At 45.0% G+C, this 54959-nt stretch overlaps 2 protein-coding genes across 6 annotated transcripts; one reads left to right on the top strand and one right to left on the bottom strand.

Moving 5' to 3' along the window:
* Nucleotides 1-612: 612 nt before the first annotated feature.
* Nucleotides 613-11876, top strand: KCTD6 (potassium channel tetramerization domain containing 6). 2 transcript variants are annotated; one of them, XM_007984789.3, is made up of 3 exons: nt 613-721; nt 7573-7642; nt 9506-11876. In XM_007984789.3, exons 2-3 carry the CDS (start codon nt 7616-7618, stop codon nt 10190-10192), a joined length of 714 nt encoding a protein of 237 aa, XP_007982980.1. In that variant the 5' UTR covers nt 613-721; nt 7573-7615; the 3' UTR covers nt 10193-11876. The 2 variants fall into 2 exon arrangements, with proteins under 2 accessions (XP_007982980.1, XP_007982979.1); XM_007984788.3 differs by lacking the exon at nt 613-721 and adding an exon at nt 822-2956.
* Nucleotides 11877-13328: 1452 nt separating this feature from the next.
* Nucleotides 13329-45989, bottom strand: ACOX2 (acyl-CoA oxidase 2). Of its 4 annotated transcripts, none has more exons than XM_007984790.3 (15): nt 45865-45989; nt 43690-43940; nt 43103-43265; nt 42737-42888; nt 42189-42296; nt 40469-40588; nt 40028-40143; nt 39246-39418; nt 37565-37727; nt 35240-35430; nt 33190-33369; nt 31204-31309; nt 25589-25806; nt 17401-17533; nt 13329-13479 (listed from the first exon to the last, which is right to left on the bottom strand). In XM_007984790.3, exons 2-15 carry the CDS (start codon nt 43847-43849, stop codon nt 13417-13419), a joined length of 2046 nt encoding a protein of 681 aa, XP_007982981.3. In that variant the 5' UTR covers nt 43850-43940; nt 45865-45989; the 3' UTR covers nt 13329-13416. The 4 variants fall into 4 exon arrangements, with proteins under 4 accessions (XP_007982981.3, XP_072866091.1, XP_072866090.1 ...); XM_073009988.1 differs by lacking the exon at nt 13329-13479 and adding an exon at nt 22575-22712 and having other exon boundaries at nt 17426-17533; XM_073009990.1 differs by lacking the exon at nt 17401-17533.
* Nucleotides 45990-54959: the final 8970 nt, after the last annotated feature.

Here is a 54959-nt window from a genome sequence, read left to right as displayed (position 1 = left end):
GGGTCCAGGTCTTCCTTGGCTACTGCGTTTGAAGCAGGGGCTCCCTTCCCTTCTCCATCTAAGTCCTCTAATCACGCCTCTCCCAACGCTTATGATCATAACCTGTCATTATTTTGTCTATTAGCTGTTTCCTTGAATCTTGTCTGTCTTCTCCTTTCATTAGGACCCGCTTCCGTCTTGGTGGCCGCTGTATCTCCTAAACCCCCGTCCTGAGATATAGTGGGGGCCCCATACAAGTTCATGAAATGACTAAGGAGAAACAGCTGTGGAAACACCAGCTCTGAGGACGCAGTGGGCCTGGGGCTGGGCGGACCCCAGGCTGCGGACGGAGGCGGGACGTAGGGGCGGGGTTTCGGGGCTTCGGGGCTTCTGAGCGGAGCCTAAGGGGCGGGACTGGGGTTTCGGGGCGGGGCTTCGGGGCTGCGGTTTTGCAGTCTTGACCGCGCGGCTCCGGCTGCGCTCGCTGAGTTCCTAAGGCCGCCTGGCTCTCTGGCTTCCCGCCCGCGCTGCCGTTAGGGGGCGCCCGCGCTCGTGGCGCCACGGCTCTGCTGGGAAGGCGCCGCCCGCGCCGGGCAGCTGGAGCCGCAACTCCGGGCGCGGGCTCAGTCGTCCCTTCTGCCGCCGCCGCCGCCGTCGCCGGGCGCGGGCTCGCTCGTCCCCGCGCTCGCGCTCTCCGGCCGCGGGCATCTCCCGGCCCGGCCGCCGCCGCCGCCGCCGCGCAGTGAGTGGGGCTGGCTTGGAGCTTGCGGGGCCGGGGCTTGGGAGGGCCGGGTTTCGGGAGACGTCTGCGCGGAGCGGCCAGGGGAGCGGGGCGGAGGATTATCTGGGCGGGGGCTCCTGGAACCGGGCGGCGGCGGGGCCGCGTTGAGGGGACCGCGCGTCCCGGGGCTGGCACGAGCCGGCGGCGGAGGTGCCCGCGGCGAGGCCTGGGCGGGGGTTCTGGGGCCCGCCCGCGGGGATGCGCGGTGTCTGCGGGCCCGGGTTCGGAGCTCCACGGCGCGCCCCTCGTCCGGGCCCGGAGCATCGCCCGCCCTACCCCTGGCCGGGTCGGGTTTGTGGGGGTTTCGCTGGTGGGGCAGCAGCGAAGCACGGCCCGGACGGAGACATTCGGGGTGTGCTCGAAAATGATTGTTTTTGGGAGATTGCGCTTATTAGCCACCAATTGCCCTAGTTTAAAGCGTGAGGCAGGACTCAAAACCCTGGCTTTGGGATTTTCTACCCTGAAGAGACACTCAGATTGCAGCTGAGTTCTTTATGCCTAGATTTGTGTGTGTGGTGGCGTTTTTAATGCTTGATGTCAGAGGTGATAAATGGCTGTGGTAATGGGGAGCCCTGGCAGCACCTGCTGGGCTGACAGTGGTGGAGGCTGTGTCTGGGGGCGGGACGGGGAAATGAAACGTGACAGAGATCCTGTTTGGATATTCTGCTGAAGTTATCATGTTTCTGTTCAAGTATACCAGTTCTAGAACAAGTTGATGGATCCAATTTTAGGACTTTGTGATAGAAGAGGTTTGGGTGGCAAAGTGACCTGGGATGACCCGGCTCGGCTAAGAATATTTGGGGTAGCCTAAGCATCTCTTCCATATCCCCCTGGCATGTTCTTTTTTTCGCTGTCACAAATGCCCTATTACTTGAATCATCCTGGGATAGGAGAGAAGCTTGGGGACAGCATGTAGCACAGTCCTGAGCCCAAGATTGAGATGTTTTCAAATGAATAAATATGTAGCTAGGAAAAGGAAAATGGTTTTGTCAGCAGGGTTGGTAGGTTGAGAGAATTTTCTCTTTGGCCGAAAACCATCAGTCCATACGGATACTTGATTTTGTGCTATGCTTTAGATATGAACGATGGAGTGGAGTGGTCAGGATAGCCACGGATGCCATCCCAAAGTTTTATGATTTGAATTTTCATAAATCATATTTTAACCAAAGCATTACTACTTACAGAAATCTTAGGGTGAACCCTATGAATCCTTCGGTGCGTTTGGATTTTGGTATTTGGGGTCCATTTAAAATGGAGTACATGTTTGTATTTGGATTCAGCTTTACCTTGGAGATAATCCTGAGTCATGCTTTAAGGAAGTTCCTTCTGAGATCAGGAGCTCAGATGTTGGGTGATCTCTGGGAAAACTAGACACTCCCCTTTACCTGTATGTAGTTCTCCCTTCTGGAGCTCTGGGAAAAAGAGGACCCGGGGAGATTTAGAGCAAATTAAGAGGCTGCCTCCTCCATATTTGCCGTCTCCAGGCCAATGCTCTAAATTACTTGTGTTCACACTCAAGTTTTTCATGTTAACGTAGAAATTTTGTTTATGCTGCTGCCACTAGTGTTTTCACATTTGTCTAATACTTGCCAGTTTACAGATGGTTTTATATTCATGATCTCCTTTATTTTCTCCATTTCCCCAAAGAAGAAGCTGAGCATAAAGAGTGATTTTCTCAGGGTCTCATAATCAGTAATGGAGCAAAATTCGACTACAGGACCTCCCTGGGAACCTGTTCTCTTTCCTTGTCCTGTGATGTGTTACACTTATAGGCCAATTTTTGCTTTTGTGTAGTGCCTAAATGGTGTAATTACTTTTGGGAAGATGGTATTAGCCCGTCTTATCTTTCGGAAACTGAAGGTTAAGAGGAGTGTTATGATTTTGTGACAGCTTTTTAATATTAGGTCACTTTTAAACCTATAACTCCTCTCTTCTTGACCACATGGTTGAGAGAGGAGAAAGAGAAAATGATTACTTTTAGAGAAAAATCCATTTCTGCAGTGGTATGGTTAAGGATAATCTAACACCATAATCACATTATCCTTGTATGCCTGGCTACTTGTGGTGGCCTGTATGTGAATGTTAACCCCAAAGGCTCCTTTAGATGTCGCTGAACTAGTTACTATAAAAAGTATTTCACTTTCAAACTCCCACATTTCAAGAAGAGCAAAACTCAGTACAAAGGCAATTTTGAAGGTAAGTATAGAAAGAGGGAGTTTATTGAGTCTTTTCTGACTACCAGACACGAAGGTTTCATTAAAAACGCATTTTAAAGGGCTGCCTGGAAACTCTGGGAAGTCAGTAGTTGGAAGTTTTTATTTTTCATTGAAGTTCGGAGGTTTTTATTGCAACATATAGGTAGTTATACAGGATTAGGACTTTTGCCCTGGAGAATTCTTAATCTATAGCAAGAATGATAAACCCAGAATATTGTTAAGTTGATTCATCATAACCATGAGGCCTGAAATTGCAATTCTGCAGTGACAGGGAGAATGGCATTTAAGGGTTCTTAGGTTACTTTTTTAAGTTATTAACTTACTGAATTATGCATTCTTCATATATACTACTTTAGAAAATTAATATTTTCTTTTAAGGCTTCTGTAAATTCTTCAGTATGTGTTTTCTTAAGCTTAATTACCTGCTAACATGACACTGTCAGAATTTATACATTAGTCACAATAACCTTTGAAGCTTAAACATGGGTGAATTTTCAGCACTGCTTTATATTCTTTGGGGAATGGTCAGTGTTGTTTTCACAAGAATTTTATTTGCATCAAAGGTTACATCTTTTCAGGTGAACTGATTTTACAGGGTCAGAGGCTTCTTTGAACTTTATAGCTGTTTGTGCTTGGTTGCGTTTGCTGTCTTTCAAAACTATCTTTAGTTTTAGTAGGGAAAGTCACTGTAAAGGAAAACTTTTTTCATTTTTCATTGTTACCATTCCTGGTAGATTTTCTGAAATAGTAGATATTTATTTGCTTTCATCAAGTAAAACCGGCCTATTTGATACTCATTTCAAGATCTTCCTTCTGCTGCCTGTCTTGTGGTCATTTAACTTCTCATTAAGCCCTCCACTGGAGACTGTGCCAGAAGGGAGAGAAGATGAAAAGCAAATGAATCATTTTGTAATTGTTAGTAGCTCTGGAAAATGATTTAGTAGAAGAGATTGAAACTATTCTGGAAATTCTTTGGGATTGTATTTCATTCATCTGCATCATTTCAGAGATGTTCCTAATGGTCGTCAGTTCAGAATTCAGAAATTGACCATTATCCAGCTATTGTATAACAAGGAATTCTTCGTGCTTTTTTGTTTGTTTGTTTCTTGCTGTATTTAAGCATCTCCACAGAAGATATTTAGAAGCAGCTAGAGATAAAATTTAAACTAATCAATACTGTTTTTTCCCTTTGAACTCTTTAATGAACAATTTGATTTCTTTAGACAGTTTAGTCATTGTTATTGGAAGTGACTAATAGTGACTTTGCTTCAATTTATTTTGATGTATCTTATACACAAGTATAGGAAGGCTTTTGGGTCCTTTTTAAGAAACATGGGCTGTAGATTCCCATAATTGCTTTCCTGAATTATTAAGCGTGAGCTTTCATTACATCTTTGTACCAGAACTTTTGCTTTTGCTGTGGAACAGATTCAGGGACAGCATCTAATTTTTTTTTTTTTTTTTTTTTTTTTTTTTAGATAACTGCTCAAGAAGTTATCCTGTTTTGATTTAGCGGTAAAAAAGAAAAAAGGGTTAATAGTGGACAGGCTTGGCCGGGCGCGGTGGCTCAAGCCTGTAATCCCAGCACTTTGGGAGGCCGAGATGGGCGGATCACGAGGTCAGGAGATCGAGACCATCCTAGCTAACACGGTGAAACCCCGTCTCTACTAAAAAATACAAAAAACTAGCCGGGCGAGGTGGCGGGCGCCTGTAATCCCAGCTACTCGGGAGGCTGAGGCAGGAGAATGGCGGGAACCCGGGAGACGGAGTTTGCAGTGAGCTGAGATCCGGCCACTGCACTCCAGCCTGGGCGACAGAGCGAGACTCCGTCTCAAAAAAAAAAAAAAAAAAAAAAAAAAAAATAGTGGACAGGCTTTTCGTTAACGGCTGCAACATTGATGTCTGCTTTTTTCCTTGTCTTTGATCTTCTGTTTCTCATTTAATCATTTGGATATTCATGGATTGGAGTTCTTTATGTCACTACAGACGGAGGACAGCAGCCATTATTCACACTAGTTGAATGGGTTCCTGCCTTTTTTTGGTGGCCGGGAAGGGCCTCAGGAAAATTTTTACAAACCCGTTATGACTAGTTAAGCTGAGTTACTGTAAAATTTGTAAATAAAACCCTACTGGGTGGATAGGGTTAATAGATGGCTATAGAGAGTTTAAAGTTAATCCTTTTCAATTTCTTGTCTCTTGGATTCTGTTCTTTCAATTTCTACCCTAGGAGGGGATTTATGGAAAAATCTAGACTAAGAGTCAGAACATGCGAGTTCTTATCTAGTTACTTCCCAGCTGTGGCGCCTCCAGCTAGTCACTTAATCTGCCTTGTTTCTCTGTTTTGCATCTTTAAGATGAGGATAGTAATCCATGCTCAGCCTACTGGTATCAGGAATGTTGTAGGGGGAAGAAGTTTTTCATGCCCCTGTCTTTTAAATTGTTTCTTCTTTCTAGAATCCCTTCTCAGGTTGCCCAAATTTTCTTTCAAGGATTCAACTGAGTGGGCTCTTCCCAGAGGTCCTCCATTTTCCCATTTGGAATCTTGCTTTTCCCCTCTTGCAGGCCTCTGCTGGTCCATCTGTTACATAGCGCTTTGAATTCTGTTCTGTACTTCGGTCATTGCATGTTGCCTTCCATTATAGATGGAAAGCTCCATGAGGGCAAAGATTGTTCTTTTCCTCTTTCTGTGTATCCACATTGCACATAGGCATAAATAGCCCACAATAATTGTTGGTTGAATGAATGATTATTGAGGCTGTCAGGAATGAATACTTTGGGTGATGGGAAAATGCCAAAGATGAGCATCTTACCAGCACTTTTGGATGAGTGGCCTTTTAAATTGCTCAGTTGCTAATCTGTTGTTATCAGTAACTGAATCAGATCCTGGCAAGACAAATTGGCAAAGCCCATTTCTTGGTCCTGTTTACCTCGGATACTATTTGTGAAGCAAGCCAGAGGAATGAAAGACTGTCGTACCAGTCTTGAATTTGACATTTGTTCCATTTCTCACCCCATAGCATGTGGAGGCCTATCTATATCCAGCTGCTGAGTGTAAAGAATACAAACTGACTGCCCCATAGCCTGCTCCACATTTTAGTTTGTGTGCTTTGAAGGATTTGCAAGGTAGAGAAATAGATGCTTCAGGCTCTGATTTCAGCCCATGCTGTGCTATGCAAATGTTCTCTACATGCCTGAGTGACCTTTTGAGAAAGAGCCTTTGTGATCTTCTATAGCCAGGGCTTGTTCTGGGAATTCTGTGCCAGATTCCTCTAAAAGTGGGAAAAGTGGATCTGTTAAAGGACCACGTAAAAAAGCTGGTGCTTTTCCTGGATGAATACCAATAATTCCATGTTTCTTACCATCTCTTGCCAGAGCTTTAGAAATTTGCTCTGCAGTTTGCTTTGCAGGTTGATTTGGGATTGAAGTGTGTGAGAGGGAACTGACTAAGGCAGTTCAGTAGCTGGGAAACTGTTTGTTTAAGTGCTTTTGAATTGTAGATAAAAATAAATTCACATTGGCATCATTAGTATCTGAGCATTTCTCAGTGTCTTAAGGCTGGCTCTCCATGAGTGCTGGCTGATTGAGTCTCATCTGTATTGGTAAGGTTCTTTTCGCCCCAAATTGTGCTCTTAACAGTTTGGCATTTAAATCGCTTTCTATTTGTTTTAATTGTTGTACAAAGAGAATTACATCATTATTAAAAAACATCATTATTATTATTTTTTATATTATGAGATAAATACCATTCTGATGTATTTCTCTGGGAAAGGGATGCTGGTGTCCTGGGAGGTTTATGATTTTTGATGCTTTTACTCAGGTGACTGGCTTGTACAGCCGAAACGCTGATGAAAAGAAGTTTTCCCCTTCTCCCTTTTCCTTTTTTCTTTTTTTTTTTGAGATGGAGTCTCGCACTGTTGCAGGGGCTGGTGTGCAGTGGCACAATCTCGGTTCACTGCAACCTCCGCCTCCCGGGTTCAAGTGATGCTCCTGCCTCAGTCTCCTGAGTAGTTAGGATTACAGGCGCCCGCTACCACGCCCGGCTAACTTTTTGAATTTTTAGTAGAGATGGGATTTTACTATGTTGGGCAGGCTGGTCCTGACCTGGTGATCCGCCTGCCTCGGCCTCTCAAAGTGCTTGGATTACAGGCATGAGCCACTGCGCCCCGCCTCTCCCTTTTTCTTAAATGACCTTTTTGGTGAGGACCATTATAGGTTTGTACCAGGATAAGGTTGTAGAGTTAATCATAATGTTCTCATATAAATTCTAAAAATTGATTTTCTAAGAAGAGAGGTAGAATTTGAACGACTGGGTTGCTTCCTAGACTCTTTCTCCTTCTCTTAAGTACCGGATAGTTATTTCTCTGAAAATCTTCAGTCTCTTAGTTCCAGATGGGTTCTCTATGGTAAGAATACAGGACATGAAGGCCCTAGGGGAATGCTTTCTTCCCCAGATCTTTGCCCTACAGTAGGTTTCAGCTGAGCAAGGACGAGTAGTTTTTCTGGTGTTTGGCCTCCTCTGTTGGGTGGAAAAAAACCTTTCTTCTTTATGTTCATAGTTATATATGCTATCATATGTCTGTTTTTCTCCTCTTGAAGTTTCCCTGAAACCTGGGCTCTTGAAGACGCATCACTGGAGCAGATGGATAATGGAGACTGGGGCTATATGGTGAGTGCTTCTTGGAGATGCATTTTGAAGGCTGGGGAATTATTTTTGTGTGTACATAAGGATAACTTATGTATTTTTAGGTATATCTTATAAGAAAAGAAAATTGTGAATTTGTGTAACCTCTCTGCCCCCTTTTACTTAGTTTAGATGTATTTTGGAGGTTGTTTTTGTCTTGTGTGGTGTTTTTAAAATTTTTATTTTATTTTTAAATTTTTTTTATGTGGAGTCTTGCCCTCTTGCCCAGGCTGGAGTGCAGTGGTGTGATCTTGGCTCACTGCAACCTCCACCTCCCAGGTTCAAGAGATTACAGGTGGGCACCACCATGTGTGGCTAATATTTTGTATTTTTTGTAGAGACAGAGTTTTGTCATGTTGCCCAGGCTGGTCAGCAACTCCTGGGCTCAAGTAATCCACCCTCCTTGGCATCCTAAAGTGCTGGAATTACAGGTGTGAGCCACCACGCCTGGCCTGTTTTTTTCTTAAATAGTGTTTCTAAAACTGAAGGTATTTTTTTTTTTTTTTTTTGAGACGGAGTCTCGCTCTGTTGCCCAGGCTGGAGTGCAGTGGCCGGATCTCAGCTCACTGCAAGCTCCGCCTCCCGGGTTTACGCCATTCTCCTGCCTCAGCCTCCGGAGTAGCTGGGACTACAGGCGCCCGCCACCTCGCCTGGCTAGTTTTTTGTATTTTTTAGTAGAGACGGGTTTCACCGGGTTAGCCAGGATGGTCTCGATCTCCTGACCTTGTGATCCACCCGTCTCGGCCTCCCAAAGTGCTGGGATTACAGGCTTGAGCCACTGCACCCGGCCCCTGAAGGTATGTTTTTTAAGAGAAGCTTGCTTCTCAAAATTAAAGGCCAGATTGCAACATTAATGTTACAAAAGTGAATACACTATCAGATTATGAAATTTTATGGCTGCTGTTAGCTTTTGGGTATGTGATGATTTTTTGACTAAACTGTATATTTTAACTTAGTATTTGAAAGTATCACTTCCATGAAAAAGTTACCAAGATTAAGTCTGCACAATTTTTAATTAAATTAATTAATTAATTATTTTTGAGACAGAATCTCTCTGTGTTGCCCAGGCTGAAGTGAAGTGGCGTGATCTTGGCTCACTTGCAGCCTCCACCTCCCAGATTCAAGTGATTCTCATACTTCAGCCTCCCAAGTAGCTAGGACTACTCAGGCACTACCATGCTCAGCTAATTTTTTTTTGTATTTTTAATAGAGATGGGGTTTTGCCATGTTGCCCAGGCTGGTCTTGAACTCCTGAGCTCAGGCAGTCCGCCTGCCCCGGCCTCCCAAAGTGCTAGGATTACAGCCATGAGCCACTGCACCCAGCCCAAACTTTTATTTTAAAAACAAATTTCATAGTTTATTCCTTTTGTTTGAAGGGGAATAACCCAAAGAAATACTGAAAGTAAATGTCTATATTATCAGATCATTTTAATTCTATCTTATGTTAAATTAAGTTCAGAAAAATGCAAGCCTTTAAAAAAAATCAGAAAAAAATAAGTGTATTTTAGCGTGGCTTTTCCCTTCTCACAATATATTCTGACCTGAACATTCTGTAGAGAATGGGCCTGAAATGATGTGGCTCTGGAAGTCAGTGCCCTGGATTCTTAGCGTAAGTCTTTACATAATTGGATTTATCCTTGTTTTTTTTTCTATTGAAAGCAAATGTTAGATCGCTTCATCCTGGGTGGGTTTATTGCTGGTAGTAAAGTCATTTTGCATTAGAGGATTACTAAATACATTATAGCCTGAAAGAATCTTGGGCTTTGCTCAGTATCACTTACTTTCTTAATTTGCCAAAGTTGGTATTTAAAAATTTCAGGTGACTGATCGTTTCTTTAAAAATTTCAGATGACTGACCCAGTCACGTTAAATGTAGGTGGACACTTGTATACAACGTCTCTCACCACACTGACGCGTTACCCGGATTCCATGCTTGGAGCTATGTTTGGGGGGGACTTCCCCACAGCTCGAGACCCTCAAGGCAATTACTTTATTGATCGAGATGGACCTCTTTTCCGATATGTCCTCAACTTCTTAAGAACTTCAGAATTGACCTTACCGTTGGATTTTAAGGAATTTGATCTGCTTCGGAAAGAAGCAGATTTTTACCAGATTGAGCCCTTGATTCAGTGTCTCAATGATCCTAAGCCTTTGTATCCCATGGATACTTTTGAAGAAGTTGTGGAGCTGTCTAGTACTCGGAAGCTTTCTAAGTACTCCAACCCAGTGGCTGTCATCATAACCCAACTAACCATCACCACCAAGGTCCATTCCTTACTAGAAGGCATCTCAAATTATTTTACCAAGTGGAATAAGCACATGATGGACACCAGAGACTGCCAGGTTTCCTTTACTTTTGGACCCTGTGATTATCACCAGGAAGTGTCTCTTAGGGTCCACCTGATGGAATACATTACAAAACAAGGTTTCACGATCCGCAACACCCGGGTGCATCACATGAGTGAGCGGGCCAATGAAAACACAGTGGAGCACAACTGGACCTTCTGTAGGCTAGCCCGGAAGACAGACGACTGATCTCCGACCCTGCCACAGGTTCCTGGAAACACGGAAAATACTGATTTTTTTTTTTTTTTTTTTTAAATTACAGTGTGAGATTTTTTTTTTCTTTTAAATATTTGTATTTATTTGAAGGCAGTGAGGACCAGAAGGAAGTTTTGTGCTTTGGCACACTCCTCCGTGTTTTGTTCCCTTCCTCCTGAGTATGCATGTGCCTGTTCAGAGTCTCCAGATACCTTTTTTATAAAAAGAAGTCTGAAAATCATTATGGTATATAATCTACCCTTAACAGAGCTTTTCTTATTACAGTGCTAGAATGATTTCTGATAAAATGGTCCCTAACTCAACTAGAAGGCTAAAAATACAAGAATGAAAGAATAAGCAGAGTACTCATGATGCCTTTGAGAAAAATCAAAACATCATGTAGGGTGACCTAGTTTCCAAACCAATAAATAAGTAGTATTGTAATATTAAAGGAAAACTGTTCCAATCATTTAAAAGTACTTATTAAGTACTGCTTTTTACAGTTATGGCAACTGTTTCTTTCTATGCATATAAATCAAGGAACCAAATATCTGTAGCCATGGAAATGTCTGACTAGAAATATTTATATTGAATTCTGAATACAAAATGTCCCTGTGGTAGAAATCTTACTCTTTATGCCTGGTGCAGTATAATTCTCAAGTGTACTGTCTACCAGAAAAAAAAAAAAAAAAAACTAATAAAAAATGAAATATGAAAATTAAGTTTGTATTTATTGATTATTATTAAGGGGAGAAAATCATATTCCTTGTCTAAAATATGCATTGTTTATGTCCCATTGTTTACTGCCTGTAGCATATTTGTATTTAATTTGAGAGGCCACAGTGGGATCTTAGGTTGCAGTTTATAAGAATTGTTGTGTCATTGAAGCAAGGATGGATGGAATTATTAATTTTGACTGAAAGGGTGCGTATTTGAACAGTGAACATACAGTTTTTCATATTTTTCAAAATAATTTATGTTGAAGATTACAGATTTTTCTTTAATTGCCCACGGTTCTATGACCATTATTTCAGTTTTCTGCTAAGCACAGGAACAAAATGACTCTAGCCCTTTATGCTCATGTTTTGTGGTGATCCACAAATGTATTTTGTTAACAAAGTTAAGTTTATTTCTGAAGAGAAGGAACAAACTGCAGTGAATGAAGGACCTAGAACAGTTGAAGAAATACACGTACTTTTATTTCTTTCCCTGTAGTCTTATTTTTAACTCATAGGAAGGATTATTTTAATTATACTGAGACTTCCTACTTTGTTAGACCACCGTATAAAAGGAAGTCGTGTAATTTATTCCCTATTTTCTAAGGGAAGAGTGGAACTCTGAGGCTGTGTGCCCTGGGGCAAGCAGGCCCCTCCTTTTCTCTTTCTCTCTGTGAGAATATTCTAAGGTTCTCTCTCTGCAAAGAAGATGACAGCACTTCCTTATGTCTATTTTTGCACGTCTCTGAAAATTTATTTTAAAATTTGACAAATGACCAACATCCAGAAACCTATAATTAGCCTATTTTCACCATCTTCAAACTAAGATCCTTTGATGTTATTGACAGGTTGCTGTGGTTTCAGTAAATCCATATACGAGTACGAGTTTATCATTTTGGAAAATTATCTTGTATTCAAAATTGATTTGATAGTTACCTTAAAAAAAAAAAAAAAAGGCCCAACCAGTTACGTGTTGTTGAACTAGCTGAGGTCAATATGAAATAAAATGATTTGGGTTGAAAACAGGTGTGGAAATAGGAATAATGCTAGTTCCCAGTTTTTATTTTTTTTTAATTTTTAAATGATTTTTATTTATTTATTTTTGAGACAGTGTCTCACTCTTGTCACCCAGGCTGGAGTGCAATGGCGTGATCTTGGCTCACGGCAACCTCTGCCTCCCAGGTTCAAGCGGTTCTCCTGCCTCAGCCTCCTGAGTAGCTGGGATTACAGGTGTGTGCCATCGTACCCGGCTAATTTTTGTATTTTTAGTAGAGTTGGGGGTTTTACCATGTTGACCAGGCTGGTTTTGAACTCCTGACCTCAGGTGATTCACCTGCCCTGGCCTCCCGAAGTGCTGGGATTACAGGTGTGAGCCACTGCGCCCGGCCCAAGTTTTTTAAAGTTAAAAACTTATAAGGCCTCTTCTTTGTCCTGTTTACTGGAGATAAGTTTGCTTTTGGTAAATTTTCTCAAATTTACTAATTATTAACAATGAAATGATTGTTTATATGAGTAAATTAGGAAAAGTAGCCAGCTGAATTTTTTTTTGTTGCCATTTTACTTGTGACATTTAGAGTGTTTTGTCTAATTGGGTAATTGAAAGTGATATGAAAAATGTAGCTTCATTATATTTGGGTAACTTGAGACAGTTATGTCTTTTAATGAAATTTTAAATCATTTTCACTGTGGAAGAGTTGATTTTTAAAAAATGATAGTTGCATTCTTCGAGCTGTATTTTATTTAGATTACAGCAAGTATAAGCACTTAGGAGGATTGTGTGTGTGCATGTATGTGTGTCCTTTTAAACCCAAGGATAAGTGTGTGCTAAAAACACACTAACTAATGAGCCTATTGGCTTTTGCTAGATCTAAAGCAAAATCCTGGTATTTAACCAAATAGATGCTATAAATGGACAGTGGTGCGGTTTTACTGTGGGAAACTTCTTTTCTTTTTTGAGATAGTTCTTACTCTGTTGCTCAGGCTGAAATGCAGTGGTGTGATCACAGCTCACTGCAGCCTCAACCTCCTGGGCTCAGGCAATAAGCCTCTCAATAGCTGGGACCACAGACATGTACCCCTGGCCAATTTTTTATAGTTATTTTCATAGAGATGGCATCTCTCTATGTTGCTCAGGCTGGTCTTGAACTTCTAGGCTCAAGTAATCCTCTTGTCTTGACCTCCTAATGTGTTGGGATTACAGGCATGATCCACCCTTCCACCGGAAATTTGAAACACATTCAGAAGTAGAGAGAATAGTGTAATGAACACCCATGTACCTGCCCATTACCCAGCTTCAACAACTATTCACTTTGACTTTTTTCTCCTATGGATTATTTTGAAGTAAATCACAGATATTATTTCACATATATCACTTCAGACTGTATTTAAAAGATAATGACTCTGAAACATAAATATCTAATTTAAAATTTTAATGTTGCATATATGCCATAGTACCATTATCACATGATGGTGCTTGTTGCTTCCTGAATACTGTTGGTTATTTCATAGCTTGGATCTCCAACTTTGTAATAGTGGTCTTATATATTCCTCATAGGCAGGGTTCTCCTGTTTGTAGAAAGAAACGCATTATTAAGACTACATTTCTGCCAGGACTAATGACTTTTACTTTCAAATTAAGTCTTTAGCTTCAAAAAGTAACATTACGTAAGATTCTTAATTTTAAAAATTATTTCTAAAACTCATTTTGTGTGAACATATGGAGAAACATTTTTTCCAAAGGGCATCCTTCCTTTTCTCATGCAGATTTTAAATTGTGGATGCAGGTGGCCAATTAAAAACACAGCTTATCACTTGCTTTTGGAATTTAATACAAATAAAAGGCTTGACTCTTTGAGGCTCTCTGAAACTGAATATTAATCACAAAGCAAGGAACCAGATAGGGATCATATAAGCAGTATTCTAGGTCCGACTAGGTTATCTTTATGCTGTAATTCAGCGTCTTGGTTCTTTGTTTCTAGTCTCATCTTTTACAATATTTACTTTGTGTGTGTGTGTATGTGCCTGTCTACACTAAAACTGTAAGCTCCTCGAACACTGGGCTTTTGACTCTTTTTTTTTTTTTTTTTTGGAGACAGGGTATTGCTCTGTTGCCCAGGCTGGAGTGCAGTGGTGCTATCTTGGCTCACTGCAACATCCGCCTCCTGGGTTCAAGCAATTCTCGTGCCTCAGCCTCCTGAGTACCTTGGATTACAGGTGTGCACCACCATACCTGGCTAATTTTTGTATTTTTAATAGAGACGGGGTTTCGCCATGTTGGCCAGGTTGGTCTTAAACTCCTAACCTCAAGTGATCCACCTGCCTCAGCCTCCCAAAGTGCTAGGATTACAGGCTTGAGCCACTGCACTCAGTCTGGGTTTTTGACTCTTGTTCTCCAGTATATCTTCAGTATCTAGAATAGTTTTTGGCACAAAGCATGTACTTAGTAAATATTTGTTGAATTATTAAATGAATGAATCAGTAGATGTATTTAATGCATCTAACTCCTACTTGGACAGATTTTTACAATAGAATAATTGGGGAAAAACAGGATTTTTATTTTGAAATTATCCCCAATGATTCCTCCCTTAAACCAAGAAAGCACATCATCCTGTCCAGGGATAAAGCTCAACACTGCCCCAGACAGAAGAGAGCTTCTCCTATGATTCTAAAATATTTACCTTAGCATAGCACTTTTCTTTTGGTAGAAAAATGTCAGTGAAAGATATTCGTGTTTGTACTTTCATGTCTACAGGGCGTGTTTCAACATAGCTGCTCTTTTATTTAAAATATCTGCCAGGCGTGGTGGCTCACACCTATAATCCCAGCACTTTGGGAGGCTGAGACCAGCCTAGCCAACATGGTGAAACCCTGTCTCTACTAATACAAAATACAAACTAGCTGGGTGTGGTGGTGTGTGCCTGTAATCCCAGCTACTTGGGAGGCAGGAGAATTGCTTGAACCTGGGAGGCGGAGGGTTGCAGTGAGCCGCGGTTGTGCCACTGCACTTCAGCCAGGGTGACAGAGCGAGACTCCGTCTCAAAAAATAATAATAATAAAAATACATAAAATATCTGCAGTGTGCCTTTTTCTATTAGTGCAAATGAGGAAAATATCTCATTGCAGCTTCAAAATTATAGCATTATATTTTAAGAGTAGGATTAAAAAATTATCCACAGCAGATTAAAAAATACACTTTAAAAGTGCTATTTTGGTGATCTCTAAAAGGAGCCAGAAATGTAAGATCATGTACGTTAGCAGGCAGCCTCATGTCATTTTAACTGACTGGAAACAGTTCACAAGGTCATTTGTAACTTCACATTCCCAAATTATCATTCGTGAAAGATCCACAGTGCTATACCTGTCACCTTTTTAGGAAGGTAATATAAGCTAGGATGACAAGAGTCTGTGGCACTGTGTATGCAGCAGATTCCTTCATCTCACTACGTAGGTCGTAAAACCATGTTCATTTATTCCATAAACGTGGAGTGTCTACTCCGTGATAGATCCTGGAGTTGGGAAGGTGACTCCTTTGTTGTTCACAGTCAAGTGGAAGGAGATAGAAGTGAATGGGATGAAGTGCATCAAATGTTTTCCCAAATGTGTTGAGCCTCTGGGTCAGTCATTCCTCTCGTTTAGATAAACATGTTCTCGTGTAGTATCCAGATTAAACTCTTTTAAAATAAATATTAAAACCAAACTAAAACACAAGAAAGCCCCCTCCATTCTCTCTAGAGAAACCAGAATGTTTGCTGTGTTGCCAGTAAAACAAGTTTGAGCTATATATGTCAGCATTTCTGACAGGTGTTATAGCAGGGCAGGCTTTTCTCTGGAGCCCCAAAGGGCTACATTTATCTTTAGACCATGGGAGCTAGTGTGGAGTGGGAGGACTGCTATATTTTTATGCCAAGATTTAAATGTTAGAAAGCAGAGAGATCTAATCATTAGAAAAAGTAACACACTGGAAGTAGGTTAACTGTACTAAAGTAGTGAACATATATTGTTTATGTTTCCTTGAGTTAAAAGGATGTCTTTCTGGGGACAGGGAGTGACCAAGATGGGTTAGTTGTGTTGTAACTTTAGATAGTCATGTTAAATTAAGCCATGTGGTATGACAGGCTGCAAATTGTTAAGAACAAGTCTAACACCATGCTAGGTGTGAATGAAAGCCTGAGAGTTGCCAATTTGATGTGGTGTTAAGACACCTTTTCTGAAATTGGATCAAAGAGGTAAAAAAGAAAGCTTCACCACCTGAATAATGTATTGGCACTATAAAATTTAAAATAATCTGTTGTGTACCTATCGACTTTTTGTTTTGATCATCTATGTAAAATCTGCTATTAAATATTGGTTCCTCATATTCTAACTACAGGGTTTATTTCCTCACTCCTGTTAACATATTCACTGACATTTACAACTTTTGTCAAAGAGGCTCATAAGCAGAGAGCTGTGAGCATACCCTGGCCCTAGAGTGTTGGGACCTTATGAGTCCTCCCCGTCTTCTCACTGGTAATGATGTAGAGTTCTGGTGTGCTCTCCTAGGATGGCTGGGGATTTTTTTCATGACCCTTGTAATTGTCACTTATATGGCTTTCCTGGGCTACTGATGGCAGTGCAACAGCTTTCTTTGCTCCTTGGATTGTATTCCTTAGAGTGAAGAGGAGAGGGTATCATCTCTAGCAGGCAATCAGGTCTGAGAGAGACATCCCTCAAGCTTCCTACCACTTCCAATACCCACTTTTATCTACACAAAACTGAAAGTTAAAAGGCTGAAAATAAGGTGGTTAAATCACCGCAGTGATTTATCTCCTTCTTTTTGTTACTTAAAAGCCAGTTTACCACTCTGTGTGTATGCCCTTGGGTCTGTCAAGCCATGATTTAGAGCTTGGGCCTTCCTCTTAATTCCCTTTACTAAGTTCCAAGCAGTGCATTTTGCTGATTACAATCCAGGCTTAGAGTTCCTGCCAGGCCATACTGCCACTCCTGGTTTCTTTTATGTGTTCTCTAAAAATATTTTATTTTTTATTTTATTTTATTTTATTTTATTTATTTTTTTTGAGATGGAGTCTTGCTGTGTCACCCAGGCTGGAGTGCAATGGCGCGATCTCGGCTCACTGCAAGCTCTGCCTCCCGGGTTCACGCCATTCTCCTGCCTCAGCCTCCCTCCTGACGGGCGGACTACAGGCGCCCGTCACCACGCCTGGCTCATTTTTTTGTTTTTTGTATTTTTAGTAGAGACAGGGTTTCACTGTGTTAGCCAGGATGGTCTCGATCTCCTGACCTCGTGATCCACCCGCCTCGGCCTCCTAAAGTGCTGGGATTACAGGCATGAGCCACCGCGCCCGGCCTCTAAAAATATTTTAAATAGACATGCTACGCTAAGTGATTGCCAACCTAATGGAAATCAGTTAAAATAGGAGAACATGCAGGTGTATTCACTGCCTGCTCTCTGCTTTCTTACATAATTTATAATGTGTTCCACTCAACTACCTGAGTATTGGTTGGTGACTTCTGAGCCCACTGGAACAGGCGTTCATAAACATTTCCATCATAACAGCCAAGTGCTGAATTTAAACACTCATCGGTGAAGTCAAAAGCATCAGTTAACAGGATGGCATCCTTCCTGGGATAGGAAACAAGAGTTTGTAAGTATTTTAGATTGCTCTTATGAATCAAACTAGTCTTGGATGGTGAATAACAATACCTAATTAGAGGTTGCATGATTATTTGCTTTTCAAACAATTCAGCTTTTTTTTTTTTTTTAGTTTTTAGTTTTTAGTTTTTAATCAGTTATATATGCATAGTATAATGAGTCAAAGAGTTCCTTAAGGCTTGTTTAAAAAACAGCATATCCGGCCATGCGCGGTGGCTCACACCTGTAATCCCAGCACTTTGGGAGGCTGAAGCAGGCGGATCATGAAGTCAGGAGATCGAGACCATCCTGGCTAACACGGTGAAACCCCGTCTCTACTAAAAATACAAAAAATTAGCCAGGTGTAGTGGCACGTGCCTGTAGTCCCAGCTACTCAGGAGGCTGAGGCAGGAGAATCACTTGAACCCAGGAGGCGGAGGTTGCAGTGAGTGGAGATCATGCCACTGCACTCCAGCCTGGGCGACAGAGCGAGACTCCTGTCCCAAAATAAATAAATAACCAGCATATTCCTGCCTGATTTCCACTTCTTTCTCCTCAGAAGCAATTTCAATCTTTTTTTTTTTTTTTTTGAGATAGTCTCGCTCAGTCGCCCAGGCTAGACTGCAATGGCGCAATCTCGGCTTACTGCAACTTCCACCACCCAGGCTCGAGCCATTCTCCTGCCTCAGCCTCCCGAGTAGTTGGGATTACAGGCGCCCACCACCATGCCCGGCTAATTTTTGTATTTTTAATAGAGATGGGGTTTTACCATGTTGGCCAGGCTGGTCTCGAACTCCTGACCTCAGGTGATCTGCCCACCTCAAGTTCCCAAAGTGCTGAGATTACAAGTGTGAGCCACCATGCCTGGCCGACAATTTCAGTCTTTTAGCTGATATTTCTGTATTTATCCCAATGTCAAAATATCTTGTTTATATTGCTGCTTGTTCGTGGTTCAGTTTGAGATATTATCTGTTGATTCTTCATTCAAAAGGTAAAGATTTATATTTATCACCCCTCTCTTCACTCCTACCTCCCCCTGTTCCCATTCTTCCTCCTCCTGGCCATCGGGCCTCCCAATATAGTTATAATTTTGGCCAGACCAGTATTTAGTATTGACATCACGATGACTGTGCATCATTAAAGCATTGGAGGTAACTAGGATACTGTATCCAGTGTAATCCTTTCTTGATGATCCCCAACATCATATGAGCCCTACCACCAATTTAATGTCCCCCTTGCCCCCTTGTGGACTCACTTCATTCCTTATCCACCTGAAATTCCATGCCCTATTACTCTCTCAAAAATATATTCAACAGGCCAGGTGTGATGGCTCACGCCTGTAGTCCCAGCATTTTGGGAGACTGAGACAGATGGATCGGCTGAGGTCAGGAGTTCGAGACCAGCTGGCCAACATGGCAGAACCCTGTCTGTACTGAAAATACAAAAATTAGCCAGGCGTGGTGGTGTGTGCCTGTAGTCTCAGCTTCCGGGAAGGCTGAGGTGGGAGAACTGCTTGAACCCGGGAGGCAGAGGTTGCAGTGAGCTGAGATCTTGCCACTGCACTCCAGCTTGGGCAACAGAGCAAGACTCCCTCTAAAAAATACACACACACACACACACACACACACAAACAGTTTTTCTTGCTTTGTCATACCTGTTTAGCAAAATGCATGCCTCTTTGTCTTTAATTTTCCACCCACTTTGTGCTACGACCTTTGTAGCTATACATGACTGGAAAAAACAATCATAACTGGTGTAATAATGGCTCAAGTGGGCCCTAATTGCACTCAGCAATTGTATTACATTGCTGCATTTACTCATTGTTCATTTACTCTTTCCTTTTCTTAGGTAGTTATTTTATACCATCTCTTTGATCCTCAGATTGACACTATCCACCTTTCCCATCTCTCCTGCCTGGATGGCTTTACATCATATCTCACTGATGAAGTGGAAGCGGTAAGAGAATCTGTATAAGTTCCCACCCTTGCATTTATACATACAATGCCTTCTCTCTTCAGGCTCTCAGCTCAGGCCTCAGTCCCTCCTTGTCTACTACATGTCTTTTCCTCTTGCCTACTGGAGAACAAAATTCTCCTGCCTTTCCCCTACAACATCAAAATTCCCCTCTCAGGGGTAAAAGGTTAGTGGAAATGCCCTTCTTTCTTTTTACTGTAGGTCTGGCTGGTTGCTGTCAAAATGGGCAAGTTCATGAAACCTGGGAATGTGGTGCTGGTCCTGGCTGGATGCTACTCTGGACGCAAAGCCATCATCATGAAGAACATTGATGATGGCACCTCAGTCCGTTCTTACAATCATGCTTTGGTAGCTGGAACTGACAGCTATCCTCACAAAGTGATGGCTGCCATAGGCAAGAAGCTCTCCAAGAGGTCAAGGATTAAGTCTTTTGCAAAAGCTTATAACTACAATCACCACATGCCCACAAGGTACTCTGTGGATATGGTCTTGGACAAACTGTCATCAACAAGGATCTCTTCAAAGAACTTGCTCTTAAACACAAGGCCTGATGGGAGGCCAAGATCAAGCTCAAAGAAAGGTATAAGGAAAAAAAAATCCCCTCTGTACTGGATCATTTCCATCAGTATACAAACAGACAGTCATTTCTCCCATCTTAAACACAAACTTTCGACTCTATTTCCTTCTCCATCATCTTGGCTCCCCTTTAGGACAAAACTCTCTGAAAGCATTATGCGTGTTTATGCTTATGATTTCCAATTTTCACATTCTCTCCTGAACTGGATCTATTCATGTTTTTACTCCCACCATTCCACAGAAATAGCTTTTGCTGCGGTTACTTCCTTACTATCTTTCAAGGGTCTCAAGACTCAGTACTTGGGCCTCTTCATGCACTCCTTGTGATATTCTTCTCATGGCTTTAAATATCAACCATATGCCAATGACTTCCAAATTTATTCCTCCAGTGTCCCCTGCTTACCAATATCTGTACTTGGATTTCTGACAGGCTCTTCAAAGGTAATGTGTCTGAACCCAAACTCCTGGGCTGCTAGCTCTTTCCTGTCCACCCTGCCACCTGGCCCTCCTACAGTCTTCCCCATTTATAGTAAATAGCAGCTCTGTCGTTCTGATCAAAAACTTTGATTCTTCTCTTCTTTCTTACCGTACATCTAATCTGTCAGCAAATCCTGTTCTGCCTTCAAGATACATTCAGACTTCAACCACTTCCCACCACTTCCAGCACTATGACTGCTCCAATCCACTATCATCCCTCACTTGGATGATTGCATGAGCCATCCAGCTGATCTCCCTGCCTTTACTCTTAGTTCTTAATATAGCAGCTGGAGTGAGCCTTTAAAAATATACATCAGATGCTTTCAGGTTGTGTCTATCCAATGCTCAAAACCCTCCCATTCTATCCAGTGCTCAAAACCTTCGCATTCTCTTAAGTCTTTGCAATGATCTACCTTACTCTCTCTTCCCACTCCCTGCTGTACTCCCTTAACTCTCTGACCTCTGCCCTCATTTTCCCCTGCAGTCATGCCATTCCTGCCCCTGTGGCCTCTTCTGTGTGTATGGATATGCCAAGCACACTCTGGTCTCCAACATTTGTACCATCATGCACTGCATAATGATGTTTTGGTCAATGATGGACCATGTATATGATGGCGGTCCCATGACATTATGATAAAGCTGAAAAATTCCTATTGCTTCATGACTTACGTTAGAATTGCCTACAGTATTCAGTACAGCACCGTGCTTTGCAGTGTGAGCCTACGAGCAATAGGCTAACCATTTAGGCTTGTGTAAGTACACTCTGTGATGTTCACGCGATGACAGACTCACCTGAAGACACATTTCTCAGAACAGATCCTCCTGTCATTAAGTGATGCATGACTGTACTTATGTTCTGCCTGTAATGTTCTTTCCTTAGCAGCTACAACAGCTTCTCCCTACCTTCTTCCAGGTCTTTCCTTAAATGTCACCCTCCCAGGGAGGTCTTCTCTGGCCTACTTATGTAGCTCCCCATCCTCCTTACTGACCCCCAGCATTCTTTCCCCCACTTCGTAGTATCGTTTCCTTCATCGTAGCTATTATCATTTCACATGGTATACAGTGTGACTTATTTTGTGCATGTGTGTGCCTGTCTCCTCTCCTTTAGTCTGTAGGCATCTGTGACCCTTTTTCATCTGAAACGCGTATCCTTCATTTGAGGAATGTTTTCTTGAATTATTTTATTAATGATTCGCTTCCTTCTGTTTTCTCTGTCTTCTTTCTAGACCTATTCTTCAGATGATGAACAGCTAAGACTGGTCCTCTTTTTAAAAGTCCTCCTTTTTTTTGTCTTTTTGCTTTCTTGCTGTGAGATTTCTGCAACCTTATCTCCCAGTCCTTACATTGAGTTTTCATTTCCACTATCATTTTTTAATTTCAAGAAGCTCTTTTTTAAGGTTCTCTGAATATTAGTTTTAAATAATGGCATTCAGGTTTTTTTTATTTTGTGGTTGCAATACTTTCTCTATCACTGTTTTTTGTTTTTGTTTTTTTTTAAGTTTTTTTTCTCCCTGTGGATTCTCTTATGTCCTCTGAATTGCCTTGTTCTTGCTTGTTTTAGTCTCCATCTTTTATGTTAGGGGCATTCTTCAGGTGTTTATTGATCCCTGAGTGTCTGATCATAGCTAAGAGCAAGGCATTAACTAGCTGATTACAAACCTGTGGCTATGCTTGCTAATGTGGGGTTCACTATGGAGTGAATTGGGTGGACCACTGGGGGACTCTGATGTCAGTGTCTTTAGCTCCTTCTCCTTGGGCTGGCCAGATTCTCCAGAGAAGGATCATCTTATTATCTTCTTGCAGGGTACTAGTCTGGCGGCCAGTTTTTTAGGAACCAGTGGGAAAAAAGGTCTGGGGGAGGGAGGTGTCCACATTTGGTCTATAAAGAACCCTATTTTCTGAAGGGTAGCCTTATTATCAACTATACCTGATGCTCCCTAGTCCACAGACCCTCTATTTACCCTTCTGCCAGGGCAGAGTCAAAGAAAGTCTTAAAATTACTCACAGAGGCTAGGTGTGTTAGCTCATGCATGTAATCCCAGCACTTTGGGAGGCTGAGGTAGGAGGATCCCTTGAGCCCAGGAGTTCAAGACCAGTCTGGACAACATAGAGACAACATCTCTTTCTCTTTGTGGGTTTATGCCTTTAAAAAAAATTTCAGTCCATTCACTGATGTTTTAGTAGGATTTCAGGAAAGAACAAGAGTAAATGCATATGTTTAATCTGTCGTCTTTACCTAGAAGTACCCCCAACTGAGGTTTTATGACTGCTTAAACAACTAAAGACTGTTTGGGTCAGTTAACATTACAGAGAGCTTGTTCTTGGCATCCTTAGCATACTATGCCGCCCTTCAGTTTTCATCTCAGAAATCTTAGGGAGATAGTGACTAATCAAGGCAGGGAACTGTGACACCAAACAGTGATATGCATAGAATCTGTTATGTGCCTAATTACCCTGCAGTAGTAAGGCTACTTAGGAACCATCATGGAAGTAAATCAGTTTCTGGGTTTGATGCATGAGTAAGTTGGCAGCTTGCATCAGGGCTGTCTGTCTTGTCTTGAATTGTAAGTTGCTGGAGCCAAGGCAAGCACTTAGAAATTCTGTTTGCAAATTTAAAAAACATGCTTATAGGGTGTTAAGGTGATCTTTTGTATTTTATCATCACCGACAACCAGGGCTAGAACAATTATTTTCAAGTGCTTTTAAATTCTGAGGGTTTCAGACAGATAGACACCCTTGGGCTTGAACTGTGCAGTACTTAATTATGCTCTTAATAGTTTTCACCACTGGATTCCCTGTATTAAGGAAAGTTTAATACCTGGGACATAATTGTGTCAAATGTACTTTTGACAGTTTTTGATGATTTAACTGAACTTTTTTTTTTTTTCTTGAGACGGAGTCTCACTCTTGCAACCAAGGCTGGAGTGCAGTGGTGCCATCTTGGCTCACTGCAACCTCTGCCTCCTGGGTTCAAGCTATTCTCCTGCTTCAGCCTCCCGAGTCATTAAGATTACAGGTGCCCGCCACCACACTGAGCTAATTTTTTGCATTTTTAGTAGAGACAGGGTTTTACCATGTTGGCCAGGCTGGCCTCGAACTCCTGACCTCAGGTGATCCACCCACCTTGGCCTCCCAAAGTGCTGGGATTATAGGTGTTAGCCACAATACCTGATATATATATATTTATAAAAATATATATAATATATAAATATAATATGAATATATATAATATATAAATATATAATATATAAAATATATATGAATGTATATTTATATTTATATTAAATAAATACATATATTTAATTTTAGAGACAGGGTCTTACTATGTTGCCCAAGCTAGTCTTAAACTCTTTGCCTCAAGTAATCCTCCCACCTTGGCCTCCCAAAGTGCTGGGGTTACAGGTGCGAGCCACTGCTCCCAGCCTCTTTTTTTCTTTTTGTCAGTCTTGTTGATATGAGAATTGTTGGAGATTCTAGGAGTCACCTCTAACCCCATGCAATAGGCATATATTTTCTGCCCAGTGAGGTCTCGAAAAGATTATATTCTCAAATTAGTCCATTTTTTTTAACCTTATGGACAATGGTAAATAATTTGCAATGTTTTCTTTTCTTTCCTTTTTTTGAGAGAAGGTCTCACTTTCTTGCCTAGGCTGGAGTGCAGTGATGCGATCATAGCTCACTGCAACCTTAACCTCCTGGGATCAATCAATCCTCCTACCTCAGCCTCTCGAGTAGCTGGGACTACAGGTGTGTGCCCAATTCATTTTTTGTATTTTTTGTAGAAGTGGGCTTTTGCCATGTTGCCCAGCCTTTTTTTTTCTTTATTGTTTTTATTTCTATTTTTTCTAGGACTCTGATCAGGTTGGGCTTTGGTTTTGATATGTTTTTAAAGCAATTGTTTAGATTATAGAATAACAGTGTGAAAGCACTGCGTTAGTATTTCATTGACCCTGCATTAATGCTGCATTTAAAAACTTTGTGTTATTATTTTATAAATGAATATATGAATTACAGAGTTAAAAAAATTTTCATCTTGAAGCTGAGGGAGGATTAAGGTAAGTTTACTAAACTTGGTAAGAATTTGCTGAAGCACATTTAACAAAGACAAGGATGTGTTTGAAGTAGATAATACCTCAACCTTCACCTTAACATATAGGTGAAGAGCTCATGCCTAGGGGCCAGACCTGAGATTGTACCCGGCCCCTCCTCTGGCTGATTGACACTGGGCAACTCCCATCAGCCTGAATTTCCTTTCCAATAAAATGAGGAGATTAATAGTACCCATTTCAAAGGGCTGTAAGGATTAAATGAGATGTATGTAAAAGCCTTTGGCACAGGGCCTGTCACATAAGTGCTCTTTAAAGGTTAGCTATGCCTGGGCACGTTGGATCACACCTGTAATCCCAGCACTTTGGGAGGCCAAGGCACGTGGATCACTTGAGGTCAGGAGTTCGAGACCAGCCTGGTCAATGTGATGAAACCCCATCTCTACTAAAAATACAAAAATTAGCTGGGCATGATGGCGGGCACCTGTAATCCCAGCTACTTGGGAGGCTGAAGCAGGAGAATCACTTGAACCCACAGGCAGAGGTTGCAGTGAGATGAGATTGTACTACTGTACTTTAGCCTGGGCGACACAGCAAGACCCCGTCTCAAAAAAAAAAAAAAAAGAAAAAAAAAGTTAGCTATGTTTGAGACTATTATCAGCACATTAGCAACGTATCATTCATGTGTAGCATACTTCATTTTATTCATTTTCCTTAGATACTATTCCTATTTCCTTGACAATGTGAAGAGTTCAACTGAGGCAGCTCATTTATTCTTAAGTGTTTTTCCCATTTTTTTCTTTCATTAATTCATAATGCTTTGTGCTGATTGTAATGATAATAGGGTGTAAACCTCTCCAGGGCTATTGCTGCTCTGTCCATTAGCAAGGTTTTGGAGTTGGAAGTGACCTGTGAACAAGGGGGTAGGGTTATTCTCTGAAGGCTAACATGGTTTGAAGGCTGTGCCACTCACCGGATCAGGCGGAGCAGGTCCAGGTAGGCTGCTCTTGCCATGTCCACTTGGGCACCAGAGAGGAAGGCATCATGGAGAAAGTCACCCGAGTTAGTCAAGATTCCGTGTATGGCATGGAGGTCACAGAGGCGCTTGAGAACCTGCTGAATCGCTGATTCATTTTCTAGTTTCTCCAGAGCTTCTGTAAAACCCTTCACAGTGACATAGTAGCAGTGCGCCTACAAAGACACAAAGATATGTTCTCCTAGTTTCTGGTTTTCTACACCAGAAGTCATCCTGGAAGCTTGGGAAGATGGCTGGAATAAACTTGAGGCAGGATGTGCTTCCCAGCAGGCTGACTTTTCTTCTAGCTCACTCTGGGTCTGATCAAGGCTTTTTGATGTCGTGTGTGTGTGTGTGTGTGTGTGTGTGTGTGTGTGTGTGTGTGTGTTGGGGACTGGTGGGCTTTTGAAACATGGCCCTTGTTTTCTTTTGCTTGGAGCAGTTTCAAGTAGGTTGGAAAGTGGAGAGAAAGAATACAGGCACATTGGAGGCTGGCCTGGGGAAGGTGGAGGACAGCACCACTGTTCTTAAGAAAATAGCTATTTTAAGGCTGGATGCAGTGGCTCACGCCTGTAATCCCAGCACTTTGGGAGGCCAAGGTGGGTGGATCACCTGAGGTCAGGAGTTTGAGACCAGTCTGACCAACATGGCGAAACCCTGTCTCTACTAAAATGCAAAAATTAGCCAAGCATGGTGGTGCATGCCTGTAATCCCAGCTACTTGGGAGGCTGAGGCAGGAGAATCACTTGAACCCAGGAGGCGGAGGTTGCAGTGAACCAAAATCATGCCATTGCACTCTAGCCTGGGCAATAAGAGCGAAACTCCATCTCAAAAAAAAAAAAAAAAAAAAAGCTATTTGTTGTCTGCCGTGTTCAAGTCAGTGGTGTGTGTGTGTGTGTGTGTGCACGCACACATGTGTACACCATGGGGTGAGAAAATAATGGTTCAAGATATATATGAAATTTATCCCAGCTAGAGTATAAACTCCTTAAGGTAAGCAGTGCTGTTATTTAGCTCATATGTAATGGTCTGGCTATGGCAGTTGTCAAAATAATACTTTAATACCAGCTGGCAAGTGTCCACTGCCATCAACCCTGTGAGAGCCCCTCCTGCCAGATGGACTCCGTCCCGAAGACCCCCTCCTTCTCTCCACAGCCCAGCAACTAAAGGATTAATGCTTGATCCAGCAGGAGGCCTTCAGGACCTTGCTTACCCTAGGGCTGAAGTCCATTTTGATTGGTTAGTGCCTTGTCCTACTGGTTGTAACATATTTTGAACAGACCCCATCTCATCAAGACAAGCACACATAATTATTTTGTCAGGTAGGATATATGAGTTCTATTAGGGAGAGTGAGGAAGACAAAGTATAAAGCAGTGCTTCTCAATTGTTTGTTTTTTTTTTTTTGAGATACAATCTCACTCTGTCATCCAGGCCGAAGTGCAGTGTTGCAATCTTGCCTCACTGCAACCTGTGTCCCACTGGGCCCAAGTGATCCTCCTGCCTCAGCCTCCCGAGTAGTTGGGACCACAGGTGCACATCACCATGCCTGGGTTTTTTTTTTTTTTTTTTTGGTATTTTTAGTAGAGATGAGAGTCTTGCTATGTTGCCCACACTGGTCTCAAACTCCTGAGCTCAAGTGATCCTCCTTCCTTGGCTTCCCAAAGTGCTGGGATTACAGGCAGAGCCTCTGGGCCTGGCCCCGCTTCTCAGTTTTTTATGTGCACACAGATCACCTGGGGATCTTGTCAAAATGCAGATTCCAGGGCAAGGCCTGAGACTGCATTTCTAACAAGGTCCCCTGTGATGCCCATGCTGCTGTAGTGATTTTCAGTAGCAAGATTTAGAGTGTCTTGGGGGTTTGGCTGGGTGCGGTGGCTCACACCTGTAATCCTAGCACCTTGGGAAACTGAGGTGGGCGGATCACTTGAGGTCAGGAGTTTGAGACTAGCCTGGTCAACATGGTGAAACCCTGTCTCTACAAAAAATACAAAAATTAGCCAGGTGTGGTGGTGCACACCTGTAATTCTCGCTACTCGGGAGACTGAGGCATGAGAATCGCTTGAACCTGGGAGGTGGAGTTTGCAGTGAGCTGAGACTGTGCCACTGAACTCCAGCCTGGGTGATGGAGTGAGATTCTATCTTAAAAAAAAAGAATGTCGGCCGGGCGTGGTGGCTTAAGCCTGTAATCCCAGCACTTTGGGAGGCCGAGACGGGTGGATCACGAGGTCAGGAGATTGAGACCATCCTGGCTAACCCGGTGAAACCCCGTCTCTACTAAAAAATACAAAAAACTAGCCGGGTGAGGTGGTGGGCGCCTGTAGTCCCAGCTACTTGGGAGGCTGAGGCAGGAGAATGGCGTAAACCTGGGAGGTGGAGCTTGCAGTGAGCTGAGATCCGGCCATTGCACTCCAGCCTGGGGAACAGAGCGAGACTCCGTCTCAAAAAAAAAAAAAAAAAAAAGAATGTCTTGGGGGTTCAAAAGAATTCACCCAGTGGGACATGAGTTGGGGGAAAGGTCATTCCAGGCAGGGAGAACCTTATGTGCAAAAAGTTGTACATTCAGGAAGCTGCAGGCAATTTAATGAGGCTGAAGTGTGGTGGTATAATGAGGTGATGACGGGGAACCATGGAGGTTAGGGTGGACTCATACCTGGGGCTCAGGTCAGTGAAGGGCTGTGAAGAACATGGTCGGAATTTGTTCTGTGGGACCGGGAGTCTTTAGCTGCGCAGTGACCCGATCCATTTTCTCAGTTGGAAAGAACCTGTGTTTCCTAGGGGGCCCTCACACAGGTGCTGACAACTCCACTTTGCCATTCAGACATGGTGTGCTCACAGCCGTGCTGGACTTGCAGCATTTGGCTGTGGAAGGTCAGCAGATGTGCTGTGTTGCCTCTGCTGGCTCCAGTAGCCTTTGTTGCTCAGACTGGGTCCAGCTTGGCAGAACTGCAGACCCACACTCCTTTTCCTGTCCTAATCTGAGAGCTGCATCCTCAAATGCTTAAGGCTCTCAGTTGAGGAGTGGAGTGATGGAGAGCTGCCCAACGGCCTGGGCCTCTGCCTTAAAAAGCAGGATGAGGATCAGAGACAGAGGTGACCTCTACGCTTTGGGGAAGGGCTGAGCCGAACTTTGGTCCCACGCTCTGAGCACAGTGAACATTATTTACATTGCGTGTGTTGGTTTAAATCTTGCCTCCTGTCTAATTTGGGGGTGGGGGTGGGATATATGCACTTAGGTGCTAGCTGCCTCTCTTTAAGTTTTACTCATTTAATCTTTATCAGAGTCCTACAAAGTAGGTACTGTTATTAGCTCTATCTTGCAGATGAAGAGACTGAGGCTCTGAAATATTAAGTTTTTTCCCCAAGGTCATGGCTAGGAAGTGGTAGCAGTGAGAGCCACACCAGGACTGTATTCCTAACCCTGTGTGGCCAAAGCCACAGGAGACAGAGGCTGGATTATAATGAGGCCAGCATTTGTTCCAGTGGTCCTGGAGACTGACATCTCTTCTGGTCAGAGTCTGCATTATCGGACCAGAGCCTGACAGAGCCTAAAGGGCTCTCCCATGCCCCTTTGTCTACAGATAGGGAAGTTAAAGCCCAGAGAAGGGGCTGCTTGAGGTCACACAGAGCTGGGACCAGAATTTAGCCCATGGCTCCCCCTTGTCTACTCTTCTGTCAGTATCATCCCCGCTTCCCCCAAGTTGCAGTTATCTCTACCTGCACATTTATGGTTTCCAGATGGGGCCCAGTTGGGTGCTGAAGCTTTCTGTAGACTAAATAACCCCGCAAAGCACAGAGAGTACAGAAAGCCCTATCCATTATGACCTTGGAGACTCAGCTGGGGCACCACCTCCCCAGGAAGCTGTCAGGGACGTGTTCTTCCCTCACAGGCTGGCTGGCTATCACCCTCCATCCCCCCAGAGTTTGTTGCTCACCTCAGTCACTCATCACACCCTTGGTGGTGTGGGAAGGGAAAGCATCTGGACTCAGCTATTTTCTACCTCTGGGACCTAACTCCTGAGTTCTCTTTCCTTACTCTTGAAGTGGAGATAATGTCAGTCTCCCTCCCAGGGCTGTGTGGATTAAATGAAGTAACCCTGGCAAGCAGCATCTGGTCCATTTGAAGGCAGGCCATAGGTTTGGAAAATGGATGAGTGGATAATGGGCAGCTGTGGTTCCTGTTTTGGTGATCCAGTGAAAGCAGGAAGCCTTGGCTCACCCTCTGTGTTGACAGGACAGTTAGCACAGCAGAGAGTGCCCCTGCTGTAGGCTGAACAGAACTGAGGGCTGCAGAGGTAATCCCAGAACCGGCGGTGTGATGGAGGTGGTGGGTCACGTGGTGGTACTCAATGTCCAGCCTGCCCCACCAACCCTGTCCCACGAGGGCCTCTGCAGCCCTTCAGGGCTCTCCTGTTCCAAGGCTGCCATTTTCTGGGTCTGAGGCCTGAGCAGTGGTGTGATCACTTTAGTTTTCCAGTTATTGGCGGTGCCAGAGTCCCAGCTGCCTACGCTAGAACTCAGGAGTTGTTCTTACCTCTTTCCCACCCCAGCACTCTGAGGCTTGTCGCTGCCTTCTTCCCCCTTAGTATCTCTGATCTACCCACTTGTCTCCAGGCCTTCTGCCATGCTCATGGTCAGGACCACCCTCAGTCTTGGCCCAGACTTGCTCCTTTCTAACTTGCTCCCTTTCATTCCACCCCGGGCAACCTGCATGATTCTTCTAGAATGAAACTGATCACTTTACTCCACCTCCAAACAAACTCAGCAAAGGCATTGCAATGAAAACAAAACCCCAACTTTTCACAGTGGTGCAAAAGGTCAGAGGCCTTGCCTGTCTCCCCTTCTCCCCTTGTCTCAGTCCTCCTCCGTAGGTCCTCCTTGAGAGATTTGCACTTCCTCCCAAGCACACCAGGATTCTTCTTGCTGACTCCTTTTGCACGCGCAGCTCCCTTTGCCTGGAAACTTTTCTCTCCAAAGCTGCCACCCCACCCTTTAGCTGGCTAATTTCAGCTTATCCTTGAAGTTACCGCTTCTTTTGGGAAGCCTTTCTGACTCCTCCAGGTGGGCAGAAATGTGCCTGCTCTGGGATTCCGTAGCAGCCTGTATTGCCATGTCATGGTGCTTCCTTGATTGTAGCTGTGCATGGGCAGTGGCTTCACTGTTGAGCACCCACCTCAGTGCCCAGTGCAGAGTGGGTGCTCAAATATTTGCCGACTGACTATGAATTATGCACAAACACAAAACAAGTAGAAATTGAATCAGACATCCAAGGATTGCCTGTGGGGCTAAGGGGAAACTTGACCTGCTTTTCTATCTGGGAGGAAATATTTGAACAACCTGAAGCAAATCCAATAACACTGCCTCATTACCTTTTCCCCTAAGAGCTGCCAGCAAGATTGCTTTGGAGTTAAGTCCTTTAATTCAAATACCCTGGACTAAAGCCTTGGAAGTGAAATGAGGGCAGCAGCCGCTGAGGCAGAGTTGGGGAATAGTGGCAGAGCCCGGATTTTCCCAGCAGGGTAGCCTGCCTGGGAAACAAAACGATCCCTTTCAGCTTCAGCTGGCGGGCGCTCACCTTAGCAGCCTGGAGGTGTATGACAGTGGTCTGGTTCCAGGCCTCGTGCTGATCAGCTCCGGATTGCGTCAGGGTCTGTAAATGGTGCACTGAGTCCTTTATCAGTCTGAAGGCCAAAGCAAAAAAGGTTCAGCTTCCTGACTGAGTGGAAAAGACAACTGATGGGCTTCCTGTGGTCCCTCAGAAGTAGAAATAATGCCTGTTTATTGACCACTTATGTGCTATAAAGCTAAATGATTGATACTCATTATCTCTTTAACTCTTTTAAGGGCAGGCACCCCCCAGTTTGCTATGGGGAAAACTGAGTCCAGAGAGGTTAACTAATTTGTCCAGGGTCACACAGCTAGTCAGGAGTAGAGCCAGGATTTTGACTTGTTGTTAATCGCCATGTTATAAAGCCTCAGGGCCATAGGCCAGGAGCTGTGCCCTATTTCTAATGCAGATTCCAGCCTGACACCAGTATGTTCAGGCCTTTTTGTTGACTGTCGTCCTATGGCCTGAGCAAGGAGAATGGTTTTTCTGTAAAGGCTACAGAGGCCCATCAGTCACCTAGCCTGCTGCAGGTTCTACCCACGGGACCTAAAAACAAAAACAGAAAACCAACCTTTGTCCTGAAAACCACTAAATTAGTCATTTGCCATTTTTTTAACCTTTAATCCCTTCTTATTTTCTGTTCCCTGCCCGTCCATCCATGACCCTTGGAATCTGTGTGTAAAGCAAACTGTTTATTAGGCAATATGTTTTTTGCTTTGTCAGGGAATAGATAAGCAGATGTCACATTGAGTTTCAAGCAAGGAGAAATATCATGACACTTTAATTACCTCGAGCAGCCTTATTTTCCCCTCCTCAAATCTCCCAATTGAAATGTTAGCTCTGTGAGGTCTGGGGTGTTTATCAGGCATATTTACTGATAGGCCCCTAATGCCTGGAACAGTGCCTGCCATATTATAGGCGGTTAATAAATATTTTTGGAATAAATAAATGAATGTTCCAAGTTGCTTATGATCTTGAAATACCTATTAACCATCCCTGGGACCACAGGTTGGGATATAAGGCCTCTTATCATATACTGAAAACATGTTTTTCCAGTTTGTTTTTGGTTTCATTTTTATTTTTTTATTAAATTTTTTTCTATGTTTGGTAGAGGTGGGGTTTCACCATGTTGCCCAAGCTGGTCTCAAACTCCTGAGCTCAAGCAATCTTCCCACCTCGACCTCCCAAAGTGCTGGAATTACTGGTGTGAGCCACCATGCCCAGCCTGTTTTTGGTGTTTTAATTTGGGGCAGGGTTCAGAAGATTTCCTTTTTAGGTAGTTAAACCTCCATCTTTTCCACGGTGGTATCTGTGTTTGGTCAGGACCTCTCTATTCCCAGCCCCTGGTATATTTGGTCATTCCTAACACAGAGTAGGTACTGAACAGTATTTGTTGAATGACAGAATGGATGAGTCCTTGGCTTTGTCCATGTTCCCTGGAGCCTACTAGACCCTGGAAATAAATGAATTCTATTCTGTGGTATTGTCATATTTTCAAAAATTATTTTTAGATTATGGGATATTTTAAACATACGAGTGAGTATTGCTTTATTTATTGATATTTGCATATCAATACATTTGTAGTATTTACATGTGGTACATTCCTTGTATTGCAAATCACCATAGGACCCTAGAGATTCAAAAAATATCTCACAGTAGTAGAAGGACATCACACCTCTGGGCCACCAGAGGTGGCCAGGATGGGGAAGTGATGGGGATCCATGGCTTCTACTACTGTGACCAGGATGGGGAAGTGATGGGGATCCATAGCTGAAGCGGGGGACTTCCCCTCTCTCTCCCATGGTGGCAGGGACTGAGAGGATGGGGGAGGCTAGGCGTGGGGTGGCTTTTTAGAACTGAATTCATGAATGTCCACCCAACCAATCCAAAGGCCCTAGTGTGGCATGGAGCCTGTCCCCAGGTGGGATGGCTGATTTCTCAGCACTGGCTTACCTTGCTGCCACGTGTGCCCAGGCTGTGGTGTAGAGCTCTGGGCAGAGGAAGTCGGCTGCCCTCTGGGCTGGACACCTGGCCAGGTCAGGTGTGGCGAGATACGCGACAGATGGAGGGAGAGATCTCTGTGGCATGGAGCCAGGGGACATCTGAGTCTGCAGGTAGCTCTTCACCAGAAACCTAGGGGGTGGAAAGGGAGGCAGGTGAGAGGGCAGAGACTCTGTAGGACAGTCCAGCACCCCTCACTCCCAGAGGCAGGCGAGTTCATGCTGGGTTCCAGCCTTCCCGTGGGAGAGCCGGGTCACCAGGCCTCCACCTGGCCTCCCTCCTGAGGATTCCCCCTTGGGCCATCCTGCCTCGAGGCCTGCAGTCAGGCACACCCCGGGAAACTGTGGAGCTGGGCCAGACACTCTCAGATCCTGAACATAAACCCTTCTGTGATCTGAGCAAACAGAAGTTTCCATCAGAACATTGCGATCTTGGGATTTATAATGACTTGTACAGTGACTGGGTGGAAATTAAATTTTCTTAGCTGATAAAAGAAGGATAGAGGCAAGAATGCTAACAGGAGTAGGAGGATTATAGGTGACTCTCAACTGCTGCTTTAGGATAATCCAGTGGTTACAGGTTCTGGGCTTAGACAGCCCTGGATTCCCATACAGCCTCGCTGAGACCTGTGTGATGAACGAAGCTTCACCTCCCAAGTCTTGGTTTCTCTGGCTCTAGGTGGGGAGGACAGTTCTCGTCTGACTGAGGGTTTGTGAAACGGAATGAGATGATATTTGTAGAGTGCTTAGCACAGTGCAGAGTACATAATATGTGCTATTGTATTCCTTTTCTAATTTGGAAAAAAACCAAGGGATGTTATATGTTTTTAAAAACACAATAAATGTTGTTTTTCATATTGCCAGTGAACTTCTTTCTCCTTGCTTAGGGAAGCATTTGCCCTGTTTGGTCACCTGAGAGTAGGTGAGGATGAGGCTCTGTCAGCCTCCAGGGTCCACAGACCTAAGAGGGATGAAAAGAAATCACCTCTGTGGAGGAGACTGACTTGGCCATTGCTTGGAGCCTGTGTATGCAGGCTCTGCACCAAGCCTAGGCGATGCTAAAGTGAGCAAGGTAGGGGTAGTCCCTGCCGTCAGGGAGCTCCTAGTCTAGTTGGAGAGTAGAGCTAAAAAGGTGAACAAAAAAATGAGACAATGATAGATTGTGAAACTGCTCCAAAGGAAACAAGGCCATGTTGGGTGGGAGGGGATCAAATGCAAAGGCCTCCTGGACAGAAAGAGGTGTGTGGCTGGCAGAGGTGACTGGGTGCGGTTGCTTGTGCCTGTAATCCCAGCACTTTGGGAGGCTGAGGCAGGTGGATCACCTGAGGTCAGGAGTTGGAGAGCAGCCTGGCCAACATGGTGAAACCCCATCTCTACTAAAAATACAAAAATTAGCCAGGCATGGTGGTGTGTAATCCTAGCTACTGCGGAGTTTGAGGCAGGAGAATTGCTTGAACCCGGGAGGTGGAGGTTGCAGTGAGCCGAGATTGCACCACTGCACTCCAGCCTAGGTGACAGAGTGAAACTCCATCTCAAAAAAAACAAAAACAAAAACAAAAAACAAAAAACAGAAAGAAGTGAGCAGAGGCGGGAGGTGGTGAGAGCATCATGGACATGCAGGCAGGGGTCAGGTCACACAGACCTTGCAGGCCACAGCATAGAATATGTCATTTTCCTATGAGCACTGGGAAGCCATTGAAGAATTTCAAACCAGAGAAAGTTGTGATCTTCCCTAGGCTCTGAAAAGATCCCTCCGGCTGCCTGTGGAGAAGCGGGACAGGACAGAAGCAAGAGACCAGGGAGGGGTCTGAGGCTGTGGTGGAGGTGAGAGAAGATGGTGGCCTAGAAGTGGATAGATTAGTCATACTGGGGAATTGGACAGCTCCCAAGTGGCACTTCCCAAAGCCTGCTCCCTTTACGGGCATCAGACGGAACCCTCCACCCAACAAGCTTGGAGGGTCCCCAAGGGCTTGGGCAAAGGCCTGGGTCAGCCTGGACCTTACCTGGCCACCTGCAGGTAGAGCACTGTGTTCTCACCCTCATAGGTGCAGGAGGCTGACAATTTGGTGACCAGTGATGGCAGGCCACTCAGCTTTGAGTAGCCGTGTCCGCCACAGGCCCTGCGGCACATCTCAGCTCCCTGAGTGCAGAATTCCGACATCATGGCCTTCATGCCTGTGCTCAGCGCGTGGAGCTGTGAGAACATGGAGTGGGGTTGGGGGGTGTAAGGGGGCCTCTATCATGGGGACCAACCCTGTGCACCACTTACTGAGCATCTACTGCATGCCCAGCTCAGCTCTGAGGTAAGAAGCGTTTCCTCTGCTCACAACTTTATGAATGAGAAGGCGGGTACTCAGCTTCTGTGACTCACCCAGAGGCACACAATTAGGCAGTGTAGCTGTAGGGGCATAAGAGCAAAGGAAAACCTGGCCTGGCCAGTGTCTCCAGGATTGGGAAGAGGGTGCTGCCTGGATTGGGCCCACAAGCCTCCAGGAGTTACGGATTTTGCTGGCATGGCTTTTAGAAAGCCTGTCTGTGAGGATGGGTGTCCATTGTAAGCCCACTTACTGGGTTGTAGGAGGGTGACAGGGTCTGAATGTGTCCACCTAAAATTCTTATGTACAAATCCTAGTCCCCAAGGGTTAGGGCTAGGATTAGGAGGTATTGATGATTAGGAGCTAGGAATAGGAGGTATTATGATGGTAGTAGGAGGTGGGGCCTTCTGGAGGTGATTAGGTCATGAGGGTGTAGCCTTCGTGAATGGGATCAGTACCCTCATGAAAGAGGCCACTTCTGGCTGGGTGTGGTGGCTCACACCTGCAATCCCAGCACTTTGGGAGGCCCAGGCAGGTGGATCATGAGGTGAGGAAATCGAGACCATCCTGGCCAATACAGTGAAACCCCGTCTCTACTAAAAATACAAAAATTAGCCAGGCATGGTGGCAGGCACCTGTAATCCCACCTACTCAGGAGGCTGAGGCAGGAGAATCTCTTGAACCTGGGAGGCGGAGGTTGCGGTGAGCTGAGATTGCACCGCTGCACGCCAGCCTGGGTGACAGAGTGAAGCTCTGTCTCAGGAAAAAAATAAAATAAAACAAAAAGAAAGAAAGAGGTTGCTTCTACCATATGAGGGCACAGCAAAAAGACAGCAGTCCCTGAACCAGGAAGCAGGCCCTCACCTGACACCAAATGCACTAGTGCCTTGACCTTGGACTTCCCAGCCTCCAGAACTGTGAGAAATAAATTTGTTTTTCTTTTTTGAGACAGGGTCTCACTCTGCTGCTCAGGCTGGACTGGATGGAGTACAGTGGCACAATCACAGCTCACTGCATCCTTGAATTCCTGGGATCAAGGAATCCTCCCACCTCAGCCTCCAAAGTAGTAGTTGGGACTACAGGTGTGTGCTACCACACCTGACTAATTTTTCAATTTTTTTTTTTTTTGTGGAGATGGGGGTTTCACCATCTTGCTCAGGCTGGTCTTAAACTCCTGGGCTCAAGCAATCCTTCTGCCCTGGCCTCCCAAAGTGCTGAGATTACAGGTGTGAGTCACCATGCTGGGCCAGTTTCTGTTGTTTATAAACCATCGCTTTATGGTATTGTGTTACAGCAGCCTCTCTCTCTGTTGAGGCAGCAGGCCTAGTTTGAGATTTTGGTTCTTGAAGCCCCTGCCTATCTTTGGAGTTTTCAAGTCCTTGGGAGGAAAGTTGTGTCCATTGATTTCTCTGTGCCTCAACTGCAGTTGAAAGGGTTAATGAGCAGTGCTTATAAAGCCTGGTGCCTGGACAGACTGAATCTTACTGTATATGTAAGATTTACTTGAGACCTGTGAGCCAGATGTGTTTAGGAATCAGAGTAACTTTTGAATTGTAGAGAGGCCAAGTGGCATTGAAGGTACATTTTATATAATAGCCCAGTGGGGTTTGGGGCGGCTTTAGGGATTAAACACATTAATAATTTTCCCGCAAAATGTATTCACACTCAGAAGGATAAATCAGGTCAGTTCAGGTCAAACTATGCCACCAAATGAGTTCCAAATGACTGTTTTTCAGAGCTTTTTGGGTTTCAAATACACATCAGGGGTTGTGGACTTGTGTTCTCTACACTAGATGTGATTGTTTTCTCTTAGCATGTTTGTAGCTCTCTGGGGGCCAGTTGTGGGTAAATTTATATATCAGGGTGCCGTTCACCCAGACGCCCTGGGATGCTGAAAGCTGGGAGGGGTGGGGGTGGGGAGTGCCCACGGGGATGGGGCTGTGGCTGTTCCTCAGTGAGTGGAGCAATCTTAGCTTCCCTTCCAGTGCCTGCCCCTCTGCAGACAGCAGGTACCTCAGGCAGCAAGCTGAAGTCTCTGTTCAGAATGGCAGTGTAGGCGTGCTGGAAGAACTCCAAGAGGCTGACTGCCAGGAAATGGAAGGCATAACTGATGGCCAGCTGAGGAAAGAGTTTCTGCTGCTGCGTCTGGTAGTCCAGGACCTTTGCCTCTGGGTCACTGAAGGGAAAAGAACTGGAAGATTTAATCACTACGTGCCATGTCCACCTTCCCCTATCCCTGACACCATAAAAACCTTAAAAACAGACAGTTCCTTAGAACTCATTGCAGAACTTGAACTGACACGAGGCCGTTGATAATCCTTTAAAAATCCCATCTAACATGAACATCCATCCACACATTTCACTGCAGGAATATTGATAGGTTTGTTGGTGGGTACTGCCTCTTGTTATGGGAGGCTTATAGAATTCCAGCATATACATGGTATTATCCTAAAACCTGAAAAGTTCTGAGATTCCAACATGTCTGGTCCCAAGATTTCAGGTGAAGAGTTGTGGCTGTGCACCCATGATGATTTGAACCTGTGACTCCACTGCCCGTGTGCACTTGCCATGTGCTGAGGAATATGTCAAGCCTAAACAATAACTCTTAGAATATAAACTCGGGTTCGATGGAACCCCAAGGAAGGGACTGTGTCTGCCTTATCCACTGCTATGTCCTCAGTGCCTGAGACTATGTCCAGCACTTATGAGCTCACAGTAACTGGATTGAAAGAGGGTGTGATTACAAGAAGCCTCCTCTCTGGACAGCAGCTGCTCACCGGGCGCATCTTTCTCATGACCACCCTAGGGACACTTCTGCAGCCCAGATAAATGGGCCTCGGGCAGGACAGCAGTAGAAGCCCCTTCTTCCTGGTGGCCCTCTCCTGCAGAGAACTCTCGCAGCCCGGATTCTGAAGCCCAGGCCAGGCGAGGGCGCTGTGAGCTTGCCAGAGGAAAGGACCCTGGGCTGAGGGCCTAATGCACCTTCCTGCATTTCACCCTCCACACTGCCCTGAAAGGCCGCTTCTGCCACACCCATTTTGTAGCTGAGGAACCTGAGGGATGAAGTGAAATGGCCGAGCTGAGTGTTCACAGAGGGTTCAGTCAGCCCTTGCTGTTCTGTGCTGTGGGGTGGAGGGAGTGGTAGCAACACAACCAATTACAACAAAAGGGATCCAGACATAGACATACCAGTCAGATGCTGACAGCACAGCTGGACAGAACGAGTTCAGCCACACACAATCGATATAACATTGGATTTTGCTAGGCTCGGCCTGACAGAATCAACTCAGCCAGCCACAGTCTGACGCAGCTGGCAACTGACTGACCCAGACCCGTCCAACCCCTCACAGCCACACAGAACACAGCCGGACTTGGACAGACACAGAGTCAGACAGACCTGGTGCTACAGGGCCAAAGACACGATCACATAGAGCCCGAGGGGGCAGGCACTGAGGATGCAGGTTAGGCCAACTGGTCAGCCCTGTTAGAGGGAGCCAGAGAGACCTCTCTGACATGCCCAGATAGGGCCAGGCCTGGGTAGATTGTGTGTGTGTGTGTGTGTGTGTGTGTGTGTATGTGGTGGGTGGCAGTGCCTGTTCCCAGCGCTCTGGCTCTGGCAGAAGAGTGTCGCGGGAGGCACTGTGGGACCAAGAGGCAGCATATCTGTGGTAGTCAGTCACTGGGCACCCCTTGCCTGGGCCGGAGCTGGGATTGGCGGCGGATGACCGAGTAGCGCATGGCGATGACACAGGCCTTCTGCAGTGTAGGGAGGACCTCCCCTAATAGCAGCTCCACCCGCACCACCACCATGGGAAGGTAGTTGCTCTGTGCTGTCCCGAGTTTGATGTATGTGCCATCTGGCAAGACCTGTGTGGAACAAGGACGGGCACAGGGTCTGAGCCAAGGCTCCCCAGGATGCCCCTGCTTCCCCAGAGCTGTGGGGCTCCACACAGGGAGGGTGCTTCTCCCCTCTGGTGCATCTGGGGTTGGAATATTAAAATACCAGGCCATTTCCCCAAGTGCCCTGCTTCACAGCGCCTCTCCTGGGACACCCCAGACCGCCCCACAACCCATAACTAAAGGGGTGATGCCTGGCAGAGTTGGGACCACCAGAACTCCTGCTGGCATTCTGACTGGTGTCTGCTGGGCGATTGGCTGTGTCAGGCCTCACCGTGGGTAAATATTACGCAGATCACCTCAGCTCTATCCTCTCCTGGGGCTGCCACTCCACCCCACGATTGCTCCGTCAGCCTATGTGACGAGCATTTCTGCGTGAGAAGTCAGAGGCTCTGTGTCCAAGATCATACTGTTCCTAAGCAGGGGTTTCACCCCAGTCTGTGGGACATCAGAGCCTCTCTTGGGGGAGGAGGTTATGTGGCCCAAACTCAGCTCTACGGAGGACCCAGACCCAGCCTGCACAAAGTGCAGGTCCCCTCTCCGGGAAGTACAAGTCCCCGTCCTCCCCAGACCTGTAACCTGTGCAAAGCGACTCAGCATGTTCTCCCTGGGGACCCGCACATGGTTCAGCCGCAGGAAGCCGTTGTCCATTTGATCAAAGTCCATCTTGGGCCCGATGTCCCCAACGATGATTCCTTGAAGGAGATGGAGATGAGGACACCTATCAGTTGAGAGACTGCTTGTTATGTGGCAGGTATCACACACACATTCCAGGTCACAGCAGCCTGTGACAGTGGGGTTATTGTACCTATTTTGCAGGTGAACAAGCTGAGGTCAGACAGATGCTAAATCTTGCTCGAGTTCACCTCACCAGTTAGCACCAAGTCTGTCCAGCTGGACCCCTCTCTGCCCAAGGGAGACATGTCTTAGCTACTCCTGTGGCCCTCTGGGGCCCCAGGTCAGGGAGGCCACCTGGGCTTTCCTCCTGGTGGGGTCCTTGAGGGAGCATTATGGGCTCACCTGGCAGTGGGGTGTGGTCCCGAAGACTCCGGATTGGCACAATAAAAGCGTGCATGCCCCGCCGGGCTCCTGAGCAGACCAGCTGGGCCTGGACCAGGGCATGGGTGGCTGACCGTCCCACTGAGGGCAGAGAGAGGAGAGGCCCGTCACAGGAAGACCTGCGCATCGCTTTTCCCAACCCAGTCTCCTGGGGCTGGGGTTTTGGATGGGTACCTCTGGGGCCTGAAAAGTCACTGATCAAAGAGAGGGGGGATTGCCCCCAAAGAACCAAGCAAACTTAGCCGTGACTTGGCAAAGGCACTGTGAAATGATTCAGCTTTTTTTTTTTTGCCCCCCACCCCCCAACTATTAATGAATTACTCTGTCATCACCTTATAATAATGAATACAGATAATTATCATTTATCAAAATCCAGGTGGCACTAGACCCTGTGATAGACGCTTTCCAGTTCTCGCAGGGGAGAGAGGATGATGAGTCCCATTTTCCAGATAAGGAAACAGGCTCAGAGAGTAGAGTGACACACTGAAGGTCACTGGCCTGGAGGGGCAGAGCTAGGATTCATCTGTACCCTGGTCTATCTGATCTTAAAGGCTGGTTTCTTTTGTCTTCATTTTTGACAGTGGTCATTTATTTTCTATCTCTCTTTCTCTCATCACTCTCTCATCTCTCTCTCTCTCTCTTTTTTGAGACAGAGTCTCGCTCTTTCGCCAGGCTGGAGTTCAATGGTGTCAGCTCAGCTCACTGCAACCTCCACCTCCCAGGTTCAAGCAATTCTCCTATTTCAGTCCCCCGAGTAGGTGGGACTACAGACACCCGCCACCACACACGGCTAATTTTTGTATTTTTAGTAGAGATGAGGTTTCACCATATTGGTCAGGCTGGTCTCAAACTCCTGACCTCAGGTGATCCATTCACCTCGGCCTCCCCAAGCGCTGGGATTACAGGCGTGGGCCACCGCACCTGGCTCATGTCTCTCTTATGTCTCTGGTCTCTGCCTCTGTCTTCCTCTCTCTGTGTGTCTCTCATCTCTGTCACTCTCCTGCTTTAGTTGGACTCAGCATATTTGTTTTAATTTTTTCCACACAAGGTGTGGGTCCCCAAGTACCACAGATGTGTCCTGGGAGGTGAAATTCTCAAGTTTGAGGAAGGGGAAATCCCTCCTTGGGGCTTGGTAAATCACCGAGCCTCAGGGACACTTGATGTGGCCGCCACCTGGTGGCCACAGCGGGAGGTACGGTGTTGGTGGCTTGATGGGGGCTGGTGGTGGGCGGGAGCCTTTCTGGGTGTCTGCAGCAGGGGCAGACAGGTGTGCTCTTTCCACTGTCTCATCACAGGGCCTGTGCTCTGGCCGGTGGCAAGCTCTACCTCTAACTCAGGAGATGAGAGGAACTGGGATTGTGAGCAGTGCCTGGGACTAGACCAAGTGTGTGTGTGTTTGTGTGTGTGTGTGAGTGTGAGGTCTTGTCTCTCATGGATTGTCTCCTCTATTTCAAAGTTCCTTTAGGGACTTTCCAGCCACTCACTAATGAAATGTTTAACATCCCACCTATTTTACAGAGTGAGAACCTGAGGCTCAGGGAGGTGAACTGACTTGCCCAAGGTCAGCAGCCTAGAACAGAAAATCAATCTGAGGTCTGTTGAACCTCAAAGCCAGTGCTACTCTGCCCTCCCATATTTCTATCTGGGGAGAGATAAGGAAGGGGGTTGGATGGATACTCACGGTCTCCAGGCCACCATTTGGTGGCAGTCAGAGTGGGGCTGTGTATCACAAACTCCTGGGTGGCTGCGTCATAGGTGGCTTCAGTCTCCAGGCCCTGAAGATATGTCCCTTAGGATCAAGGAGGGATGTTAGAATTGGCCCAAGGTGGGGTTCTTACCTGGGAAGCTGCTTCTAGGTGGGCCTGAACTCTTAGGCATCAGTGCGGTACGGAGTGGGGCTCAGCTCCCAGCTGTACGTGCAGGCAGTTCTCCCCTTTCATTTGTGGGCCGTGTGGGGGTCACACAGTCCCCTATAGCCAGTCTGTGACAAGGGATGGCTGCTGATGTTTCCAGAAGGAATGACTTGCCCCACTGGGAGCTCACACAATATGTGCAAATTAGAAGGCGGCATCCCTTCCTCAAGACCCTTGACTGCCATCTGCTGGAATGTTTTCATATTAAACATATGTCCCTCGAAGCATATGAACCTATGACTACCGAGATGTAAATGGACCCTCTGGAGTTTTGCAGTGCACAACCTAAACACCACATGCAGCAGTCCTGGCTCACCATGTCCCAACTCTGTCTGTGCATATGTTGCGATGATCTGGATGTTTTTGCAGAGTGGGTCCCATTTGGCAATCTGTTCCTCTGAGCCCAGGCTCTTGAGGGCTTTCAGGAAGACTCTGTGTATATTTAAGGCCACATCTCCAGAAAGGGCTCTGTTGGGGAGAGATGCTGTAGTTGAGTAGCCTATTGGAGACGGGGGCCCAGGTACCCCCTGCCTGAGCAGAGTACAGGAGATAAAGGGCACCTGGCATCCTGGTTTCCCAACAAGTCTTCCCTTTGTTGGGGGAAATGGCTCATGGGGCTGGGGGGTTTCCAGGTGATCCCAGGTGGATCCCTCTCTAGTGGGGCTGCCCCAGGAGTGAGCACCTGTAAGCATAGCCTAATTCACGACCATCTTCCAACCAACCCAGGCGCTGTGCTATCAACCGGATGTGGAATGCCCTCCGCATGGCAGCCTTATAACGCTCATTCTGGGTCATGAAATAATTGTCCTTACGGCTAAACTCTGGGTAACTGTGGATGATGCTCTCTGCAGAGACAGAGAATAGAGGGCTTAGGGACCTGGGTGAGGTTTCTGGCACCTTCACATCTTCTTACCCACTTGCTTCATGGATCTGGAAAGGAAGTCAGACATTATTGTTATTTTACAGATGACAAAACTGAGGACCAAGGTGGGAAAGTGAATTGCCCAAGGTTACAAAGCTATGCAGTGGCAGAATTTTAGGACCAGAATCCAGGTCTTCTGCTGCCTAGGACTCTTCTCTCCCCCAGGTGGGCTCAGGCAATATTGACATGTGAAGATTGTCTTTGCAGTTCAAAGGAATGAATCTCTAACAGTGGAATTTCAAGGCAAAGTTTGTTATTTGAAAGCAGGACTGCTAATGAAGGAGACTCTTCTTACAAGAGAAGCATGGGGCATAAAGCAGATATCCTATTCCCCAACTTCCCCTTACCAACTTTCCTCCGGAGAGCAGTGTTCTGGGCACCTCCATCAAGGATGTTGGTGAGCCGTTCCACGTCAAAGGACTGCATATACCTCTCGCTCTCCATGTCGGGGTGCATTTGCCTGCTCCAGGTATCCCCCAATGACACTCGGTGCACTGGGCTGCCCATCCTATCCTGGATCTGTCTGGTGACTGAGGTGAAACACTTCCGATCCGGCTGCTCTGAGGGTCTGCTCTCAGTGTTGGTCAGTGCAAAGAACCTGTGTGCAAGAGGAACTGCCTAGGGCTGGGTGTCAGTCAGGGCTGGTTGGTAGAAGAAAGACATCCCTAAGTACCTGAATCCCACTCCACCTCCACACTCTCCCTGTGGACGCTGGCTGTGGACCAGGCACTGTGTGCATGGTAGGCATGGTATGCAGTCATTGCTTGGTACATGTCTGTTCAATACTTGTTAAATAAGATTGAACAGGGCCTGACCCCAAAGATTGGGCTCTATCCACTGCAGTTCATGTTACAAGAGTTGCCTAGGAAAATCTTCACAAAAAAGTCAGTGAAGGTTACACCTGAAGAAAATAATCCTGGAGAGGCTGAGTGGCCCCTAGCCACACAGCTGGAGACGGCCAGGAGTTGGATGGGGTCTGACCACAAAGCACATGCCTTGTCCATACTACAGCTCCACTGTGGAGGATTACTGAGGGTACCTTGGTCTCATTCAGCTGCTCATAAGTTCTAGGATCATTCAGCCCCATTTCTATGAGCGCTGCAGGTGTATTGTGGAACTGAAAGGAGGAAACCTGCTCCCTGACTGTGAAGTGTTCCCCTGGAACCCCTGAGTGTCTTTCACACCCAGGTTGGGCCCTGTCTCCTCCACGGCAAATGCTCGGCCTCTGAGAAGCCCCTATTCCTCCACAGTGAGGCAACCATAAGGTGCAGTTCATCCTATTTCACAAGTCTCTTGAGTCCATCTGCTCCTTGCTATCTCTTTGGCTAGCATCCAGGCCACTGTCATCTCTTACTTGGCCTCAGTGTCCCTTTTATCTGTTCTCCCAGCTGCCAGGTGAACTCTTGAACTGCAGATCACATTGTTTTCCTCTCTTGCTTGGAATCTGCTCCTTGGGGCCCACTGTTAGTGGAACGGAGTCCTTGCTGTGTCTACCCACCTCCCACTCCACTCACCTCTCTCCTATGTCAACTAACTGCCACATCATCCCTGGCCTCCACTCACTCTCTTCCTACCCTTTGCCCCTGCTGTTCTCTCTGAACAAGGTTTAGCTCCCTGGTCCCTGGGGTGCTCTAGGGTTAGGGACAAGTTCTTATTTGCTTACATGTTCCTCCCACAAGGCCTGGGAGGCCAGCTCTACATTTCCTAGTTTGCAGCAGGCACGCTGTCAATGTTTCTTGCAGGCCGCCATGCTTTTGATTGCCCTTCCTTCCTGACCTCAACCTGACAGATGCACTGCTGTTATTACCATTTGATGGGGAGGATGTGGGCCTTGGAAAGGGAGGAGACTTTATAAGATCATGCAGCCACATGTAGCAAGTGAAATTCATACGCAGGCTTTCAAACCAATACCCCTGGCAGGGCTGTGGGGGTGCTGGCAAGGGCTCCATCCTCTGCCCCCTGGAGTCCTGCGAGCGCACCTAGTGTGGCTCCTCTCTTCCTGCCTCACCTCTTTTCCTTGCTCTGTTGCCACTACCCCCTTGCAGTTCTGAATGCTGCAGGCCTCCCTGCCACTGCCAGCTTTTGCTGGGGTAGCTCCCTCTGCCCAGAACACCCTTTCTTCAAATGTCACCAGGGCTGTTTGCACTGAACCTCGTTTAACCTTAAAGAGGCCACCCTCTTTAAAACCAAGCCCCCTCCCCCAGCATTCCCTGTCCTCCTCACTCTGCTCTCCCTTTTCTCGTTTCACTTACCCTCTTCTGACATTTGAGATCATTTACTAATCTCATATGTTTTTGTTTACTTCCATCTCCCTGCTCGTAACACAGAAACTGCAAGAGGGCCGGGATCTTTGTCACTGTCACGCGGTGACCTTAACACTTAGTGCAGGGCCTGGTTTGCAGGAGGTGCCCAGTGAAGAAAGCCTTGCTCAGAGTCTTTCGGAGCTGCGGACAGGGTCATCACGGGGGCGACTCTGTCCTCTGGGGTCTCCCAGTCCCTCCCCGCCCAAAAGCCTGGCTCACCTGGCTCCCCTCTGTCCTGTGTCTGCACTGTAGGCCGGGCTGGCCTCTCCCCGGCTGTAGGCCACAGCCTCTTGCAGGCTTGTGGTCCTGCCCTTCTCTCCTCCCACAGAGGGGCTGGAACACAGAAGCTGAGAGCCCTGCTTGGCCAGCGCTCCGCCTGTCCGGGCTTACGGAGCTCCCCTCCCTCCTCCCTCTCTTCCTGCATGGGTGTGACCTCTGTGCCAGTTGCTGGGGCTGCTCTGGGAGGACTGCTGGGAGGTTGGAACCCTTCCTTCTCAAAGCCAGGGATTCCTTTGACACTACTTGTACCAAAAAGCTGCGTAGCCCAGCAGTGTTTCCAAAGTGATATCCTGGTCTTCACTGATCTTTCACTGTGTGCCCTTCAGGGACTCAAGCTGTTAATATCACACGAGCTTAATAGGCTCCCCTCAGATGGTCCTCATGTGAAAGGATTGCTCTGTAAGGTGTATGTTTTTCCTCTCTTCCCATGTTTCTGCTCTAAAATATGGCTTGTCTTATGCTTAGCATCCCCTGACATTCCCTGGAAAAATATTTGCGGCGCATCCATCTGTAGTATGTGGGATCCAGATGGGAGCTGGGTCTTAGTGAGAGGAATGAGAGGCTTAGAGGTTCCCTCCCTGCATAACCACCCTGGAAAGTCAGATGCAGCTCCCCATTTTGCAGGTAAGGAAACAAGCTCAGGAAGGGGATGTCACTTTGTTTAGGTTTGCACAATAAGTAGATTACATAACACATTTGTGTAAGATTGGGAAAGAAATCAGGGGACCAGTAGGAGATCGAGGCTCCTGTTCTGGCAGGACTTCTGAGCTATTTTGACCCTGAGCAGGTGTACTCCCTTCCTGGGCCTTGGCCCCCTGTAATGCAAGGTATTTGCTCAGTAAGGAGCCTCACAGCACCCCATCATATCGCCAAGGTAATGTCTAGCTTGTGTCTGCAGGAAGAGGCAGGACCTGTGGCCCAAGCTTTGCGACTTACTACCTAGCAGGTCCTTCTGGAACTGTGGGGCTCAGAATCCTGGCAGTCCTCATTGCTGTGGGCAGTGGTTTCAGGGAAGGTGGTCTTGGCCCCACTGTTTGGAGGTGAAAGTTCTTACTTCCAACTGGACTCATCTCTGTCAAGGATGGGAATGACTTAGTTACTCTCTGCCGTAGAGAAAGGCTTGGATTGCAGGAAGTGCCCAGTGAAGAAAGCCTTGCTCAGGGGCTCTTGGAGCAAGGCTTTTTAATAAACTCTCCATGTTTAAATTGTTTTCTCATCCACTTTGAAGCTGACCCTGTTCTGTATGTTTTGGATGTGCTCATTTTGATTTGTTGCACTGAACTCTTGAATTCTGTAGCTTAAAAAGACTTTTTAAATTACAAAATATTTCAAACTTGTACAAAAGTGAAGAGAAAAATACAATGAACCCACACGTACCTAACATCCAACACTAAAAATGATCGCACTTGTTTCCTTGATCTTTGTTTTTAACTTTTTATTCTGAAATAACTTTAGACTTTCAGAAAACTGCAAAAAGTTCTTGCATATCCTTCACTCAGCTTCTTCTAAGGTACAATTATGAAACCAAGACATTAACACTGCTGCAATATTGTTAGTTAATCTTCAGAACTTATTTGAGTGCATCAGAGGTTCTCTGGGATCAACCTCAGGTCCGGTGATTTGCTAGGAAGACTCACAGAACTTAGAAACTGTTATACTGAGCCAGGCGCGGTGGCTCGTGCCTATAATTCCAGTGCTTTGGGAGGCTGAGGCGTGAGGATCACTTGAGGTCAGGAGTTTGAGACCAGCCTGGACAACATAGCAAGACCCTGTCTCTACCAAAAAAGATGTAAAAATTAGCCCAGTGTGGTGGGGTGCGCCTGTAGTGCTAGCTCCTTGGGAGGATGCAGTAGAAGGATTGTTTGGACCCAGGAGTTTGAGGCTGCAGTGAGCTCTGATGGAACCACTATACTGTAGCCTGGGTGACAGTGAGACTTTGCCTCTAAAACAAACAGGAAGAAACTGTAATACTCATGGTTACAGTTTATTATAGCAAAAGGTTACAGATTAACATCAGTAGAAGAAAAAGGTACATAGTGGGAAGTCTAGGAGAGAATGGACTGAGCTTCTAGGTGTCCTCTCCCAGTGGTGTTTTAGGGACAGCATTTAATTCTCCCAAAAACGATGTTTACAATATGCACGAAGTATTGACAACCAGGGAAGTACACTTTTGAGACAGAAGAACAGCAGAAGGAATTGGAGGTTGGATAAAGGGCGGAATGATCGAAAGCAGAAGCAAGGTGAAGGGGTGAGTGAGCAAGAAGCAAGATAAGAAGCAGAAGTTAAGCAGCCAAAACAAAAGTAAGATAAAAAACTGAGTAAAGAGACCCCATGGCTGGCAAGATCCTGACCAAGCCAGTAAGGGGCAGCTCCTCAGAGATGGGCATGCGCATTAGAGAGAAAAAGTATCTTTAACGTGACCCCGTATGATAATCAGCTCATTAAAGCTCATGCATATGGACTGCATATCATGCATGTACTTGAGGTTATGGAATGGAGTCGACGTGCAAGTGCACAAGGGGCAAAGTAAGCAACACACCTATCAATCAAAAGGCAGACACTAGCTAGAGATTAGGCAGCCTTGGGAAAAGAAAGGGAAAAAAGAACACGTAAGACCACAAGCATAGCAAACTGAGCTGATCTCATCTCACAGAGGTCAGCCCACTCTGCCCTCTTGGAGAGTATAATGCTGTGCTTAATAAACAATTGCTGCTGGCTTTGCTACCTGTGTGTGTCACGTCCAATTTTTTGGTTTGTTTGTTTGTTTTTGAGACAGAGCCTTGTTCTGTCGCCCAGGCTGGAGTGCAGTGGTGCAATCCTGGCTCACTGCAACCTCTGCCTCCCGGGTTCAAGTGATTCTCCTGCCTCAGCCTCCTGAGTAGCTGGGATTACAGGCATATGCCACCATGCCCGGCTAATTTTTGTATTTTTAGTAGAGATGGAGTTTCACCATGTTGGTCAGGTTGGTCTCGAATTCCTGACTTCGAATGATCTGCCTGCCTCGGGCTCCCGAAGTGCCGGGACCATAGGCATGAGCTGTTGCGGGAAGTCAGGGACCTCGAACAGAGGGACCGGCTGAAGCTGCGGCAGAAGAACATAAATTGTGAAGATTTCATGCACATTTATTGGTTCCCCAAATTAATACTTTTATAATTTCTTATGCCTGTATTTACTGCAATCTCTGAACATAAATTGTGAAGATTTCATGGACACTTATCACTTCCCCAATCAATACCCTTGTGATTTCCTATGCCTGTCTTTACTTTAATCTCTTAATCCCGTCATCTTCTTCGTAAGCTGAGGAGGATGAATGTTGCCTCAGGACCCTGTGATGATTGTGTCAACTGCACGAATTGTTTGTAGAGCGTGTGTGTTTGAACAATATGAAATCTGGGCCTCTTAAAAAAAGAACAGGATAACAGCGATATTCAGGGAACAAGGGAGGTAACTTTGAACTGGCCACTGGTGAGCTGGATGGAACAGAGCTATATTTCTCCTCTTTCAAAAGCAAATAGGAGAAATATTGCTGAATTCTTTTTCTCAGCAAGGAACATCCCTGAGAAAGAGAATGCATCCTGAGGGTAGGCCTATGAACGGCCCCCTCAAGACGTGCCTTCTTTTATGGTCAAAGCCGAAGGGATGAAATAAGCCCAGTCTCCTGTAGCGCTCCAGGCTTATTAGGACGAGGAAAATTCCTGCCTAATAAATTTTGGTCAGACAGGTTGTCTGCTGTCAAACCCTGTTTCCTGATAAGATGTTATCAATGACAATGCGTGCCCGAGACTTCATTAGCAATTTTAATTTCGCCCCATCCGGTGGTCCTATGATCTTGGTCCTGTGATCTAGCCCTGCCTCCATTTGCTTTGTGATATTTTATTACCTTGTGAAGTATGTGATCTCTGTGACCCACACCCTATTCGTGCACTCCCTCCCCTTTTGAAAATCGCTAACAAAAACTTGCCGGTTTTTCAGCTCGGGTAACATCACGGATCCTGCCAACATGTGATGTCTCCCCTGGACACTCAGCTTTAAATTTCTCTCTCTTGTGCTCTTTCCCTTTATTTCTCAAACCAGCCGAGACACTCAGGAAATAGAAAAGAACTCACAAAACCATCAGGAGTGGGTTCTCCTGACAGTGAGCCATGGCACCCGGCCCAATCCAGCTTTTTGTTTGGGACACCAAGAGACTGGAACTGCATGGCACCATCTGGCAACATCTTGGTGTCCAGAGTTATTGGAGTCGTCACAGAGCCGTGGGATGCTGGCGTGGCTGACCTTAGCTACTCCATCTCCATCGACTCCAGATGTGAAACTGATAGAGTGTGGCCCAAGGACCCACTCGGAATCACATTATTAGTATAAACTGCCTGGCATGGCCCAAGGCCCCAAGTATACAAAGATACTGTTTTCAGGCAGGATATTCCAAGGGCATAGAGGTTAACTCCCAGGAGCTGTCAAGTGCCAGTCCTTTCTTTGAACTATGCAGGGTTTGAAATATTGCTGAGTTACCATTTTTCTGCATATTGAGTTTTGCTAGTTTTCCCACTAATGTTCTTTTTCTAGTTTAGGATTGAATTCAGGATCTCACATTGCATTTAGTTGTCCTGTCTACATGAAATAGTATAGTTCCTCAGTCTTTGTCTTTTCTGACCACGATACTTTGAAGAGTACTGGTCAGGTGTCTTGTAAATGTCTTTCCATTTGAATTTGTCTGCTGTTTTCTTGTGATTGGATTGAAATTAAGTTCTTGGTGGTTTTTTTTTTAATATTTGGTTTACCACACCCCATGCACACAAAGTTTTTTTTGTCTATTAAGATGCATCCACTTGCCACATGATATTCTGCTTCACTGATAGTCAGAAATTGGATTCCTCATAGGTGGTATTAATATGCTATTTTGTATTCTTCTTATTTTTATACTTTAAAAATATTTAATTTATTTATTTATAATTGAAAAATTAAGATAGTATATATTTATCATGGACAATCAGGTGTTTAGAAATATGTATATGCACTGTGGAATGGCTAAATCAAGCTAATTAACATGTTCATTACCTCACATACTTATTTTTTGTGGTAAGAGCACTTAAAATCTACTCTTTCAGCAATTTTCAAGTATATAACACATTGCTGTTTATCACAGTCACCATGTGGTACATATCATATTGTATTATTGAAACCACCTTTGCAAAAATTATAACTGAGAAAATTATGATGATGAAATAAATCTGACCTAACTGACTCCATCTTGCTTCTAACCTCCAAACTGTTCTTGTTCATTCCCGGACACAGGTCAAACTGACTTTGGGAGGAACTGAATTTAGAGTTTAACTGAACAAAGACGGTAACAACCCTTTCCCAAAATAAACCCCCTTCTTGCTTGAGGACTAGACTGCCTTTGCAGGACTAACAAATTAGCTACAAGATTAGAAATTATGGTTTAGGAGTCATGCAGCTGGACTCCTAAGCCTGTGTGTGTGTGTGTGTGTGTGTGTGTGTGTTTATTCTGATGTTGGGTGCATATATGATCGTTATATCTTCTTGATGAATTGACTTCTCTATCATTTTATAATGACCTTCTTTGTCTCTTTTTACAGTTTTTGACTTAAAGTCTATTTTACTGGATGCAAGTATGACTTTTCTTGCACTCTTTTGCTTGCCATTAGCAAAGAATGTCTTTTTCCACCCCTTTACTCTCAGTCTGTGTGTATCTTTGTGTGCGTGTGTGTGTAGCAGAGGGTCTCACTCTGCTGCCTAGGTTGGAGTGCAGTGGTGCGATCTCCGCTTGCTGAAACCTCCACCTCCCAGGCTCAAGTGATTCTCCTGCCTCAGCCTCCTGAGTAGCTGGGATTACAGGCACCTGCTACCATGCCCAGCTAATTTTTGTGTTTTTAGTAAAGATGGGGTTTTGCTATGTTGGCCAGGCTGGTCTCGAACTCCTGGTCTCAAGTGATTTGCCCACCTCAGACTCCCCAAGTGCTGGGATAGGAGTGTGAGCCACTACACCCGGCCCTCTAGTGACCGTCTTTGTCTCTTTTTACATTCTTTGATTTGAAATCCATTTTATCTGCTATAAGTATAGTGACTCCTGCTCTTTTTTTGTTTTCCCTTTGTGTGGCATATCTTTTTCCATTCCTTCACTTTCAGTCTACATGTGTCTTTCATGGTGAAGTGAGTTTCTTGTAAGCAGTATATAGTAGTTGGGTCTTGTTTTCTTAATCAATTTAGCCACTCTATGTCTTTTTATATTCATTATTTATTTATTTGGCACGGAGTTTTATTCTTGTTGCCCAGGCTGGATTGCAGTGGCAGAATCTTGGCTCACTGAAACCTCTGCCTCCCAGGTTCAAGCGATTCTCCTGCCTCAGCCTCCCAAGTAGCTGGGGTTACAGGCGCCTGCCACCATGCCTGGCTAATTTTTATATTGTTAGTAGAGATAGAGTTTCACCATGTTGGCCAGATTAGTCTCAAACTCCTGACCTCAGATGATTCACCTGCCTTGGCCTCCCAAAGTGCTGAGATTACAGGTGTGAGCCACTGTGCCAGCAACATTTCATTCTCTTTTATGGATAAGTAGTGTTCTGTTTTTTATATATACATATAGTAAATATACATGCAAAGAATTTATGATTAAGTCCTCAAAAACAAGCTCAACAAAAACATGTATGTGTTTAAATATATATGTTTTTGTGATAACTAAACAATATATATTTTTGTGATAAATATACAAATACATAATATTTTCTTTCTTTCATAATCTGTAAATGGATGCTTAGTTTGATTCTATAACTTAGCTATTGAGAATAATGCTGCAATAAACATAAAAGTGCAGGTATGTTTTTGGTATAATGACTTATTTTCCTTCGGTTAGATACCTAGTAGTGGGATTGCTGGATTGAATGGTAGTTTTATTGTTAGTTCTTTGAGAAATCTCCATACTGTTTTCTGTAGAGCTTGTACTAATTTACAGTCTGACTAATAGTGTGCAAGTGTTCCCTTTTCTCTGCATCCTTGCCAACATCTGTTGATTTTTGACTTTTAAATAATAGCCATTCTGACTGGTATAAGATGGTGTCTTGTTGTGGCTTTAATTTATCTTACTCTGATGATTAGTGATGTTGAGCATTTTTTTCATGTTTCTTGGCCACTTACATGTCTTCTTTTGAAAAATGTCTGTTCATGTCCTTTGCCCACTTTTTAATGGGGTTATTTGTTTTTTTCTTGTTGAGTTGATTGAGTTCCTTGTAGATTCTGACTATTTTTCCTTTGTTGGATGCGTCACTTACAAGTATTTTTTCCCATTTTGTAGGTTGTCTGTTCAGTCTGTTGTTATTTCTTTTGTTGTGCGGAGCTTTTTAGTTTAATTAAGTCCCATTTGTCTATTTTTGTTTTTGTTGAGTTTGTTTTTGAGGACTTAGTCATAAATTCTTTGCCTAGGACTATGTCCAGAAGAGTTTTTCTCAAATTTTCTTCTAGGATTTTTATAGTTTCAGGTCTTACATTTAAATCTTTAATGTATCTTAAGTTAATTTTTGTATATTGTAAGAGATATGGGCCGAGCTTCATTCTTCTGCATATGGCTATCCAATTTTCCCAGCACCATTTATTGACTAGGGTGTTCTTTCTCTACTGTGTATTTTTGTTGACTTTGCTGAAGATTAGTTGTTTGTAGGTATGTGGTCTTATTTCTGGGGTGTCTTGTCCATTTTACTGACCCATGTGTCTGTTTTTATACGAATACCATGCTGTTTTGATTACTGTAGCCTTGCAATATAATTTTAAGTCAGGTAATGTGATGCCTCCAGCTCTGTTTGTTTAGGATTGCCTTAGCTTTCAGGCTCTTTTTCTGGTTCCATATAAATTTTAAGATTTTAAAAAATTCTATGAAAAGTGACATTGATAACTTGATAGGAATAGTATGCATCTGTAGATTGCTTTGGGCAGTATGGTCATTTTAATGATATTGATTCTTCCATTCCATGAGTATGGGCTGTTTTTCCATTTGTGTCATCTACAGTTCCTTTTATCAATATTTTGTAGTTCTCTTTGTAGAGATCTTTTATTTCCTTGGTTGATTTGATTTCCTTGTCTCATATATATATATATATATATATATATATAAATTTTTTTTTTTTTTTTTAGACGGAGTCTCACTCTGTCACCCAGGCTGAAGTGCAGTGGAGTGATCTTGGCTCACTGAAAGCTCCGCCTCCCAGGTTCATGCCATTCTCCTGCCTCAGCCTCCCGAGTAGCTGGGACTACAGGTGCCTGCCACCATATCCGGCTAATTTTTTTGTATTTTTAGTAGAGACGGGGTTTCACCGTGTTAACCAGGATGGTCTCGATCTCCTGACCTCATGATCCGCCCGCCTCGGCCTCCCAAAGTGCTGGGATTACAGGCTTGAGCCACCGTGCCCTGCTGATATATTTTTTTGTAACTATTGTAAGTGGGATTGAATTCTTAATTTGGTTCTCAGCTTGATTGTTATTGATGTATATAGAAATGCTAGTGATTCTTTTGTACGTTATTTTATATCCCGAAACGCTAGTGATTTTTGTACACTGTTTTGTATCCTGAAACACTGGTGATTTTTGTACATTGTTTTGTATCCTGAAACTTTATGACATCTAGGAGTCTTTTGGAGGAGTCTTTAGGGTTTTCTAGGGATAACATCGTGTCAGTGAACAGAGATAATCTGACTTCCTATTTCCAAGTTTGGATGCCTCTTATTTCTTTTTCTTTTTTCTTTTTTTTTTTTTTTTGAGATGGAGTCTCGCTCTGTCGCCCAGGCTGGAGTGCAGTGGCCGGATCTCAGCTCACTGCAAGCTCCGCCTCCCAGGTTTACGCCATTCTCCTGCCTCAGCCTCCCGAGTAGCTGGGACTACAGGCGCCCGCCATCTCGCCCGGCTAGTTTTTTTTTTTTGTATTTTTTTTTTAAATAGAGACGGGGTTTCACCAGGTTAGCCAGGATGGTCTCGTTCTCCTGACCTCGTGATCCGCCCGTCTCGGCCTCCCAAAGTGCTGGGATTACAGG

This window comes from Chlorocebus sabaeus, chromosome 22, assembly GCF_047675955.1.
Source record: "Chlorocebus sabaeus isolate Y175 chromosome 22, mChlSab1.0.hap1, whole genome shotgun sequence".
NCBI lineage: Eukaryota > Metazoa > Chordata > Mammalia > Primates > Cercopithecidae > Chlorocebus > Chlorocebus sabaeus.
Note: the sequence above shows the minus strand (reverse complement) of the source record. Positions and strands in the feature narration are given on the sequence as shown.

Coding starts and splice junctions, on each gene's coding strand:
- KCTD6 (XM_007984789.3), top strand. CDS start 7,616: ATGGATAATGGAGACTGGGGCTATATG. Junction 7,643..9,505: donor ATGGAGACTGGGGCTATATG/GTGAGTGCTTCT, acceptor TAAAAATTTCAG/ATGACTGACCCAGTCACGTT.
- ACOX2 (XM_007984790.3), bottom strand. CDS start 43,849: ATGGGCAGCCCAGTGCACCGAGTGTCATTGGGGGATACCTGGAGCAGG. Junction 40,144..40,468: donor GGACCACACCCCACTGCCAG/GTGAGCCCATAA, acceptor ATCTCCTTCAAG/GAATCATCGTTGGGGACATC. Junction 13,480..17,400: donor AGTCACCAACCAATACTCAG/GTAGTTGAGTGG, acceptor TTCTACAAACAG/GAGAACCCTGCCTATGAGGA.